Here is a 72,089-nt window from a genome sequence, read left to right as displayed (position 1 = left end):
ATAAAAGAAAAAGAAGATGGCACCATGATCGGCAATGAATCAATAAAAAAAAATCACAATTCATCCTAAAATAAACACAAAAGTGTTGTTCAATTGATTGAACGACAATCATTCAATCATTTGAATAGAAAAATTGAAAAGAAAACAAAACTGTTGTTGCAATCGTTCAATTGATTGAACAACAAAATCGAAAAGAAAAAACACAAGATTGATGTTCAAATGATTAAACAACAACCATTCAATCATTTAAATGATAAATATCAATAATAAAAAATGCAAAAGTGTTGTTCAATCGATTTAACAACAATTTTTCAATTGTATGAACAACAAAAAAATTTAAAATAAAGACTCAAAACTACTATTCAATTGATTGAGCAGTAATCATTCAATCATTTTAGTTGAAAATAGCAACAAGAAATGCTAAAAATAGAAGTGCTAAAAATAGCATTTCGGGATACATTCCAATTTTAGTTAGTCCCTGAACTAAAATTGAGAATTAAAATTCAAATTTGATCTTAGCGGTTCTTTGAAAAATAATTAATTAATTCATCTTGAGTTAATTAGTTGGAGAAATTCAAACATGAAGTCTATGTGAAGACATGCAACAGTTATCCCTTTGATTTAGGAAGTTATCCCTTAATTAAGGAGATTAGGATGAGTTGTACTTTGAGTTGTAATTAGTTAGCTCAGTTAACTGAGTTAAGTCCAGTTAGATTAGTTCCAACAGTTTGTGGAACTGATTGTGAGTTCAGTTAGTTAATGCATGCATGCACGTAACTAGTGTACTTTACATAACTGAATATTCTCTCATAAATAACTCATTCATGTCAATTTAGTCAGAGACCTAGTTGAGATCAGAGGAAGGGACAGTGTACTATTAGTTGCAGGAATATTCCCATGAGGATATCTCTTGCATGTAGAAGGAATTCATTCCTTGAGGATTGTGCAATTTAGTCTAGGGACAGTGTTGTGTGTGAGAGGAGAATTCACACTGGTGGTAGCCAGAGGACCCAGGAGAAACTGTGCAAGGAAATAGGAAGCTTGGAGGACTGAAGGAAGGAATATTTACTTTCTATTCTGTCTATGAGAAGCATTGATGGATTGTACTGAGAGCTGGTTAGCTTGTGAGCTAAAACTTTGTGTAATCCTGAGATATTTCCACTTGTATGATAATACAGATAGCGGGGTTTTTAGTTGAGGCTTTCCCCAGAGTATTCTTCTGTGTTCATGTGTGATTGATTTCTCATTCTCTGTTATATGTGTTATATTTGATCTTGCTCAAAATTGATTAAGCTTCCGCAAGTTTGTTTGTAGAAGTAGATCAAGTATTTTGCTTTAGTATATTGCATTATCAGGTGATCTACAGTGAGAATTTCTACAGTTTGAACAAAAAAAATTGAAAAATAATAAGCACAAAAGTGTTGTTCAATCAATTGAACAACAATCGTTCAATCGTTTGAACAATGAAAATGTAAAAATGAAAATGCAAAAAGTCTTGTTCAATCGATTGAACAACAATTGTTCAATCGTTTGAACACCAAAAATTTAAAAACGAAAAAAGTGTTGTTCAATCAGTTGAACAACAATCATTCAATCGTTTGAACAACGAAAATATAAAAATGTAAAAAGTGTTATTCAATCGATTGAACATCAATCGTTCAATCGTTTGAACATCGGAAATTTAAAAACGCAAAAAGTGTTATTCAATCAATTGAACAACAATTGTTCAATTGTTTGAACAACAAAAGTTTAAAAATGCAAAAAGTGTTGTTCAATCAATTGAACAACAATCGTTCAGTGATCTGAACAACAATCGAATTGTTTGAATAATGAAAATTTAAAAAATTTAAAAACACAAAAACTGTTGTTCAATCGATTGAACAACAATCATTTGAACAGTGAAAATTTAAAAATGCAAAAGGTGTTGTTCAATCGATTGAACAACAATAATTCAATCGTTTCAACAAAAAATGTCAACAAGAACGCAAAAGTGTCATTCAATTGATTGAATAGCAATCGTTCAATTGTTTGAATAGCAAAATCAAAAACGAAAAAATGTTGTTGAATCGATTGAACAATGATTTCCACACACAGAAATAAGCGTTGTTCAATAGATTGAACAAGAATTGTTCAAGCGACTGAACAATGATACACACCTAAACATAATTTCTTTTCAATTGATTGAACAAAAATCGTTCAATTGATTGAATAACACTTACCAAGCACTTAAAAAAAGAAAAAACTTCATATTTACATAGTGGTACCTAACTAAATTACAACCAATAAAAAAGAATATGTACATTATTTACAATTTAAAAAACAATCTTGATTTTTTGAAAGAAAAGTTGCAGGGTCATCACTCTCTACAGCTATGATTTGCATGGAGGGATCCTCGCGTACCTGCTAGTAGAAAGACTCCTTGGTGAGTGTTTTGCAGTACAAATGCACTCGATGCCCATTCACCTTAAAAGAATGGCCAGACTTGTCAATGGTAGTCAAATTAAGAGTGCCATTGTTATGTACGTCTTGAATCTCATAAGGGCCGATCCATCTTGTTTGCAACTTGCTCGGAAAGTCCTCGAATCTGGAGTCGTAAAGGAGTGCCCAATCCCCTTTTTGAAATGTCTTCTTTTCGCTGACGCTGTCTTGCCACTTTTCCCTTTGTTATTGAATAATTGTAGTCCATTATAAAGCTAGTAGTTGAGCTTCATCTAGTTTGTTGATTTGTTGTAGTCGCTTGGTTTGGGCTTCTGTTAAATCCGACCCCACTTCATGAGCCGTTTTTAGACTCTTTATTTCGAATTCGATCGAAAAAATAGGTTCTTTTCCAAACACAATATGGTATGGAGAGTATCCAATAGTATTTCTCCATGTCATGCAATAGGCCAACAAGGCCTCGGGCAGTCTAGCAGCGTAGTCTCGCTGATGTGTTGGGACTGTTTGGGTCAGAATCACTTCAATGACCTTATTGGTGCTTTCGACCTGCTTGTTCGCCTGCGGGTGATACAGGGAAGTGATCCTATGTGTAATGTGATGGTTTCTAAGAGTGGCAGTAATCTTGTGTCCTACAAATTGCCCTCCCCCATTTGTTATCACTTCCCGTGGTAAACCATACTGCACGAATAGCCCAAAGAGGAAGTTAATCACGACTTCCTCTGTGGCTCTTGGTAAATCTACTGTTTCCACCCATTTCATCACATAATCTGTGGAAACCAATATGTAGGCTTTCTTATTCAATGGTGGATGGAATGGGCCAACAAAGTCTAATGCCCATCGTTCGAAGGGTTCTATGACTAGTTGGGGTTGCAATAACATTTCATCAGATTGGCTAGGTCGGCCCATCCTTTGGCAACTATCACAAGCCTGGGCATATTTCTTAGCATCTTTAAAAATAGTGGGCCAATAATAACCCATCTGTAGTACCTTATGCCCTGTCCTTCGATCTGCGAAGTGACCTCCACAAGGCTCGTCATGGTAAGCTTTCAAGATGTCATAAATCTCATCCTCGCGAATGCATCTGCATATACACATGTTGGACCCCGTGTGAAAAAGATATCTGCCAATCCAAGAGAATTGGGCACTGCGCTGAACAATATGTTTCCTCTACCCCGCTGTCAAATTCCTGGGCAGCTTCCCTACTACCAGATAATTTTCCACATTTGCGAACCATGGCATCTTGAATGTCACAGAAAACAAATGTTCATCTAGAATTGGTCGTCCACTCCGAGTGGATCATTTACCTTTGGGATTCGAGACAGAAAATAAGCAACTGGGTTTTCCTTCCCTGGATGATCCTTAATAGTAATGTCAAATTCCTACAAAAGCAATAGCCAACAAGTCACTCAACCATTTGTGATAGGTTTGTTAGCTAAATACTGAATGGCAGAGTGATCAGTATATAGAAAAACTTGGTAGCCAATTATGTAATGTCTAAATTTGTTTATTGCATAAATAACAACTAAGAATTCTTTTTCTATTACTGTGTAATTAAGTTCTGTAGGAGTAAGACTTTTGCTAATATAATATATAACATAAGGCTTCATGTCCTCTTCCAGACCAAGGACAGTGCTTGTAGATGCATCTGATGCATCCGTGGATATGTGAAAAGGAAGCTCCCAGTTTGGTCCACGTAATACTAGTGCCATCGAGACTAGCTTCTTTAAACATGTAAAAGTTGTGTCACATTTTTCAAACCATTTGAAATCAACATTTCCATATCTTAGGAAACTACGTACCTCTATATGAGTACAAGGAATAGGCAGTAAAAGAATTACCTGTATTTTTGCTGGGTCTACCTGTATCCCTACTACAGAAATATAATGTCCCAAGATTACACCTTTGGTCATCATCATGTGACACTTGACATTCCTTAAACATAACCTAGTAGAAATGCATCGTTCTAAAACCTTTTCTAATGTTTGCAATGCTTGATCAAAGTTATCCCCATATGGAGTAAAGTCATCCATATATACCTCAAGTCCTTCATTTATCAATTTGGAAAAAGTGCTAAGTATAGCTATTTGAAATGTGGTTGGGGCATTGCATAAGTTGAATGGTAATACTCTGTAATTGAACGTACCCCAGGGATAGGTGAAGGTTGTTTTATCTTGGTCTTTAGGGGCGGTCTGAATTTGATTGTAGCCACTGAAGCCGTCTAGGAAGGAAAAGAATTGCTTCCCTTCCAAGGTATCAAGGACTTGATCTATAAATGGGAGAGGGAAATGATCTTTCTGCGTTGCCTTGTTCAGTTCCTGGTAATCTACACAGATGCACCATTTTCCATTTTTCTTGGGGACGAACACCAATGGAGAAAACCATTTGCAATCCGAAATAGGATAAAGTAAATTCACATACAACATCTTATGTAATTCTTCTTTCACAATATCCTTAAGGTGCGGATTCAAGCTCCACTGAGGCTACCAGATAGGTTGATCATCCTTCTCGGTATGGATGTGATGAGTGCACAGCTGCGGGTATATACTGTTCATATTGGGATAATCCCAAGCAAAAGCCCCTTTATTTTTTTGCAGGATTTAAATGAGCTTTTTCTACTGATCACTGTCCAAGCTATCATTAATGTTTAAAAATTTTCCTAGTTCAGTTTCCACCGGCTTTCTGTTATGAACAACAGCCGTCTGGATGTGCTGATCATTAGTATCCTTCAAGGAATCTTCTGATGCTTCATTATCAAGGATTTCTTTCAACATTAAACACTTTACATTGCTCACATCAGCTGGCTGATTGATGAAACTGTTGATAATGTCATCTTCAATTTGATCTTTGAATTCTAGTGCCTCTACTACTGTGAGTGGTGAACAGATACTTTCTTCTAGGTATGCTGGTGGTTGTTTACATATTTTTACAATGGGCAGACTTGGTCTGACATGGGCATATAAAACAATATTTTTTACAACATCCCCCTTTGCAATAGTCATGTTGCCCTTCCGACAGCCTATATATGCATCAACTGTTGCCAGCAAAGGTCAGCTCAATATTAGAGGGTGCCCATCCAATTGACTCTTCGGGTTTATAACAAGAAAATCTACTGGATATTCCCATGAATCAACAGAGACCATGATATCTTGTAGAGTTCCTTCTGGCCTTACCATCGAATGATCAACAAGTTCTAGTAAGGTGGTGGTTGGTTCCAAGGCTGTAATACCAAGTGCTTGACAAGTTTCTGCTATTAAAATATTAATGGCTGCACCCAGATCAACTAGCATATTGGGAAAAGAGCAGCCATATATCTGAACTGTCACTATGGGATTCCCAGGATCTTCATACTTTACTGGAGTTTCCCCTCCCAAGAGTAAATCAGATAAGGTTCCTACAACATGAATGGTGGGTGAAGTTTTTTCTTTCCTCACAGGCTTCTTTACACATAACTCTTTAATTGTTTTAGCATAGATGGGAATGTCCTGAATGGGCTAGAGGAGTGGAATTTTTATACAAGGATTGTTTAGTTCCCCTACAAGATCAAAATATGGGTACACAATTTGCTTAGGTATTATTAACCTTTCGGGCAATGGGGTAGAAGTGATTATGATTTCCTCTAGATCTTTTTTTTGATCTGTCTCTTCTCCTCGTTTAATTTCAGTATCAATTACAGGCGATGGTATATGTACAGATGGTGTTTCGATCTCAATTGATGGTTGATCCATATTTTCCTTATGGGTGATGATACGTCCTGACCTCAATATAAGTTCATTACATTCGTTTTGCTCAATCTCATAGTCTGATATTTCTACAATTTTCACTAGCTAGACCAATCTGTTATTGGGGATTGGGTTGCCAATTGAGGGTGCAGAAGAGGTTGAGGATTTTCTTGTAATGGACAAGGAGCTAATAATGTGGGGTTGAGGTTGAGGACCTGTCCCGATAGGATTGTTGGATGTTCCCAAATGTCACTGCCAATTTGTAGACCAATTCAGGTTTTGAGTAGTGGAGGCAAGCCATTGGGATTGATAGGGATTGCCTTGCCAAACAAGAGTAAAAGGAGAATTTGGCAAGCCCCGGAAAGGATTGAGTTGACCATGGTGTCATAGGGAATGGCTGAGGTTTTCTATTTGAGTAGTGTGATTAGCCTTTCCATGCTTCCCGAGGGTTTTGTTGCTGATTAAATCATGAAGAAGGAAAGAACTGGGATGCATCTTGTGACATACTGGGAGGTTTGGCCTATCACTGTCGACGTTGGTTTGTTAGATATACTATCTCTATCTCTTCTTCTACTTCCTTGAACACTAATTTCAACCTCGGGAGTGATGGACATTGTTCATTGGTGTGATCCTTGGTACGGATAGCGCATGTATGAACCACGTCTAATGGACACTCCCATTGATTGTGCTTCTTCCGACAGCATGGACAGAAAACGACCAAGTTTTGTTCTGCTAAACCTTGTTTTTTTTTAGCCTGTAGGACATCTAGCTATGTTGTGAGGGTGCCTAGGATGTCCATTTTGAAATCTTCTATGAGGTTACCAATTTCCATTCGTGTTACTCCTACACTGTGTGGCTTGCTTCCCTTGCTCCTGGGATCTCAGCTTGTTGCTCCTGTGTGTGAGCTTCCTCGCAAACACCTGATACACAAGCGAATGATTTCATCATAATATTCTTGATAAATATCTCCTTTCCCCATTAAATTTAGAGTTTCTAACCATTCCTCTATCATTAATTTAATTAAGATAGCTCTTAGGACTTCTTTTGGTAGGGTGGTGTGTGGAGATCTCTGCAAGTTATAATGAAACCATTCGACATATTCTTCTAGAGTTTCATTATCCTTTGCATCCATCTTAAGGATTTCGTCCTTTAGATCCCTACTCTTGCAAAAGTCTTCGTATCTGGTGAGGAAGGCAGTTTTCATATCATCCCAAGAATTAATAGTACGTCAACCCAGACCCATGAACCATCTTAAAACTACTACTTTCAGAGTAGAAGGGAATAGTTTTAGCTTTTGGGGGTCAGTGGTGTAGTCATACCCTCTGCAGAGGACATCAAATTTGAATAGGAAGACATCAAGATCCTCTGTGATCATCCCATGAAAAGTTGGGATGCTCTGCAGAGGAATAGCCTTCATGGGGGCGTTGGCAACCTGGTTGACTATGGGGTATTCCAATGTCGAGGTTTGACCTTGATGTGGTTTATTTTCGATTTGATTAAAGATGTGACAATACTCTTCAGGGATTTTAGGGGGTGCTTTTCAAGTATGCGGGGGATTAACAACACGAAATGTCTTTGTAGCACTGCCTAGATCTGGGATCACAGGAGACCCTTGTTCTGATAGCTAAGGTCTTGCCTTAGTAGTTCCACTGGGTTCTCCTTCTCCTTGTCTTAAGTTACATGATTTTCCCTCTTGTAGAGGATCAGAATGTAAGCTTATTGTGGCTTGAAGACTGTGTTCAGATCCTCCAATTTGGATTTGAATCTTACAGTGAGTTGCAGATGGTGATCCTACTGCTTGAGGGATTACAATAGGACTTTTCCCAGTTACATCCTAAGATCCTACTGATGCTTGAGACTCTTCTTTTCTCAAGATTTTGTCTATAAAGGTCATTCTCCCAAGGTTCACTGCTGCCTTTGGTTTTGTGGATTTTGGAGGGGGGTTCTGTTCTTTTCTATCTTTCTATTCCTAGTCATTCATAAAAACCAATTCCTATTTAACCTCTAAGATTTTGCTGAAAAGCTAGCTTGTAAGAAATCACTTTTCTTGCTGGGTACGCAGGTTCTTACCTCCCATTTTTAAAACCCAATTCTTTTACAACAAGATAAAAAGGAAATCTCTTTGGAACACTCTCCTTGACAATGACAACAAAATATTGGTGCACTAAGATGTCTTTTTACAGGTAATCGTAATTCCTACATTAATTATCAACCCGAGGAAAGTATTTTTATTTCAAGACTGTCAGCACCATATACGCAGTGAATTCATAGGTTAACTAATAAATTGTTGCAATTGCTAATGACTATCTTTTTCAAACTCAATCCAATAAATTCTGAAAGAAATTCATAACGCACTCTGAAATTCTACTTAACCTGTCAAGGAAGCAAATATATCTGAATACAACTTGTAGAATCATGTTTGGCAATCTTAACTAGAATTGAAGCTAACTCGCTTACTCATGAAATAGAACTGTAACAATAAAAAACAATGGTAATTGAACAACAAATCCTAATTAAACAGGAACTCCTATTTAAGAAGCAAATCCTAATTAAGCATCAATTTTGAATTGAACAACAAATTTTAATTGAACAACAATTCTGAATTGAACGACAATTCGAACTGAACAACAAATTTGAATTGAAAAACAAATGATATAGTAATAACAAACGTATCTGAATAGCAAATGACTGTAGAAGCATAAATCAATTAATTCTATCTCTGAAATCTATGATAACATTATTTGAAATGAAAAACGATTTGAGATGGAACTATCATAACCAATTCAATCAAAAGTATTCCTCGCATAAAACACATGGATCACTCTAAATATCAAATGAATAGCAAACGTAAACTGAATCAACAATCCTTATAATAATCAAAAGTAATATTAACTTGACATTAACAATAAATCAAGAATGAAATAGAAAAGATTATGACACAGGTGCAGTAGTAGATATTCTCTTGACTGGGCTCAAAGTCGCCAGAAGTCTTCACTAAGAGATACTCAGAGTATAAGTATGAGTTAAATGCAGTCTTTCTTCATTAATATAAATAACAAAGTTACAACATCCAAAAGAATAGTATTATATGTCAAAAAGAATAATTACAAACCTATAAAATTATGAACTCTATGCAGTTTTGCCTTTCGGGCTTATATATTACATTTAGAAAGTAAATAGATAAAAGTGAATCCTTAGGATTAGGGGATCCTGAGGATTTCACTACACTTGATCTGATTCTGTCATAAAATAGTCATTGGTTTGCCTGGTATTCCGCTATCTTGGCTTTCCTTTGACGCTGTCGCTTTCCTTTATGAGATGATGTCATTCTGTTAATTGGGCACCTATTGCTCAATTCGTAACTTCTACACATAAAGATAGTAAAAGTCAGTTTTTCCTTCTTAGATTCATCTAATTTGTTAGTGACTATTTTTACTCGACTTTAGCTATTATTTCCTCTACCTTTATTCATAAACAGAGATAATCATGCGACGATGAGTGCTAAATAAAGTGATTACCAAGGAGAAAACATACCTTTTTCTTGACCCAACCAACACCTACGAGTTTGAATCCCATTATAGTAGCTTCTCATCACATATTTACCCCAGTTGGCCAGTTACTTGGGTAGATGTGGGATGAGGGTGTTGGAAAGTTGAGTTGTTGGTGGAAGAACAAATATTTCATACTGTGTTGCCACAATTGGTTGGAAACCAGCCATTTGATGCTTTAATGAAGTTGTCTTTTTCAGAGAAACAACTTTACTGGAAGATGGTTGTGATGAAGGTTTGGGTTTTTAGAAGAATTGAGGATTAATAACCAATTTATGAAGTTCAGGTAAAACCTTTTAAGGATCCTCAAAATCTAGAGTATTAGTATAAATACTAAGCTTCTCTGCAGGTTTAGTAGAAGTGGATGGATAAGTATGTACAATAGAATATTTAAAATAAACTGGTTTAAATTCAGAAAGATAGAATTTAGGATCTTCTTACTGTCAGAAATTTCCAAATGGGAATAAGGAACTTAAAGGGCCTCAAGTTGATGAACTAATAGTGCAGTTTGAAGATATACTCCTCTAGAAAGGAGTTCAAAAACTTTTGGAGGAGGATATGATAATTCAACAGGTATTGGGGTTGACTTTGAAGGGTTATATTGTGAAGGTATTTAAGATAAAAAAGAGGCAGAAGCATCAAGATAAGCTTCTAACCTATGTCTAATAGATGCAATTATTACTAATCTATCTAGATATGATAAAGGAGAGAAAATATCTAGATCTAATCGAGATTTAGTATGCCTGCATGAAGCCATATTTAAAATGTAGAGTCACCAGGTGAAGTATTTTAGCCTACTTACCTCTTATTCACCATTAAGAGGAAAGTATGACCATTCTCCTAGGGAAACAAGGTTCAATCTTCATTCCCCTGTAACGACACCAATATGTTATTGCATCCTTGTAGATAGTTTTAGGTCGGGGAACTGTGCTAAAGAATCTAAGGTAAGATTTTGATTTAAATGGATGACCAGTGCATTAAACCTTTAAATAGATGTAATTTCTAAGTATTTCTGACAAAATTGAAGGGCTTATTTTCATTCCTAACATAATTAGTCTCCGAATTGATTTGAAAAGAAAAAATAAAGAAAGTAGATAACTTATTAAATATTCATATTGAACATATGATTTATCATATACGATATATGTGTGTAGAAGTTTTCTATAGCCAAACAAAACACATTCAAAAGATGACAATAGGAAACAGTTAAAATATTTAGAGGAATTAAATAAGACAAATTGTTCAGTTAATTAATCTCTTTTAATAATTATAACTTTGCAGGGGCTTTCAGGGAGATTGATATTCAATCTAGCATTGTCCAAACTTCTATGTTACCTTGAACATGTTTAGAAATAAATATGAAAAACATATAATTGATAACAAGGAAAACTCACATAGATACACAAGTTGTTCAGAATGAATCAAGAATCCTTCCATTATCTTCAGAAATAGGTTTGAACATAACAAGCATGTCACTGGTTCATTACAATGGCCCCCCCTTAACTTCTTCGAACTACCAAATACTTATAGAATATAATTCGAAAAATATCTTAGATCTAAGGCAAAATTTATTACAAAATGAGATAATATCTGAAACTATTTTTGATTTACAAAAAGAGAACTGGAAAATATCTATTCTAAATTGATTCAATATGATTTTGTAGATATGTTTTAGAACATGGATTTGAACAAAGTTCAAAGAGGAGAATTCCATTCATTGCAAGAATGTTTTCTTTTGAAATGGACCACTCTATCAGTGAACATAGGAACAAGGGAAAATATTTAGAGAATGATAATTGGCATTTTTAAATAGAGGAAATGTTGAGTCAGTAGAACAGTTGAATTTGCAAGAAAGTTAGCCATGGCATAAAACATATCGTGGCCATAATATTGATCCATATGACTCAAGAAAAACACAAACTTAGTATCGTAAGGGTTTTATTTAAAAAAAATTCAAGAACAAGGTAGAGGACAATTACATGATTTGAAACAAGCCTCTCGCGAAGGAAGAAGTTCAAGGAAAACACCACTCCTTTTCCTAAGAACAGAGACACCATAAATGTGTTAATAAATCATGGTGCTCAAAATTTCATTTCAAAGAGGAGAGAGATTCCAATATGAAAAATAAAAACAGTGGCCACCTGTGTAAAGGAGACTCAAAACAAGAACCCTTTATACTAGAACCAAACTTTGTCCTACAAAAAAGTTACACAAAAGAATATTAATATCCATGGAAGGGAGTATCCTCCATAATGAACCTGCAAAGGAAACAAATAACCAGTTAAGTCATAAAAAATTTTGAATTAGAGAAAAGAACACAATTAGTGGAACCAATTATAAACATTCGACCCTATACATTATTTCTTACCAAAAGGGCCACCTGGAAACCAAGATTAAATTCCACCAGAGAAAACACAAGAAGGCTCATCATCTTCCACTGCATGAGCATGAGGTAGGGGCATTAATCTACTTTTTGATGATGTATTCCAGGTAATCTAATTAGATGCAAAGGGATAACCCTTTGCTAACTACAACCAGGAAAGGTATCTATGCCATGGAGAAGGAGATTTATTTGATCAGAATAATCACACTTATATATAATAGTGGATACATAGAAAGCATTCCATCTTCCAAGTTGGATTAGTTTTTTCTACCTTCGTCTACTATGTAAGGTGGAATAAGTAAGGTCAATATCAAGATGAAATATATTAATCTTATAAATAAGAAGGAAAGATGCGTGGAAAGGAGAAGAAATTATAGCTGGTAAACTCACGGATAGTAAGCCTAGAGCAGAGTCGAAGAGCCAAACTACGTTTTTCGCTAGAAAAGAATCAATGATAAATTAAAAAAAGTGGGTAATTCCATTTCACCCAAATTCAAGAAAAAGGAACCCTATCAATGATAAATGAAAAGAGCGGGTAATTCCATTTCACCCAAATTCAAGAAAAAGGAACCCTATCAATAACCATTTTTTATTTGCTAAGAGAAAGGGGATCGTTCTATTTCCAAACCCATTGAAGGCCACAATGAGGCCAATTGGGTTTCACAAGTTGGCCTTTGGAGGGAAAGTTGTGTGGAAAACATGACATGGGAATGGGGGCCTGAGATTCATAAGACATTTGTACCTATGCAAAACCATAATGAGAGAAGGATTTCCTATGCATAAAGTTAAAAAAATTCACCACATTAATAAAAACAAAATATTAGAGACATGCCCACCATAAACCCTTTCTCTTAGGGGATGCGCTGAGACATAATGCAAGACATAATGTAGGGAAGAAATACAATTATATGTAATAAATGTTTTACATAACACACATGGAAAGAAAAATCATTATGCTTACCAAGTTAGTCAAATTAGGTAACATATTTCAATTATAGCCATTAGTGAAACTCACGAGAAGACAATAATGGTTTGTTAAGTAAACCATCAATGAATTTAACTAAAAGAATGACTAGTGATGATGTATTAGTAAGAAAAACCAAAAGTGAGTATAAGTCTAGATGAATGGAAGGAAAGAGTAAATATTCTCTATTATATGGCGTAGATTTTTTTTTTAGGTGTGCATTGAGGTACATTATAGAAGTATAACCTTTCAGGAAATCTATAATAGCCTTCAAATCCCCTATCACTTGTAAGTTTAGATTGCTAAAGTGACACAAACAAAATGACTAACATAAACGACTCATTCATATTATTGTAGTACTTGTTAGGTAGTCGTATTTTGTTCCTAGACTAAATTAGTCATTCATGTTAGTCATTTTTAGTTGTATTACTTATTATCTAGCCATATATTTGAACCCAAGACTAAATTAGTCATTTATGTTAGTCATTTTTATTTGATCACTTAATATTTTCTCATTTTTGGTAGTATTTCACTTGGAAAAGTTGTCGTGACTAAATGTTTTAGTCACCTAGTCATTAATTTCATCATTTACTACTAGTGGAATAATCAGCATACAATTTAAGGGTGTTGTTTGATGACTTTTGACCTTTAATTAAATTTTCTACTTTCTTCTCCTCTTCCTTAGCTTACTTCTCCTTTTCTTGTGAATGGTCACTGAATTCCTTGAATTTTGTTTAATTGATGAGTTCAAGTACCTTATCCCATCTCTTTTCAAATGGGATATAAATTTTTGCTACTTTCCTATATGTCTCATCGACTTCTGAGTATTTTCAAAAATGTTCCTAGTGATGAAGAAATGGCTAACTTCATGATGAATGAAAAGATCATACTCTAGGCCTTCTAGGAATTCTCTCCCATTGATTGTCTCTTTAGCTTTGGAAAATTTGGTTATGTTTGTTTCTATATGATGCAATTTGTACTGATAGTTTTTTAATGAAATCAATTGGCCAGTATAATTTCATAGAATTGGAAGTCCCTTTTGTTGTAGAGTATTAAATTTTCTTTGAAAAACATTCTAATCTAGGCTTCCAAGTTTTGACACTTGTTCTCTAACTATAACATCAATTTTTTCTTTGTCAAATCTCTCCTTAACTCTAGGACAATATCAATTTTGTCCTCAATACCAAATTCTTCTAATTCTTCTTGAGTTTTAGAATTGAGTACTTTAATTATTTCATTTGCTTCTCTAGGCATATGCTCCAAATATTCTTTGATTCCTGTGATGATTTCCTTTGATATTTCCACTAACTCCTCCTGTTCAAAAATAATCTAAATAGATTTCCAAATTTTAGTCATGGTAGAATTGATATCAATCCATATATTCTCTTTTGCCTTAGACAATGTTTGCACAATCAATGACTCATTTTTCATTATTTTCTATTTGTCTAGTTAATCTGATTTTTATTTTTTTTTAACTTCGGCCAAATATTTGTTGTCAGTCCTTATCTTTTCATTTTGAAATTTCTCCAGTAAAATTCAAAGTTTTTGAATTTCAATATCTAGGAATGACAAGTCTCCCACAGCGTTTGATAATTTCTTTGCTGAAGTTTGGCCTATGGGCTATGTTTGTGTCATAGAAACTGTTATTGTAGAAATTGCTGGTGTTGAAGTCACTACTGTGGAAGTTGCCATTCCAGTACTGAGTTGTAGCTCTTTTATCTTGATTAACTTTTTCATTTATTATTCCATTTCTTGTATCTATATGTTTTGTTCAACGATCATCCGAAGCATGTTCTCCTTCTCCTTCTCTAACTGACTGACTTCTTGAGCCACTGGATGTTCAGTTGTTGGCAGTTTCGATTGTTTCCTTAATGTTTGAATATCAACATTTCATCTCTTCATTATTTCCTCATCTGCCTTTATATCTTTAGGATCTAATCCTAATTTTATAACTAAATCTTCAAGCCCTTTGATATTATTGTCCTTGGTTAAAGAAGACATATTTTCCAATTTTAATTAGGAATGAATGTTGTTCAGAGAATGTTGTAGCTTAGAAGCTTCCATGGAAGAACTTGTTAAATATGAATATACCATTTATCTTGCTTCCTTATGGAGGTCAATCTGGTCAATAGGATGAATTTTCTTTGTGTCAAATGAAAACGCAGAAGTTTTATAATCTTCAGCACTTTTTGGTACAGGGACCTTTGGTTCGAAGAATGCTAATTGAAACTAGCCTTTCTCACTATCAAGGGTAGAAAGTAATTTGGTTTGAATTGAGGAAGACTACTTCCAAAACTTTGCATATGTGGAAGTCTTTAGGGCCTCATTTTTCTTCTTCATTTCTAAGAACTTTCGAAAATACTTTGATGTTTTGGAGAAGAAGGAGAATCCAACATGTCTTCAAGAATCTACTATAATGAGAAAGGAGACCATGTTGATATTACAACTATAGTAAGCTCTTCAAAATTTTGAGCTTCTAATGGTTCTTCTTCAACATTTATAGTTTTCCTCCTTTTGAATACTTTGAATGCTAATTTATGTAACTCTGAGCCTGCTAGAGATACACTTTCTCTTGGTCTCTTTAGTTATTTCTCTGTCACCCTTGGAGTTTCTAATGTTGTTTGACTAGAAACTAGCCCCTCAATCTCCTGCAATGTGTTCTCTTTCCATTGTTCCATGTTAGCAAACTGCTCAATTTCAGGTATTTCCACATGCATATATGGTGCAGATTTCTAAGTAATTCTCATTGATGACATTACTCCTAATGTATCGTATGGCCAACTAGAACTTAACTTAAAATTCATTTGGCTACACAAGTTTTTGACCTCTTTCTCTAACTTAAAATTCATCTGGCTACACAAGTTATTGACCTCTTTCTCTGCAACTCTGGTGTTGACTATGAATGGACCAACCTGCGCTTTCAATTTAAACTGAGCCTTTTGTTTTCTGGAAACAAAATAAACCCCATCCATGTTCATCATTTGTTTGATGCATTCAAGTGAAAAATCCCTCATGGGGAGGAACACTAGATTTTTTTTTTTTTTTTTTTACATAATCGGTTGTTGTTTATATTCCAAAAAAAGGTTTGGGAGGCTGAGCTCCTGTAATACAAGGCTTTATGCCCAGGGAGCAGAGATGGGAGATGTTAAAGGGACAAAATTCCCCTTTGTTCCTGCCATTTCTGACTTTTGGAAAACATGAGTAAGTAAAAATTCTAACAAACTGAAACAACAAGAGGCAAAATCTGCAATACATGCTTAGTCTATATTTATATGGCTGATCTGATGAGCTGTAGAGTCTTCAGGCTTGCTGTCTACTTCTGCATTCCTGAGGCTTGAAGAGCTAGTACTGGGAACATTCCTTTTCTCCATCATGAACTTCAGTATATCAATTGACTCCTGTGCATGGCTGCATCTGTTAGAAAGGTCATTAAACTGCTCCTGAAGTGAGGAGACTCTGTGAAGGAAGAGGTTGAGGTCAACCTCATACTTCTCACTGGTGATTCGAGCATGAGAGTCGATTTTAGCATCCAATAGCTTCTGGTGTGCCTGAATTTGCTCCAACTCTGCCTGCAGGTCAGCACAGTGGAGACAGTTCTCATTTCTTGCCATTGCTGGAGGACGAGATGTGCTCTTGCTGTTCTGGTAGCAAAAATTCTGAGTTCCCGCTGGATGAAGGAAGCACTGAAATGCTGTTGGGACGCACTTGAATGAGGTGCGTGAAGAAGGAGAGCAGAGGGATGAGGGATAAGCACACGGGAACGAAGGAGAACAGGGGAATGAGGGATAGGCACGCAGGGATGCGAAGGCAAACATAGAGCAAGAGGGGTGCGATGAAGGAGGAAGGAGAGAGCATATTTGAAGGGGGAGGGGTCTGACAGAGGAATGTGGGAGGTATGGGAGGAGGTCACGGTGTAGAGAGGAGAGCACAAAGATGGCAGAGAGTGGATCATGAGGGAGGAGAGGACGGATCAGGAGAGGAGTGAGGGCAGCAAGGCCGAAGGCAGAGAGGATTGATCTCTAGATTTTGGGACATAAGTCATGATGTCGTCTGACTTCGAGGAGGATTGATGCAGTGATTGGAAACTGCATTCTCTTGGGGATTTTGGGACTGCAGAAGACAGAGAGGATCGTTCTCCAGATTTTGGGACAGAGGTCATGATGTCGTTTGACTTCGAGAAGGATTGTGGCAGTGATTGGAATCTGCATTCTCTTGGGGATATTGCTTGTATCTAAGTCTGACAAAATATGGCGGGTCAGTCTGTGCATCAGGCCGAAACGGATCATGGGAGATATTGGTGGATTTCAATGGTGTTGCACGAGAGGTTGCCTGTGGGTCTGCTACAGGCTCTATTGGCACAAATATTAGCCTCTTTATTGAGGGATCAAAGGACATGGAAGAATCAGAGGTCTGCTATTTGTTGAGCGACTGCTTGACACCAGTTGATGGTTTGCTGAAGTAGCAAATTGGTAGCCTTTCGATTGTGCACCATCAAGCTAATGATGGCAGCCGAGTCACCAAGGACCATTGCTGCATTTATGCCAAGCTTTCGAAGTTGAACAAGCCCTTGATAGAGGGCTAGTGCTTCAGCCCTGTTGTTGGAGAGGGGGCCTAGTCCCCATTCATAAGATAATTGAATTTCTCCATTGGCATTGTAGATGATTCCACCAGCCCCTGCTGTTCCAGGATTAGATTTGGAAGCCCCATCAAAGAAGAGATAATGTACATTACTATTCCTGAGCCAAGTAGAGAATTCCCCATCTTTCAATCTGAGCTTCCAGCTATAATTAGAATTGTTGAGCTGTCTGTTGATATAACTCCCCTTTTTCCAGCTATTACTATTATCCAGCAGATAGGCTATGAAGTTCCTCTCTTCAACACAGAGATCAGTTATATCTATTTCCTTTTGCCTTTTAACTGAGATGGTTTCCAAAGTAAGACTCCTTGCCTTGTTACACAATTCCCTGACAATGGTGGCTTTGTTTTTGAAGACCATACGATTTCTTGCCAACCATATTTTCCATAGCAGAGAATAGGGGAGGGCATCCCATACTCTTTTGGCTATATTGTGCTTCTTTTTTTGCCACGGGTAATTCTTCTTCCAAAGATGCAAGACTTCTCCAATAGAGCTGTGGGGATTCCAGGGAAGTTGGGTACTGGGGGAGATTTCTCTCCAACAGGCAGTGGCAAAGGGGCAATCTACGAAGAGATGATGGATGGTTTCCTCAGCAGCTTGGCAGTTTGGACAACGGGAAGGACCAATTATGCCACATTTTTGCAGATTATCAGAGGTGAGGATTTTCCCTTTTAAAAGGGTCTAGATAAAGAATTTTATTTTTGGAATGGCCTCTGACTTCCAGACAATTTTCCAATGGGACCAAATGGGCATGGGATATTCGATGCTACAAAGAGACTGATGGGCCGCTTGGACTGTGTAACTGGAGCCTGAGGGATCCCAACGGAAGTCATCAGTACCATTTTTTATGATCAGGGCTATGCTATGTAAGTGGGTTTGCAGATTGGCAAAACTCGCTCTGAGCTCTGTGGGTATGGCTGGAAAATTCCATCCCGTCCAGATCTGGGATTAGGTATCCCATTGAGAGATCTGATCCAAGTAGTGAATCCCTATGCTGTCAAAAAAGGAGAGGATTTGGTCTGTTCTAGGTTGACTACTGATGGGTTGCTGTCCCATAATTTTATTTGCTCCAATTTTGATGCTAGTGCTGCCCTTGGGAACTTTAGAAATGTTTTGGGCAAGGAAGGGGATAGCCTTCTTGCATAACCTCCAGATTTTGGAGCTGATTCTATTAGGGATGTCACGATCCAAGAGGTGCTGCCTTGGGAAGTTGAGGTATTTGGCTTCCAAAACGCTTTTCCACCAAGCTGAGTGTCCACTAATAAAATGCCAAACAAGCTTGCCTCCAAAAGCCAAATTTAGGAGCTTGGGAGATCTGATTCCTAGACCTCCATGAGCCTGGGTTTGAATGACCTGCTTCCAGTTTACTAGATTGAATTTCTTCTTTTCATTTTTCCCCCTTGCCAAAGGAAATGATGGAGGATGGCTTCCATTTTATGGTGAAAGATGGTTGGAGCTTGAAATAGAGTGAATTGACATAGGGGTAAAGAAGAAAGACTTGATTTTAGAAGAATTACGCGGCCTGCTGGATTGAGCCAAGTGGAGCCCTGTTGCTGCACTTTCCTTTTCATATTATCTATGATGGTGTCCCAAACTTCAGCTTTTAGAGGACCAATACTTACTGGCATACCCAGATAAGTGAAGTGCTCCCAATCTAATTTACAAGGAACCCCAAAGGTGTTGGCGATGTTATGAAGGACTCGAGCAGAAGTATTCCAGCCATAGATGCAACTCTTGAGTTGATTTACCATTCCTCCTGAGTAGATCATGTATTTATCTAAGAGGTTTTTGAAGCGTCGAGCTATTATATTGGAGTCTCCTCCAATTAATAAGATGTCGTTAGAAAATTGAGAGTGGTTTATGTTTTTGACCCCATTGCCAAATTTAATACCTATGATAAGCCCAACCTGCCACTTATGATCCAGAGCTTTACTAAACGATTCATCCATCAATATGAATAGATAAGGAGATAGGGGACAACCTTGTCTTAAACCTCGAGAAGATTGGAAGGAAGGCCCTGGTCTACCATTAACAAGAGGAGAGATCCAAGGACCTGAAATGCAAGCTTTGATAAGGTCGAGGAAGGGGCTAGCAAACCCCATTTTCTTTAGGACAACAATAAGAAATGAATGTCTTACTCTATCAAAAGTGTTGGCTAGATCCAATTTAAGAATGAAACCTTTCTCCTTTCTAGATTGACTAGAATGGATAGCTTCTTGGACAAGGAGGATTGAGTCGGAAATTTGCCTATTGGCCAAGAAGCCTCCTTGATTTTCAGAGATGAGCGAGGGGAGGAGGGGTTTGAGGTGAGAAGCAAGGATTTTGGTTAGAATTTTATAAGATGAGTTGCAAAGAGAAATGGGTCGAAATCGAGAAAATGAAGTAGGTCGATTCTCTTTGGGAAGAAGGGCAAGGTGGGTGGCATTGGTGAAGCCTCCAATTTTACCCTTGCGCTGCGCCCATTTTAGCATTTTGACTAGATCTTTTTTTATTGTCCCCCAGTAAGTTCGATAAAGTAGATGGGGAAACCATCTGGGCCAGGAGCTTTATCTGGTTGGAGAGTCCAAATGGCTTTTTTAATTTCCTCTTCTTCAATCTCCATGAGCAAACTGTCGTTTATTTCCTTACCGATCTCAGTGGGGAGGTGTTGCAACAGATCTGTGTAATCTTCTTCCTCTTTCGTTTCTATAAGAAGTGTATTGTAATAATCTGAGGCTGCCTTTCTGATAGCATCCTGGGTAGTCTAAAGATTACCTTCTACATCTATAATGGTTGTAACATTATTCCTGATTTTCCTAATAGTGGCCTGCTTATGAAAGAACGTAGTATTTTTGTCTCCTCCTTGCAACCATAGCTGTCTTGATTTTATTCTCCATTTTTGCTCCTCTTCTCTACTGGTACGATATAGCTGGAAGTAAAGATTTCCTTCCAAATCTTTATATTCCTGGGTGAGCCCTTGCTCCTCTATTATGCTATGGATTCTTTCCAATTTGTCTTTTACCTCTGTTTTTTCCCTCTCAGGTTCCGTATAGCTGCTTTTTGCCCATTCTTTTAAGGAAAATTTGGTCCTTTTAGTTTGTTCTCCCATATATATCCTGGTGATCCTTCAACGTGTTGTCTCCAAGTGTTTTTAACGATCTCTTGGACAGCGGGAATGCTGTTCCATAGATGGTTGTACCTGAAAGGAATGGGTCCTAAGGGACAATGGGCTTTGAGAATGAGAGCTGTGGGGTAATGATCAGAGGCAGAGTAGGGCAGAATGGTGGCATAAGCAGTGGAGTAGGAAGATAGGAGCGATATGTTCACCATAATTCTGTCAAGTCTTTCCATAATATTGCCTTTGCCCAATCTGCGATTGTTCCACGTAAACCTGCGATTTTTTGGGACCACATCAACAAGATCGTGGTCCTTCATAATAGCCTCCAACTGAATTCTGCAGGGATCAAAAGAGAAGCAGCCTCCTCTTTTCTCATTGGAGTGGAGTATAAGATTGAGGTCTCCACCAAGTATAACATTATTGCTTTCTTCTTCATCAATATTTTCTTTGAGGGTCGCCCAACAGTGCTCTTTGTCTCTATAATGGTTTGGAGCATAGATGTTATAGATAACTATCATTTGACTATCTGTTGTGCTTTCTAGAACATATTTTATCCAGTATTGGTTGATTGTATCTATTTTGCAATGCCAAATATTGTGATTCTAGAGTGTTGCAATTCCCCCAGAGGCTCCTCTTGATTCACTAATGCATCCATTATACTGCTTTAGTTGACCAATGACTTCTTTCATTTCTTGATGCCCTTGTTTTGTTTCTTGTAACAACAATATTCATGGTTTCTCATTTTTTTATAATATCTTTTAGAGAAACTATTTTGGAGGGGTGCCCTAGTCCCCTACTATTCCAAGATAGGACTTTCATCATTGAGTATGTAGATTATGGAGAGTTGCTCGCCCTCCCTAGTCTTTGTGCACTGCTTCTTTGCTAGTCTGCCCCAAAATGTAGGTTTCTATGGGGTTCTGCGTTCCCATGGCAATATCTTTTTGAGCGTTTTCATCTCTCTGTTGTTTTGTTGTCTTCCTTCCTGGCCCTGGTTTCTTTTGAGTGTCCAAAGCTATACCATGCTCTTTAGTAGAATTCCTAGTGATTCTGGAAGAGGGAGGATCCTGGGAAAGGGGGGGAGAAACGAGAGAAGCGGGGGTGAGATCAGTGGTGTCCTCTTGGGTCATGGAGGGAGGGATGTCATCCTGGGGGGAAATGGAAAAAAAAGGATTGGTTGAAGAAGGGGGGGGGGGAGGAGGATGGTCAAGGGAGGGAGCGGGAGGAGTTAGGTAGGGATGAAGATTTAGGAGAGGATGAGGATGATGGGATGGCTGCATTAGATTTGGGAGGGGGAGCTTCTGGGATCGCCTTAGGGAAGGAGGCAGTCTTCTTTTTCTTGACCGTTTCCCATTGCTCATCCTGTGAGTTATTTTCAACATCCACTAATTTAGAACAACGATTAGCAAAGTGACCATATTCATGACATACCTTGCATTTAAATGGGATCTGCTCATAGTCCAGTTGCTGAATGTGCGTCCAGTCATCCACTTTGAGTTTGATAGCCTCTGGTAGACCCTTGCCGAGATCAACTTCAACACATATGCGGGCACAGGCTTGCATGTTGTCTTTTGGTTCACTTCGATCAATATATTTTCCAACAACATTCCCTATGGCCTGAACCGATTCATCTCCCCAACAATGAAGAGGAAGGTGGGGGAGCCGAACCCAGACAGGGACTGCACTAGGGATATCCAACTCTGGATCAAAATCCGGAGTCCATTTGTTGAGGTATAACCCTCTAGAGTCCATGAAATAAGGCCCGTTCCTGAAGATTAGGTCCTTTTCGTCTCTGGATTCAAAGTGGAAGGTAAAGTACCCTTTCCCACAGAAGCGGATGGCGATTTTACCTTGGATTTTCTCATACCAATTTCTTTCGACCCATCTTTGCACTGTCCTCAGGGAAGGCCAGAGACCGGTGAACTGTCCAATGAGACCTTTCTCTGCTAATGAGAGAGCTACCATGTGGGGAAGAACTGGTGGAAGAATCACCTCTTGTAGAACATCTAACTTCTTCACAAATTTAGAGATTGTTGGACGAGGATGTTGCGGGGGTAGGGATTTAACAAGATCAGAGAAAGCTTGTTGGGTAGTGGGCACCTCCGAGATTGCTTCCAGAGGAGCCATGGATTATGGCTTGAGCTCAGTTGTGCGTGACCTGGTTCGTTGTTTAGCTACGCGTGACCTAGATCGCTTCATCAAAAAAAAATATTTCCCAAAAAAAAATAAATCGAAAGATGTAAACTGGAACACTAGAAACATATATGGTTGAAGATCACATCCATAAATATAGGGTTCAGTGAAATTCTCATATAAATACCAGTATCCAACCTTTGTCTCTTCACTCAAATGCATAATTCTTTTGATCTCTATTGAAATATTGGGGACTGCATCACTAATTAACAAACAAGTAGCTATATACAAGGATTGATCAATAAAATCATTGAAATAAATCCTTTTAGATGTTTTCCTCATTAAAGATGTCCAATGGATCACTGACAGAGGTTTACGGCTTTAGCTTCAACATCCAACTTTTATAAGGGAAAGTTGAATATTTCAGATTGATGATATAAGAACAAGTAAACTAAAACTGCCTGGTGTTTAAATGGTCCTTCTGCATTGAACTTTAAAAATTTATCATGAATAATATCGAAAAGAAACTGAATGTAGTTGAACATAATTGAAGGTTTTTTATGAGAAGAAAAAAATGATAGAAATCCCAAAATGACTACATCCACCCACTGATCACTGGGATATTATAATTGACAAGACACTAAGGAAATAGCCTACATAGACATCTCAAGAAACATTGCAAGGGATAAGGTGGGTTATTATGGGTAATTCTTAATTTTTTGGTAAAAAGGACTCAAATATGCAAGTTCTCTGTGGGAAAGTAAGTTGATGATAGATTTCATTTAGAGAATCAGAAGAAAAAGGGTGTAAAGAGTCCTATGGATTTAGTTGAAGGGCTCGGAAAATTGATTTAGTTGTGATATGGAAAAGAGTCTCATTGTTATGGGCAATTACAAATCTTTGGTTAGGAAGATATCGAGCCCCACACAAGCCTATGAATTCTAGGAAATGATGAGTTTGAGGGAAGAAAAACTAGGGTAGTAGGAATTCCCAAAAAGAGAACTCATCACTTCCATCTTCAAACTTTTGAAATGCCCAATTGTGAAGTTCATACAAATTGAACTCACAATTGGTCTCTAGAAGCTTAAATTGAGTGTCAACGAGGGGAAGTTTATCTAAATTAATAACTAGGGGTAGTAAAGGATTATCTACAAGAACTTTCACTTTTCCTTTATGGGAAGCCATTAGGAAAAAAAAATTAAAGAGAAATGAAGATAGAGTTACCTGTAAATATGGTGTCTAGAGGTCAATGTCTGCTTGGATTCTGCTTGCAGTGGCTTTCTGGTGAATTAAAGTGATAGGAAGAATCAGAAAAATTGGCAATTTGAAAAGGATAACATAGTTGATTAGCAGTGAATAATGGTTTCTTTGTTATTTTAACAGTTATTGGCATGGGGTATTTAATGTAGATAAACGTTGGTGGGAGATTAAATGATCAACGATAATGTGCTAGATGTTGCACGGAGGAAAAACAATTAACTAAATATAGCAAGATGATGGAAAGTCATAAGAATAGCGGGATGTTGGATGGTGAGAGAACTAGAAGGCAGAAGAGTGGTTTGCGGGGTGGGCGTGCGGGAGTAGTAAGTGGTATTTAGTGGAGAGGGTCTGCAATCATTGTGAGAGTGACATGTAGAAAACATGGGATTCATAAAATTCACTTTGCCTACCACACCCCCACCCTCGTTAATGTTTGAGGATGCGAGGAATCCTACTATTAGCCAAGGGTTGTTGGCTCGGGTGGGCTCCATCTCTGCCATTGATTTTTGCACCTTCGTTAATTGTTAATGGGTGGCATTAAAATCAAACAATTTTATTATATAAAACATACAAGATACATTTAAAATATGATGAGCAACATTTCAATGTGTGCACCTTTTATTAGGATTTTATTTATTTATTTATCGATCACTTTTTTCTTTCTTTTGACATTTCACTTTTTATTCTCTTTTCTTTTCTCTTCAATTTTTTATTTTTATTTTCCTTTTTCTCTATTTTTTAAATTACTCGTTTTTTTTTTAACATGAAGGGAAAAAACTAGAAAATATAAATAGCATAAAAATAAGTTACAAGAAGGACGAAGAAAAGAGTTCATCATTGGGTGAGATCTTGTGCATTTGAGGTGAATGGTACGTCTACATCAACACATATAAATGTGCTTCCTTTGGGTTCATACAATATGCTTTTGGGAATGTATTGGTTGTACATTCATAGGATTAATGTAGATTTCTATGACAAGGCTATTGAGTTCCTAGATGATGATGACGAAAAGAGAAGCTTGCAGGGAAATAAGAAGCCTACATCAGTGAGGATGGTTACATCTGTGCAGGCAAAGCATAGTTGCAGAAAAGGATGTGCATTATTTGTAGTTCATATTTCTAGTGACAAAGGGAAGGATGTTGAGGATGATGAAGTTCTGAAGAGGTATCCAATTTTGTAGAAATTTCAGGATATGTTTCCAACATATATTTCAGTGTTGCCTCCTCATAGGGAAGTGGAATTTTCTATTGAGTTGATGTTGGGAGTAGCACTGACATCTAAGGCACCTTACATGATGAGCACTCCAGAGTTGGTGGAATTGAAATTGCAGCTTAAGGAAATGCTCGATAAGGGATACATATGGCCAAGTTTGTTTCCTTGGGGTGAAACAATATTGTACGTGAAGAAGAATGATGGTACTCTCAAGTTATGCATTGGTTACAGGTAGTTGAACAAGGTGACTATCAAGAACATGTATCCTTTGTTGTGGATCGATGATTCATTTGATTAGTTTAAGGGAGCAATAGTGTTCTCCAAGATTGATCTGAGATCAAGATATCATCAGGTTTGCACAAAAGAAGAAGATATTTATAAGACCACATTTCATACCACGTATGGGCATTATGAGTTTTTGGTGGTCACATTTGGTCGTACTAATTCTATAACTAATTTTATGTGTTTGATGAATAGTGTGTTGTGTCCTTATGTAGACAAGTTTGTGATAATATTAATTGATGATATATTGATATTCTAAGAATGAGGAAGGGCATGCAGAGCACCTGGAAGCAGTATTGAGATTGTTGAGAGATAATTTATTGTATGTTAAGCTCAGTAAGTGAGGTTTCTTTTAGACTGAAGTTCACTACTTCAAAAATGTGGTTTCCAAGGAAGGTATAACAATGGACCTAGAAAATATTAAGGTTGTCATGGAGTGGCGAATTCCTACGAATGTGGATGAGGTCAGATCATTCATGGGACTGGTAGATTATTACAAGTTGTTCATTAGGTTCTCACAGATTGGTTATCCTATTACATCTTTATAGAGAAAAGGAAATTCGTTTTAATGGAATGAGGAATGTGTAACTAGTTTCGAGAAGTTGCAACGTTTTGTTACAAATGCTCTAGTTTTGAATATTACATATCTTGACAAAGAGTTCAGGCTAAGTACAGATGCTTTCAAGGAAGGACTTGGTGGAGTTTTTCTTAAGGTGTTGTAAATATGTCAATCAAGGTGGTCTCCTCGATGTGAACTCCCATTTAGACCTCACGCTATTTGGAATAAGAGCCCTATCTGGAGTATCGGCCTAGTTTCCATATATTCTTATAGATTTTCTTTCTCTTTAGCTGTCAGCAAGACAAAGAAGCGTGTATGTTCCTTTGCGAAAAACAACTAAGTGTTCCTGGTGAATGTTTAGTTTCAGGTGCACCAAGGTTCTTCTAATATAAAGGGAGGAAATGGTGAGCCTCTAAGAGGGAGGTAATAGTACCACACTATTAAGGGCACATACAAGAAAAAGAGAATCGCCTAACATCAAGTAGAATAGTTGACGTAGATGTGACAATTCTTATAACAATTACAACACATTTTCAATAAGATAAGAACTAAAGTAACCGAAATAGTTCAACTACTTTAGTATAGGTGAAAGGAAGCATGAATCATAAACATTCACAAAAAATTCTTACAAATATTCATGATCCATGCATGAAAACATGTTGTCCATCAACCTTCAAGTGTTAAGTAAAAGTCCCAAGATACATGAATACAATGAACATCGCTAGCTCCAATAGTGGAGCATTGGAGCCACTACTTGCTCCCAAAAGGTATTAACTATGTATATCTGATTCCTTAGGGGAGAAGCCAAGGTGAAAATAATTTTCTTTGTACAATGAGGGTGTATATATAAAAAATGGGGTGATCCTTCACCTCTCTTGTGACTCTTGAATTACCTGCATTACTGTTCTACTTTTCTATGATATTTTGCATCCCTACATGACTTTTCACATTACATGAATGACTCTTGGACTTTCGCTTTACATTGAATTTCTCCATTATAAAATTTACATACTCCACAAAATGAAGTGGCGCATGATGACTCACGACATGACATGACATGACACTAATGACATAGAGTGCATGATGACATGGCAATGTTAGGCCACTCTTGACTCATGCTTATTTTGATAAGAGATGTATCCAATACTTCATGTTTTTAAGAGATATGATTTGTTTTCTATATCCACCCCCAAAAGGTTGTGAATCAGTATGGAGTCTTCATGCAGTCTTGATCTTTGATATTTTGTTTTAATGTGGTGTTCCTTTGGCTTCATGCCTAATGATCATCTTATTCTTTTAGCTCAATAGTTGTCTTCTAGCATGGTCTCCTTCTCCTTTTCCTCCCCCATAACCTTTTCATGATAAAATAGAGTACCTGTAGCTGAAATCCATTCATCACCTGTCAACATCAGTTCAAAAATCACTAGTCTAACATGCTTCATGAAATCAATTTCCAGGGCTAAAATTGGTGACTGGTTGAGTGACTGGCTCAAAGATTCCATAGTTCTAGAGGCCAGGGTCTGAGACTGAGGCTAGAGACTCTAAAATGCGTAGTTCAAGATGGCCTGGGCTAAGTGACTACACAATAGACGGGTTCAATAGCTCAAGGATGGGGCTTGCTACCTAAGGTTTCCCAATGCACAGTTTAGGAGGGATAAAATACAAGGGACTACATAGTTGCACAACTCAAGAGATCAAGGTTCAGGATTGATGCTTGAGACTATGCAATGCATAGCTCTGGAAGTCTAGGGCTGAGTGAATATGCAATTGAATGGTCTAAGGAGATAGCCTAATGGCTTGATCATTGAATTTTTCTACCACGCAGTTCTGGGGGATAGAGGAGGCCAAGTGATTACACAATTATGAAAATGAGGAGCTCGAGGATGAGGCTTGAGTCCCAAGACTGTGTAATGTGTAGTTGAGGCTGGGTTGGAGATAAGGACTACGTAGTTCCAAAGCTGAGGGGATGGGATTGAGCACTGAGATTATGTAGTGTGTAGTTCTAGAAGGTAGAAACCATGCATTACGTAGTGCCAAGAGACAATGTTGTTGCTTGAGAGTTGAGACTTTGCAGTGCGCAATTCAGGAGGGAAGAAGGAGGCTAAGTTACCCAGTTGGGGAGTTTTCCTAGTTTTGACTAAGTATGGGATTAGTGAGATGAAGTTGAACAAGAACAAGACTTGAGCATGACCACACACTTAGATCACTTGACGACATAAAATAGGACACTCATAACACATGACCAACATTCTTTTCTCAATGCAAAATAGGTCACTCCAAGTGCAACACTAAAGATACACTTTGTGACGACGGTGATGAGACTTGTACGACAATGCTTGAAACTTTGGAAATGAGTTTGATACATGATGAGAAAAAATCATTATCAGAAATGTTACCCCTTGAAACACACCAGGACTAGATTTTATATAATGAGCGACACTTAACATGCTAAAATATGACATTTTCTATATAAGCAGGAAAAGTGTGAATGACACTTGCAATATGTGAACAATGATGAAAGAAACACATGTTAGAGATAAGATAACATGGAATCAATACTAATTAAAGTGAAATCAAGCAAAAGTGACATTCGAAAACATGAAAATGACACTTGCAAAATTGAAGGTGTGCAAAAGAGATAGTTTTAAAAACTCACTGAAATAGAAGTACAAATGTAGCAAAAAGTGTGAGATTGTTAATGAAATTGTGCATTGATTGTCAACATGGGTTGAAAATTTTACAAGAACTATCTTGATGGACTGTGTTATGCTTTTTCAAGCTTTCCTAATAGAATGTTCTCATGAACTTGTTGCGAACTGAGCATGTGTGAGCAAGTGACTTCGACTGATCAAGAAGTGACGATGGAACGACTGATCACAAGATCCACACTAGGCTCCAAAATTTAAGTGTAGGTAAAATTTTGGAGGGTTTTTGTCACAACGACAACACTTTGTGACACACTTGGAGAACCCCAGCTTCTCTTCCTTAGTCAATTATTTCATGCATCATCTAGTTCTTCAAGGAGTATTGATTCATCATTCAGATTACCATGGCTTTGCCACTTACCCTATGCATAAAAATAGTCCCCTTCATTCCCTTACTTAGTTAAACAAAAACGTAAGATCAATGATCACAAAATGTTTCAAACTAGGAAAGGTTAATGCATTTCACGAGCTTTAGATTTTTAGAGCATAGTTTTTCATCTCTAGTGCTACTCCACTGGTAGGAGGCCTAGATAGTACCTGATGGTGTCACTTTAGGGAGACAAACATTTCTCTGTTGCGAGTAGGCTTGTACAGTACCCCAACAAAGTTTCTTTCTTCATGTCTCTATGCATGAAACCTTTCTCTTCTTTTTACTTTATTTATTTATTTTATATAAGCCTGTGCATCAACACTTATTTATTTCATGGGAAGAAGGGGGATCCTGACTTATTGAGAACATAGAATGTTTTCCCTTCAAAGAATAATATATAATACCTCTAATATTAGTTTTCTCATTTATATTTTTCCATTGTCCTTCTCTACTTGTTTGGATCATCCTGAAAACAATGAAACATAAAGACTCGTGTGTAGGCATGAGGTTTCCAGAATTGACTTGGAGATAATGGTTTGACATAAGGCTTTCCTTATGCAAGGATCATATTTTCCATCAGAAAATCATCAACCAAAAGGTCTAACCAAGACAAGGAAGAAGGACAAAGACTTAGCCAAATGTTTTAGTTTCACAAATGCGTTTTCTATTTTTCCACACCATCTTTCAAGCCCAAATCAGACACCCTTCATGCAAAGTCTCAGTAAACAAAACACAAAAGATAAAGCACAACAAGTACAGAAAACCAGGAGGACAAAAAAAATGGAGGAAAACTGAAAAGATGATGCAAAACCAAAATGAGAAAACACAATAAAAACTACATAAAATGAGTGCAGGATGAATGTGTAGGTAAACTAATATACAACTATACCTACTCCTAACCTAACTAGCTAGAAGGTTGGGGTCATGTATAATGAAATTTCCAATGTAACCACCGTAGTTGTTCCCAACCTGTAATCACAAAGATATGATCGATTAAAACTGAGATAAAAAATATGAAACATAAAAGATAAGAGCTTGAATATTTTGCACAAAAAATTGAAGGTCTTTCCTGTCAATAGAAATATATGTCGTAACCACTAGTTCAAACCATTTTGCACTCTTACCTTTTTTCTAAAAATCGTAAGAAGAAAAACCTTGCCTGCTTCTTGCAAATGTATCTCCATCTGCACTATACTCAGAAAGCATGAGAAAAGGCCGAAACATGTTATTTATGACAAATCTTGCTAGGTAATATTTCTCCAACCATTCAGGGATTGGATCATGAAACTCAAAACAATCATCTTTAGGATCATGAAATATTTGAAAACGTGAATTTGCAATTAAAAGTGGAGGATCAGGATGAGAATCTTGTAAGGGAAAATGAATATGATCATATTCAGAAGGCTTGTCAAGATAGCGAGGGCTTAACATAACCATCAATGAAGGATGAAGTGCCTTAGTTGCTTGACAATTATTTGAATGGTGAGATAAAACCATAAATATTAATTGATGTGAAATAATTGTCAGCAAATATACTTGTGGGAAAATGATAAAATGGATGACACTTAATATTATGATCAGATGGACTGTTTGTGGCAAGATATTATTGGTTAGAATATAACAAAGGTAGATTAGTTTGAACATATTTACAAATTCCCTGAACAAATGAATCATCATCCTCACATGATAATGTAACAAATGATTTCCTTGTCACTAGTCGCATGTTGTACTGGCATGGTAATCATCGAAAGAAGTGAAAAGGAATGGTAGTAAAACAAACACATGAAATACAATGAGTGAAGAATATTTTGATTCTCACAATAACTCATGCATTCATTAGCACTGAGGAGGATTTCAGGTGCGATGAAGAACAAGATTCACGATATAACATTCACAAGAAAAACCAGGAGATGACTATTCTGAAATAAATCTGACATGTATGATTTCTTTGGCTAAAGATGATTTTTGAAATGATTAAATTCATAGTTCCATGATTCTATGAGAGATATACAATCCAAAACCATTTTTGATACAAAATATTTTCATGAAGATGAATCAACTTAGGAAGATTCATGAATCTGACCAGAAATAAAATCTTGAAAGCTCGAAAGGCTACATCAAAATTACCAAATGAATTTCGAGAAGAAATTTTCATCAAGTGAAACCATGCAAAGAGAAGGATTTTGGAAGAGAAACCTGAACTAACTTAGTTCGGGGACCTTACCATAGTTGCAAGATACTATCATAACTATAAAAAAAAGTTCAAGTGCCTCGAGTCCCTGACAAGCCCCGAAACTTTCAAGTATTGTAAAATGGCATTTTGAAGATTGAACTAGATCGTCCATGGTGTGAGGATAACTAATACCATTGATTTCCGTAAGACTACTACTAACTGAATGGAAATCATATTTTTCACTGATATGATTATATTTTACAACAATAACCAGATCACTCAAGTTGAAAGATTCTCCAGATCACAAATTGGAAGATGAATGAATCGACGAAATTTAATGAGAAAGTTGATTTTGAAGATTTGTATTCATGCAAAACAAGAGATGACGAGGGATGGAAACAATACTCAATGATTTGATTTTTTGCATTTTCATCATGGATAATATCACCACCTTGTGTCAATTTAAAAATTTACCCTTCATATGGAGAACTTGAAGAGAATGGAGTATCTTCATCGCAGGTTGATGCATTACAAACTAGAGAGCACGAGGGATAATGAGATGAAGAGGAAGTTTCGATAAGAACATTTTCTTCTTCTAGATCAGATTCCATATCTAATTCTATCAAATCAACATCTTCTAGAGGAAGAAAAAGATTAGTTGTTTCCTTTGGCATACATCATCCCATACAATAATGGAGTCAGAATCATTAGGAATATGGTTGTCCAAGACTTCAAATTAATCAGGAAAGTCGATTCGAGTCGATTCATCACCAATATTCTTAGGTTCATTATTAGCCAAGAGTGAAGCAACACCATCTTCACATAGAGGACTCTGGAAAATAGAAGAAATATTGAAATAATCCTCACCTTCTTGCTCATTTACATGTGAAATGTGACTACCTTGCACATTTTCATTGCTTAGATTTGGAAGAGATTAATTGGGAAGATTGAGGGGTAAGAGTTCATGAGAAATAGATGGTAGAGGATGACATGTGTCCAAATAATATTCAATATTTAAATGATGAGAAATAGTATCATCTTGCAAAATGGAGAAATTAGTCTTCACTGTAGGTTTCATGAACCATTTGGGTATTTCCTCCATGGGATCTGAGTCATGAAAAGCAGAAGTGGAATTAGAAGCTAGGTTAGGAATTAGATTAGAAAATTTCCCAATTTTATTGTCATCTCAAGGAGGCTCATCAGAACTAGAAAAGGAGAAGGACAAGGAGCAAAAGGAGTAGTAGGTTCCTCCTCTGAAATTCAAGGTGTCTCATGATTTACAAGACTTGGGGGAGTAAAAACATCACAAGGTCTAGATTCACCGTGCAAAGCGATATGCACCAAACATTTAAAATTTTGTTTAAAAAATTCACAATCAGTGTCTTCTCTGGGAAGTTCATAAAAAAGGTGAAGGAATCAATTAAAAAAAATCCTAAATTGATTCATTAGGATTCATTCTTAGTTGATTAATTTTTTTAAGAACATTCTAGTAATCATACTTGAAAAATTATTTATGAAGCTCCTTCACAAGTGGGTTAAATGCATGGATAGAAGCAACAGGTAATGTGTGATACCATCTCTTAACATTGCCTTCAAATGTGAGGGTGAGAAATATAGCCATGAGATATTTGCAATATATTCCATTAAAAAGGAAAAAATAGATAACTTGAAACAAATGTTCACGAAGAGTTATTTCACCCTCGCCATCAAACTTAAATTGGGACAGGTTATGAAAAAATTCCATAGGGATGGTAAGATTAATCTCTTCAGGAAAACATCTAGATATTATCATTTAGGGAAGGGAAATTTTGGATAAGAGATTCAAACCAGACTCAATGGGCACAACCTCTCATCTGTCACTCCTTCTAGCGCCATTTTATGATGGTGCTCAAAATCTCTCAACCAAGGTGATCTCCCTAATGAGAATTCCCAATTAGACCTCACATCATTTGGAATAGGAGCCCCATCTAGAGTATTGGTCTAGTTTTCATATATTCTCTAAGGAAGCTGTCAGCAAGAGAGAGAAGTGTGTAGGTACCTTTGCAAAAAGAAAGTAAGTGTGCCTGCTGAATGTTTGGTTGCAAGTGTACGAAGGTTCTTCTACTACAAAGGGAGGAAAAGGTGAGACTCTAAGAGAGAGGTAATAGTACAACACTAGTAAGGGTGCACATAAGAAAAAGAGGATTTCCTAATATCAAGCAGAATAGTCCATAGATGGGATTATTCTTACAACCATTACAACACATTTTCAATAAGATAAGAACTAAAATGACTGAAATAGTTGAACTATTTTGGTACAGGTGAAAGCAACCATGAATCATAAACATTCACAGAAAAATCTTACAAATATTCATAATCCATGCATGAAAATGTGTTGGCCATTAGGCTTGAAGTGGTAAGTAAAAGTCCCAAGATACATGAATACAATGAACATCACTGGCTCTAATAGTGGAGCATTGGAGCCACTACTTTCTCCCCAAACATACTAACTGTCTCTCTCTAATGCCTTAGGGGAGAATGCTAGGTGAAAAGTATTTTGTTTGTACAATGAGGGTGTATATATAACAAATGGGGTGATCCTCCACCTCCCATGTGACTCTTGGACTACCTTCATGACTGTTCAACTTCTCTATGACCTTTTTACCTCTTACATGGCTTTTCACATTACATGAATGGCCCTTCGAATTCCACTTTACATTATATTTCTCCATTATAGATTTTACATAATCCACAAAAGGAAGTGGCACATGATGACTCATGACATGACACTGATGGCATAAATTGCATGATGACATGGAAATGCTAGGCTGCTCTTCGCTGCTACTTCTTCTGATAAGATATGTATCCAATACTTCATATTTGTAAGATATATGTTTTTTACATTATATCGCCCTCCAAAGGGTTGTGAATCAGTATGGAGTCTTCATGTGGTCTTAATATTGGATATTCTATTGTAATTTAGCATTCCTTTGTCTTATTGCGTGATGATCATCTTATCTCTTTAGCTACATAAGTGTCTTCTAGGATGCTCTCCTTCTCCTTTCCCTCCATAATCACCCTTTTATGAGGAGATAAAGTACTTACAGCTAAAATCCATTCATGAAAAGATGACATAAGTTTGAAAATTGCTAGTTTAACATGCTTCATGAAATCACTCATCAGGGCTGCAACTGGTGACTAGTTGAGTGACAGACTCAGGGATTCTGCATTTCCAGAGACCAGGGATTGGGACTAAGGCTAGAGACTGTGCAATGCATATTTTAAGATAACCTGGGTTAAGTGACTGTGAAATTAAGGGGTTCAAGAGCTCAAGGCTGGGGCTTGAGGCCTAAGGTTGCCCAATGTACCATTTTGGAGGGACAAAAGCCAAGGTATTGTGCAATTGCATAATTCAAGAGCTCAAGGTTGACGATTGATGCTGGAGGCTCCACTATGTGTAGTTATAGAAGGCCAGGGTTATGTGACTCCGTAATTGAGGGGCACGAGGAGCTACGTTTTGATCACAGAATTTTCTTATTGCATAGTTCTGGTTGGTAGAGGAGGCAAGGTGACTACGCAAATGTGAAACTCAGGAGCTCAAGGCCAAGGCTTGAGGTCTCTGACTATGTTATGCAGAGTTAAGGTTGGGTTGGAGATAAGGACAACACACTCCCAAAGCTCAGGGGTTGGGTTGGAGCACTGAGATTGCAAAGTGCATAGTTCTGGAAGGAAGATACGGTGCTTTGTATAGTGCCAAGAGACAAGGCTACTGCTTGATAGCTGAGACTCTGCAGTGCAAAGTTCAGGAGGGAAAAATGAGGTTGAGTGACCTGGTTAGGGAGTTTTTCCAGTTTTGACTAAGAGTGGGATTAATGAGATGCAGTTGAACAAGAAAAAGACTCAAGAATGACCACACACTTATATCACTTAATGACACAACACAAGGCACTCATAACACATGAACAACATACTTTCCCCAATGTGAAACAACTCACTCCAAGTCCGACATTGAAGATACATTTTGCGATGATAGCGGCGACACGTATGCCACAAAATTTTACCCACACTTGAATGGAAATGAGTATGATACATGTTTACATGATGGGAAAACATCACTATTTTAAATATTTCCCCTTGAAACACACTAGAACTATATTTTATACAATGTGTGATGCTTAAAATGCTAAAAGACGACATTTTCTATATGAGTAGGAAAAGTGGAAGCGACACTTGCAATATGCGAATGACGGTGAAAGTGACACATGCCAGAGTGAAATAACATGAAAGTGATACTAATTAAAGTGACATAAATAAAAAATGACAATTGAAATTATGAAAACAAAACTTGCAAAAGAAAAGGTGCACAAAAGCGATAGTTTGAAAAACTCACTAAACTAGAAGTACAAACATAGCCAAAAGCGAGGGGCTACCAATGACAATGCATACTGGCTGTTGACAGGGGTTGATCATTTGACAACAAATCTCTTGATGGACTATTTTATGCTTGTTCAATCTTACATAAAATAATGTGCTCATGAACTTTTTGTGAGTTGAGCATGTGTGAGCAAGACACTTTGATTGATCATGAAGTGACCATGGATCGAATGATCACTAGATCCATAGTAGGATCCAAAATTCAAGTGTAGGTAAAAAAATGTGGAGGATGTTTGTCGTAGCAACAAGAAGTCTTGATGTAGGAAGGGAATGTGGGATGATATGAGTCAAGGAAGTTTAATGAGAATTAGCATAACTATGTGACTCATGCTCTTGATTTGGGAGCTATCATTCACGCATTGAAGATGTGGAAACATTACCTTCTTGGCAAGAGGTTCATCTTGATGAGTGATCATAGTGGACTGAGGTACTTGTTTGACCAACCCAATATGAATGCCAGAAAAGTTGTATGGTTGGCTACCCTTAGTGAGTTTTATTTTGAGATCATGTACATTAAGGGAAAGGAGAACAAGGTTGGGGATGCTCTCAATAGAACAATGTAGGTGAATCATATTGCAATTGTGAGTTCTTATGGGACATATTTGCAATAGTGGATCTTGCAGGGAGGAAAAGATGATGACAGGTACCAGTAGTTAAAGCACAAGTTACAACAATAGGGTAAAGGTGATATAGATGAGGGGTATCACCTCACAACATATGGCTTGGTCAGGTTCAGGAACATGATTTATGTATCATATAATAGTGAGATTAATAAACCTATAGTGAGGGAGCTTCATGTCAAACCATATTAAGGTCACCCGAGATATCAGAAGACATTGAAAATAGTTAAGAAATTATATCATTGGCTGAACTTGAAGAAAGAGGTGGTTAGGAAAAATTTTAAGAACGCCCCAAAATTTATATATATAATAAATGGGTGAATCCCCATGATACATAGGAAAAATGAGGCGACTTATCAATAATATAATATGTATATATAATATTTTTGGCGAATCTCTCACCAAATTATATTATCTTATAAAAACAAGGCGAATCTTTCATTGGATTATAAAATCTTATAAGATCTTGGCGAATATTTCACTGAATAATAAAGGCTTTGTAAAGGGCTAACAAAGTTCATAATGAGTATTTCTTGTAATGGCTTGAAGCCTTGCTAATCAATCCGTCAAGAACCAAAACAAGTATATTCCTTATATGTAATATAAAGATATTTCTCATGGAAAGTCAATTAGGTTTAGTGCAGGTGGTAGGGATAAATCCTACATGTGACAATGTGTTGGACTCATAATGAGTATTTCTTGTAATGACTATGAGCCTTGTTTTCTAAGCAATCCCTCGAGGACTGAAATATGTATATTACTCATATGGAATATAAATATATGAGTCAGGAGTGGGAAATGAGCCAAAATAAGTCCTTAGAAAATTGACATGAAGAAGATAAGTGCAAAAAATAAAAAAGGTGAAAATGGAAAAATTGAGAAGAAATACAAGGGAAAAATGGTGAAACAACAAATTAATAATCCATGGGAGGAACAATGATTAGAGATAGTGAGGGAAGATGTTCCCTCAGCCTAGGGGTAACAAAGGTAGACATTAGAACTCTCACTTATGCAAGTGTAGCTAAACAAACATTAAGCTCTATGCCAGTCATGAGAGGGAGGAAATTTGGGAAAGAAATGTGAGAACAAGAATTTAAATGGAACAAAGAATTGGGATTACAATCCTTGCTCGTTGAGTTTGGGTACTTCCTTTGAGGCCTATTGAAAAATTAGGAATGATCTATCTATGTATCTTGTTATATAATTATTTTGTAAAATAGTTGCCAAGTAGCTATGTTAGAGCATGGATTTTGTGAAATGTTTTCTACTCATCCTACCTATCTTTAGATGGAGATGAACAAATAGGAGTATCGGAGATAGAATTCTCCCATTTTTTTTGCTGTAACAAATTGTACAGGTATAGCCATGTCCATCATTAAGTATGCCCCAACTGTATCGACAATATTCCCAAACCAAAAATCTTTTAGTACTAAAAAGCATAAAAAATACAACATTACATACTAAAAGAACATATTAATAAAATCTTCATGGTGAAAATCAGCATGAAAGGTTATAGCACATAAAGGTTTGCAATAGAAATCAACCTTAAAACTCCTGTGGCCAAGCAAAACAATGATAATAAGCCCGCGTCTCCCTTGGAATTTTATGTATTAAGATGAAACCCCAAAACACAAAGACCTAGCCAAAAATAAGTGAGAACCCCTTGCATCAGTCAAAGAAGAGGTATCTGCCCTGCAAAAATGCTTAACATTTCAAAGCGACGTCCTAAAAATGTAGAGCCCTACATATATTCGCAAGATCTAAGAAGGAAGATGAGATTTTACTATTTGCGAGCAGGTAAATAGCCTGATCATGATTTAAGTAATGTTTTGCTAAATTTCGAGGGTTGCGGCTTGCAATTCAACTCAAAAAGATTATAATGTAATTAACTTATTAATTCTTTATCTTACAATATTTTTTGAATCGCCAGTTTTTACATCTTAGTATCATCCTCCCAGCAATCTGAGTGCAAAGAAGCCTATATTGTGGCAAGGAAACTTTTTTTCTACTAGGGTTTTGGATTTTAGACCATCATTGGAAAACTTGGCTCGGTGTGAATAAAAATAAGTTTTGAATATTTAGTTTTTAAATATGTGCTAATTAAAAAAAAAATTATATAACATTTGAAACTAAGGAGAGATTTAGTTTTTAGTTTTGAATATTTATTTTTTAAATGTATATTAATTACAAAAGTTTAGGGAGAGATGTAATTTTGAGAGAGATTAGTAGATAAGTGTTGTTATGATTTTGCTTAGTGAATTTCAGTTTTAAAATTGTCTATATTGACAAAAATTATTACAAAATATTTAAATTTTAAAATGAATATACATGGTCACCTTAGGTACTATGATTGTTTCCTTAACATGATAAAAAATGAACTATCTAGAATCTAACAACACTTTAGGATACCTCTAAGGACACATATAAAATAATAATTATGGTTATCATATTAAAATAATAATTTATGTGTTAATTTAATGGAGTCAACATAATATTATATTGCATGATGGTTAATTTTCATATATATATATATATATATTACACAAACCCTTGTAACTTGAAATGGCCTCTTTAGTTTTGGAATTAAATAATATATATATTTTTTATTATGTTTTGTGAGTGACCTCCTTGTGGAAAAATATCATGTTTGAGTGATGATTATATAAATAAACCATTACAAATTTAATTATATCTCAATTTAGAAATTGAAAGTGAAGATAATCATTCACTCACAAATTTGGACAACTTGTAATTATAATTATCAAATCACTTTCCCTTTATATAATATTGTCTCATCAATAATTTTTATATCAATTTAATTAATTATAATTTAAATGAATTTTAAAAAATTAACCATTAAGATAGAAAGTGATTAAGTCGTTAATATACCATATTTTACTGTACACAAACTATAAAACATAAAGCAACAAAAAAAACATTTTTCTCATGATATTAAGCCCCAACAACTACTAGTGCTTCTAGCTTTTTTTAAGCCCCATAATTGATATTTTTCATATTATTGATTTTTATTTTAATTTAAAATGAAAAAAAAGATTAATTAAGTGGATAGATGTCTTTGTTTTGGAATAGGGTTTCACAATCATGATAAACCTATGCAAACCTCCCACGTGATATGTAGAATATGGGAACTTAATAGGGAAGGGTCATAGATGCTTCACTTGATCAAAACCATAATCAAAAGTAAATCATATCCCTATATAAAAAACCTTACATTTTGCAAATCCAATAAACTATATGCCTATGTAAAAAAATCTTACATTTTGCAAATCAGAGTATACTACTTTAAGAATTCACAATATACCTCTCTTTTGATACACACCAACCTAGATCCATCCTTAGTTAAGGTGAATGGGAAATGAGAATCAAAACCTAGTGAGTGGGAAATGAGAATCAAAACCGAGGGTTTTGAGGGATACCCAAAGGAAGAGGGAGAAGATGGATCTAGGCTAGTTTATGAGAATAAAAACCTAGTAAGTGGGAAATGAGAATCAAAACTGATGGTTTCGACACATAGGAAGAGGAAGAGGGAGAAGATGGATCTAGGCTAGTTTAATTCCCCCTTTAAAAAGACTATATTCCACATGAATATCATGGGAAATACCATGGGTTCTCATAAACCTGGAGCTCAAAAACCACTGGTAACTTCATAGGACAAGACAACATCCTTGGATGCAATTAAAAAAACCTCCCAAATGATAGCTATAATATGGGCACTTAATAGACAAGGGTCATAGACACTTCACCTAATCAAAATTAGAATATAGACACTTAATAGGAAATAAAATATAGACACTTAATAGGAAAGGGTCATAGACATTGCACCTGATCAAAACCATAATCAAAACTCATCAAAACTAGAATATGGGCACTTAATAAGCAAGACCATAATCAAAAGTAAACGATATCCCTATGTTAAAAAAATATTACATTTTGTAAATCCAAGTATACTACTTTAAGATATCCCTATGTAAAAAAAATCTTACATTTTGAAAATCCATGTATACTACTTTAAGAATTCATAGCATACCTCTCTTTAGATATACACGAGCCAAGATCCATCCCTCTCTAAGCTTGAGAGATCGACAGTTAAGGCTAATGCAAAATGTGAATCAAAACTGAGGGAGAGAGAGAGAAAGAGGGAGAATGAGAAGATGGATTTAGGATGGTATAATTCCCCCCTTTAAATAGACTATATTCCACATGAATACCATGGGTTCTTATAAACCTTGAGCTCAAAAACTAGTAATGGAAAAAACAATATCTCTTGATATAATAAAAAAAAAAATGTAGAATTTTCATTTTTACATAGAGTTATTTTTATTTTTATTTCAAATTTACCTTTACTCAACAAAAATTGATTAAAAAAAATAATAACCTAAAATTTTTACATAAAATAATAACGTAGACTTTTCATTTTAACATAGGGTTATTAATTATCAAATCTCTATATAGATCCAAAGTTAAAATGGATCTAGGTTTGTTTAATTATTAATTATTATAATTCTTAATTTTATTTTTTTAATGTAATTTCATTGAGTCAAAATATTTTAATTTTTAATTAACTAATTAATCAATTTCCTTTAATTTGATTGAGTCATAATTTTTAGATAACATAACATGACATTACAATATCTTTTCCATACCAAAAATGTAACAACATTAAATAAAAAAAAAACTATAAAATATTTTGATTGTAAAATGAGAGATGGTTTTTGGGCATGTGGTATTGATAAGTCATGGTATTGGCCCATGGTATTGTAACAAAGCATGTTCACAACTTAATAATGTCCATGGTATAGTGGGGGTGAATATCTATGGTTAAAAAAAGTGTTATATTGTAAGTATTAATTTTTTATGTGCTTAATAATAAAGTTTAAATATGGTTACAAAATTATTAGACTAACTTATATGGTAAAATGGATCTTAATTTATAACTGTTATTTATATCTCATATATTTGAATGTGATAAGGGATTTAGATATATCTTAAAAGTAATTATAATATTTTTGCTTTTAGATTTTATCAAAAAATGCTATAAAATTAAATTCAAATAAAATATTTACAAATATTTTGATTGTGAAATGAGAGATGGTTTTTGGGCATGTGGTATTGGCCCATGGTATTAAAAAAAATTGTGCCCAATGTAAGGTATTAAATCATTTTAATCTCCCAAACAAGGGGCAAATATCAAAATTCGGCGATTTTAAGGGAATACGATTTCCCAAAACTAGCAAATCGGGCCAAATGAAGGTTTCGTTAGTTTATCCGCCCATTTTTTATTTTGGGCTAAAATAAAAAATTAATTATTTTTTAAATAAAAATTGGGCTAACTATATGAAAATGGTTTTTAATAAAAAAATCGCCCTCTTAAAATGTAAAAACCCTCAAATTTGGCCTTTGGGCTATAATTCACCCCTAAAATTTACCATGGAGGTGGTTGAGTTTGTTGTGAGATGTTTGGACTGAACAGGTAAACGAAGAGTGTAAGCATCCAGCTAGTTTGTTATAATTGATTCTGATTCCAGAATGGAAATGGGAGGTCATTTCCATGGGTTTCATTATAGGTTTTTCAAGGACATTAAAGCATCATGATTCCATCATGGTTGTAATTGATAGGTTAAGTACGATATCTAAATTCATTGAAGTGAAGTATACCAATTCATCTAGTGAGGTAGATCAGATCTTCATCAAGGAGATAATGAGATTGCATGGTGTTCCCAAGAAGATTATATCAGACATAGATTCCAAGTTCACTTCTAAGTTTTGGAAGGAGTTGTTTTCCACCTTCGGGACAAATTTTTATTTCAGTACAACTTATCATCCATAGAAACATGGATAGAAAGAGAGGTTGAACAAGATTCTTGAGGATATGTTGAGGATGTACATCATGCATCAAAAGAGGAAGTGGGAAGAGTATCTTCCAGTGGTAGATTTTGCATATAATAATGGGTATCAATAATCCTTTATGATGAGTCCTGTTGAGGCTCTTTATGGGAAGATTTGCAATAGTCCCATCATCTAGAGTGATCCAATGAACATGGTGTTGATTTGATCGGATACATTGGCTTATGTGGAATAGGAAATGCAGATTATTAAGAGGAATTTGAACTTAGCACAAGACATGTAGAAGAGTTATGTAGATCAACATAGAGCGTTAAATGATTTTTAGGTTGGGGAGAATGTGTACTTTCACATCAAGCCCAATAAGAGCTCCTTGAGGATTGGGTCATGTCTCAAGATGGCACCTTAGTATTCAGGCCTTTTGAGATACTTGAGAGGATTGGACTGGTTTCCTACTGACTTTCACTTCCTTTGATAGTGAAAGTCCATTATGTTTTCCATGTTTCATTGCTTGAGAAGTATGACTAGGATGTTGATCATGTGATTGATTAGTCTATATTGTAGGTGGATCCAGAGGTAGAATTCCATTTAGAATGCCAGAGCATTTTACAGTGAAAACTGATCAATTGAGCAAGTTAAAGTCCAAAACAAGAACTTTGGGCCCGCTCATGCTGCATGGGAGATGGTTGATAATATGAGGGATTTGTTTCCTTCCTTATTTGCTGGTTGATAGATGTGTTTGGTGTATGCGTTTTGGTTTATGATTATGCATATGTATTGCAGGTGGAGCCAGAGGTAGAATTCCATTCAAAATGTCAGAGCATTTTGCAATGAAAACTGAGCAATTGAGCAATTTAAAGTGTAATGGAAGAACTTTGGGCTCGATGAAGCTACATGGGAGATGGTTGATCATATGTAGGATTCGTATCCTTCATTATTTTCTGGTTGAGCGTGTTAGTGTTAGTCAGTTCAACCTGTCATCAATGATCAAATATGCTCATACAAGGTGTTGTTGGGGTGTCAAGTCAAATTTTTGTCATTTCAGTGACTCTTCAAATAAAAATTTGGTCACTGGATGTTGCATCTAGGTCACCGCTGATCCCTTCACTTACTCATGGTATTCATCAGTGATCATGGTTATTTTCTTCTTCGAGGTATCATATCTTCATTTAACTTGGGTCATGAAATGGTTAAATTCCTCATTTTAGGTCATGGTCTAGGGTTTCACTCCATGTGTCATCATGATACCATAGGTCAAAACAAAAAACATGTACATCATGTAATTCAGTGGGTAAAGGGAGTTAGCAGCTCAGGGAAAGAAAAACAAAGGTAAAGGTAATGTTTTATTTCAAATAAGGCAATGTTGCAGTATACTACCTCGCCTCATCATTTCTCATAGGGACATGTTTTCTTTAAAATATGTTTCTGACCAAATGTAGAAGAATTTTACAAAAGTGAAAGAGGTTTTTGTCTACTATAGTCTACGGAACAAAAATCTCGTTACACTAATGCACAAGTGTTATTATTTGAGAGAAATACCTAAACTACACTTGCTACGGGAGAGTTGTTACAATCCTAGATAGCTTGACTTCAAGGCAGTTTTTCATGGATTTGGAGAAGGTGTTGGTAGTGCGTAAGGGCTATGTTGTGTAGAAGACATCCTAAGATTTCAAATGGTACCTTTAGATAGTGATTTGGATTAGTGGAAGGCATCCAAAAGTGCTCTACGAGTTGGCACTATGCTTTTGTCAGAGACACCCTGGGTTTTTGGAGTGACCTTGGGAAAATCATTTTCTATCCTTGATGGGGTGTCCAAATTACATGCTTGAGGTGTCCATATTGTAGCAGGCTTCAATAGATTTCCAATGATCTACCAAGTTTGCAATTTGGAGTAGTTTAAGGCCTCCAAACATGGTTTTCCAATCGGAGTTGCGCTTCTGTGAACTGCGTTGCACTTATGGAGGTGGCGCTGCCCTTCTATGAACTTCACTGCACTTTTGGCGCTGCACTTCTATGAACTGCGCTGTGCTTGTGTGAGACCAGCTGAAAACTCATCCAAACTCACCCAAATTTTTATTTTGAAGCTTGAAAACATATTTCTTGCTATTCTAAGCTTGTTCACAAGTAAGTATAAGTCTTTTTCCCACATTTTTCCTTTGGAAAGATGAATGCAAATGCAAGTTCTCTTCATCTAGGGTTTAGGTGAAATTTTCATGCTACAAGCACTAGTGTAACTGATGGTTTGGTTAGTTTTGATATTGAAAACATCTAAATATTCCACCTCACACCTTTGTACATGTTTAAAACACCCTTTTATTCACTAAATAAGCTATCAATCCTCAGATTTCCCTACCTTTACCAAAACCCTAGCTCATACCTAGCTTTTTTAGCAGATTTCCTAGTAGCTCTATTTTTCAATCTCTCACATTTCTTCCCCTCATTTCACTCCATTCAAACTTCCTAAGTTTTCTACCACCCCTATCCATCTCCCAAAATTTCCCTATCATCATCTCCCTTCCCTAACTCCCTCATTTCATCATTTCCTTCCTTGAGCAAAAAAATAGTCAACTTAAGACTAAACAACTGATCATGGAGAAAGAACAGTCCAAGATGCTACATCAAGGAGGTAAAGGTAAAGTAGTGTTGGAGCCTAATGAACATGATGAACAGGAAAAGAAGATTGAAATGAAGAAGCCAAGGATAAAGGGTCTCAAAAGGGCATTGAAGAAAGAAAATGAACAAAACCTAATGAATGAAGATTTGGACATTGAAGACATAATTTCTTTGGAAATTAGTGAAGAAAGGGAGTTTTGGCTTGAAAAAACCAATTTACACCTTGAGAATCTCCTTGACAAGGTTAAAAGGGACAAAAAGTTGCAAAGGAATATGACCATCCATTATTACACAACGAATCAGGTTGCCAAGGTCAGAATTAAGCAGTTGAAGGCCAAACTCAAAGAAAACCCTAAAAAGTAAAAATGACAAGGAAAACTTGGAGATTCTTGATGAGGCATCCATGAGAGTATAATATACCTCATTTGGAAATTCTGGACCAATTTTGGGAGTTTTCTAAGAATTTTAGGTTTTTGGTGAATTTTGGTGCAAAACTCAGAAATTGAACTAGTCACACAAGAGCAGCGCCTTGGCGCTGCAATTTTTCCTCAGGAACTCAAATCACAAATGGTTTGCAGTTTGGGAAATCCCTTGGAATCCTCTAAAAACCCATTTCATCAGATTTTCTATAGAGAGACCAAATTTGGAGAAAAAGAGGAAAAAGTGGTCAAACATCAGCATTCTGGCCCACTTTTCGACAGGCACCGCGCTTTTGGAGTAACCTTGGGAGAATTGATTTTGAATGCCTTCGCATGGGTCATTATAAAAAATTCAAGGTGTTTTGGAAACTAGACTAGAAAATCTAGTTGACCATTATTTCATATATTCATTTGGACCTCAGGAAGGCACCTTAAAGTGGGTGCAAAGTTGGTGCTACGCTTCTGCAAATTTTTATGTTTTTCATTAAAAAATTCACTGTGTAAATTTCCTAGTTTTCAGCTTGACTGGGTCAAAGTCAAAAATCTTGATGTAATTGAAGTTATTTCAAGGTTAGATGATGTATGAATGAATAAATGGACATTATAGGTATTTTTTGTGGTTTAATGGGCCTCATTAAGGAAGTAAAATCCAAATCAAAGTCTACAAGAAGTGTTTGTATTTGACCTTCTTAGTCTCACCTGTTGGTGGAGAGAATCTTGGAATCAGTTTCACCACCTAGGAATTTGACTCCTGAAGGTGGGGATGTGGTTCAATTGAGTCTATATGTATCATTTCTCATACAGAGAGAAGGGTTGGACTTTTGTGGAGGAGGCTTAGATGTTATGATCTTTTCAACTAATATAGGAGTAGTTGCAGCTATTTTTTAGGAATTCTAGTTCTGTGAATGTATGGTGTTTGTTTAATGTTTCTATCAGTTTCTAATGGCTAAGTAATATTTCTTCACATGATTTGTCTTCTTTCTATGAATTACCTTGTAGTTAAATAGAGAGGATTCTTGATTTCAAGCTTTGTTCATGTGGTGTTCATAGTTGTGTTTATTTCTTCTAAAAGCTAATGAACTCATACTTACATATGCTCATTAGTCTCTTCAAAACTTTCTAATCTATACTAGATTGGCAATATTTCAAGTAAAATATAGCCTTTAGATGCTTAGTTCCTTTCTATATGTGTCTCTGAATTCCTAAAGCCTAGACCTAATCACTTGCTCTAAACCCTAGTCTAGCAAAACCTAAAATCTCAAATTCACAAACATACAAACAAACATACATATCTAGCCTAAGAAAAATGTTCTTTAAAGCTATTCATTGATAAAAACTTTTAGAGATCCCTCTCGGGCTTAGTAGGTCTAGCTACTGAGTTGAAAGTGGTTCGAGGTTACCTCTTTCGATCTCCTCCTCAGCCTAGGAAATTGTAGAGGATAACATTTTTGGCGTCGTTGCCGGGGAACGAGTGGTATGTCTTCCCTGGGAAAGAATGAAAAAAATCATATTTGATTGGTGATGGTGAGTAGTGATCAGACATAGAAAGGTTGTGCATCTCTCACCTGGAGACTCCAGTGTCAAAGAATCCCAAGGTTTAGAATTCTCATGGTGACTCCACTGGTCAAAAACTGGTAGTTTGAAGAAAGTGTTGGTGACTTAACTATTTTCAAAATGGATTCAACTGCTCGAAGGTATGCTCCTATGAATCGAGATCATATTCTTGGTTTTCCGAATCGTATTCCTTTTATAGATTGGAAAACAGGGCTACAAAAGTTTAAAGGTTAGGATGGACAAGATGCTAGTTTGCATTTGGTCAAAATTCATTTTCATATTCACAAATTAAAGACTAAGTTTCCTGAAGATTGTATGATGAATATATTCATGCCTACCTTGGAGGAAATAATGAGGAAATGGTATGAGAGTATACCATCTGCTAGTTTATGTTCTCTAAAGGATTTTCATTCAGTTTTCTTTCAATGTTATCAAAGCTATAATTTTTCCTTATCAATGATGGATAGATGTTGTGAAATTTTTGAAAATTTCATTAAATTCCTTGAAAATTCGTATGGAGATGAAGAATGTATGGAAGAAGATATATTAGAAGCCCTTTATGATTTTTCCTCCCAACAAGAATTAGCAGCTTCCTCCTTGGATGAAACAAACTAGGATCGAAATAGAGAAAGGCCTACTCATGATCTTGAAAATGAAAATCACAAAGCCAATGTTGATTTCTATAAAACTCAGTGGTCTCCTCTATCTGAAGATGAAATAGATCAACTCTTGAAAAACCATGTTACAACCCAAGTTAAGGCAATTTTGTAGTGCTCACACAGTCAAGAATCTGTAAATGAAATTTCATCCATTATTGAAAATGAAAATATGGGTTTAAATTATGGTAGTCATGAGACTGATGAAACTATATAGAAAATGATTGTGAGTAAGCCAATTTGTGATGTAGATTTCCTGCAAGGAGATAAGATAATAGAGATTATTTTCTTTCATGAAGAGGATAGGGAAGACATGTTTAATAATCTTGAAGAATGTGTTCTATTCAAGGATGATTTACACTATGAAATGGAAGAGTATGAGTCTGAGATAAATAGTATGCTAGAGATAGAATCAGAGTTGCTCATGCTTCAGGAATTTACAGCCAACACTCAGGTAGCAGAAAGTCATACTTCCCTATGCCTTCCTATGGATCAACAACCAAGTATTCTTTTATATCAAAATGAAAGGAGTACTTATATTTTTGTTGGATTTCAAGACAAGGTAACATTTCAGACTTTTAAGGATCCTTACATTGATTTGTTGCAGCCATCTGGGAAGTTGAATTTTCTTGTATTTATGCATCATGAGCACATTTTCAGTGGACTCTCGGAGTTGCCTAGATTTTGTTTTTCTGCTTACTCAAGGAAAGTACGAGCATGATTCGAATAAGTAGTCATTTTATGGATTGGTTACACTAGATGGATCATTACACATGATTTTATATACATCCTTAGCAGGTGGGTGGTTATCATCAGTATTTGAAACTTGAGGTGAAGGCCCTAATATCCCGATGGTCTAATGCCATAAGTAAGTTCAGTTAGTATTTTTTTTTTATATAGTCAAGTCAGTTAGTTAGTCAGCCAGTTTTCTGTTTGAGTTTAGTCTTTGCATTTTGAATCCATGCCCAATGGATAAGGCTACTATGTCTATGGTGTTCTTGACACCTCCAAGGAGCTACCATCCTCAGCTAGAGCCAATGTTAGCGTGAGTCAGTTCAGCCAGTCACCAGTGATCAAATATGATCTTACAAGGTGTTGTTAGGGTGTCAAGTAAAATTTTTTTCATTTCAGTGAGTCTTCAATAAAAATTTGGTCACTGGCTATTGTTCCTAGGTCACTGCTGCTCCCTTCACTTACTCATGGTCTTCATCACTCATCATGGTTATTTTCTTCTTCGAGGTATCATATCTTCTTTTAAGTGTCTTGGGTCATGAAATGGTTAAATTCCTCATTTTAGGTCATGGTCTAGGGTTTCACTCCATGTGTCATCAAGATACCATAGGTCAAAACAAAAACATGTACATCATGTAATTCAGTGGGTAAAGGGAGTTAGCAGCTTAGGGAAAGAAAAATCAAGGTGAAGGTAATGTTTTATTTCAAATAAGACAATGTTGCAGTACGCTACCTCGCCTCATCATTTCTGATAGGGACATGTTTTCTTAAAAATATGTTTATGAGCAAATGGAGAAGAATTTTACAAAAGTGAAAGAGGATTGTGTCCATTACAGTCCAAGGAACAAAAACATCCTTCTGTTTATGCACAAGTGTTATGATTTGAGAGAAATGCCCAAACTGCACTTACTATGGGAGAGTTCTTACAATCCTGGACAGCTTGACTTAAAGACAGTTTTTTGGTGATTTGGAGTAGGTGTTGGTAGTGCTTAAGAACTCTATTGTGTAGCATATATCCTAAGATTTCAAATGGTACCTTCAGATAGTTATTTGGATTAGTTGAAGGCATCCAAAATTTCTCTTCAAGTTAGCGTTGCGCTTTTGTCAAAGACACCCTCGGTCTTTGGAGTGACCTTGGGAAAATCCATTTTTCTCCATTATGGAGTGTCCAAATTACATGCTTGAGGTGTCCATATTGTAGCAGACTTCAGTAGATTTCCAATGAGCTATCAAGTTCACAATTTGGAGCCTTTTAAGGCCTCCAAAAGTGGTGTCCAAGTCAGAGCTGCGTTTCTATGAACTGTGTTGTGCTTCTAGAGGTGCCGTTGTGCTTCTGTGAACTACGCTATGCTTTAGCACTGTGCTTTTGTGAACTGCGTTGCGCTTGTGCCAGAGCAGCCCAAAACTCATGCAAACTCACCCAAATTTTGATTTCGAAACTTGAATACCTATTTATTTCTATTCTAAGCTTGTTCACAAGTAAGTATAAGTCTTTTGCCCACCTTTTCCCTTTGGAAAGATGAATGCAAATGCAAGTTCTGTTCATCTAGGGTTTAGGTGAAATTTTCATGATGCAAGCACTAGTGTAACTGATCGTTTGGTTATTTTTGATATTTAAAACATGTAAATATTCCACCTCACACATCTGTACAAGTTTAAAACACACTTTGATTCACTAAATAAGCTATCAATCCTCATATTTCCCTACCTTTACCTAAACCCTAGCTCATACCTAGCTTTTTCAGTAGATTTCCTAGTAGTTTTGTTTTTCAATTTCTCCTAGACATTTCTTCCCCTCATTTCACTCCATTAAAACTTCCTAAGTTTTTTACCACCCCTATTCATCTCCCAAAATTACCGTATCATCATATCCCTTTCTTGACTCCCTCATTTCATCATTTCCTTCCTTGAGCAAGAAAATAATTAGCTTAAGAATAAACAGGTGATCATAGAAAAAGAATAGTACAAGATGCTACATCAAGGAGGAAAAGGTAAATTAGCATTGGAGACTGGTGAACATGATCAATAGGAAAAGTAGGTTGAAAAGAAGAAGCCAACGACAAAGGGTCTCAAAAGGGCATTGAAGAAAGAAAAAGAACAAAACCTACTTAATGAAGACTTGGACATTGAATACAGAATTGCTTTGGAAATTAGTGAAGACAGGGAGTTTTGGTTGGACAAGATTAATTTCGAACTTGAGAAGCTCATTGACAAGGTTAATAGGAATAAAAAGTTGTAAAGGAAGATGGCCATCCATTATTACACAAGGAATCAGGTTGCCAGCTTAGAATTAAGTAGTTGAAGGCCAAACTCAAAGAAAACCCTAAAAAGTAAAAATGAGAAGGAAAACTTGGATATGCTTTCTCAGGCATCCATGAGAGCTTAATATACCTCATTTTTCACTTCTAGACCAATTTTGGGATTTTTCTAAGCATTTTTGGTTTTTGGTGAATTTTGGTGCAAAACTTAGAAATTGAGCTAGTCACAGAAGAGTAGCGCCTTGGCACTGCGCTTTTTCCTCATGCACTCAAATCACAAATGGTTTGCATTTTTGAAAATCCCATGGCATCCTCTAAAAACCCATTTCATCATATTTTCCAGAGAGAGACTAAATTTTGAGAAAAAGAGGAAAAAGTGGTCAAGCATCAGCATTTTGGCCCTATTTTTGACAGGCGCAGCACTTCTGGAGTAACCTTGGGAGAATAGATTTTGAAAGCCTTCCCATGGGTCATTTTCAAAACTTCAAGGTGTTATAGAAACTAGAATGGAAAATATAGTTGACCATTATTTCATATATTCATTTGGACCTCAGGAAGGCACCTTAAAGTGGGCGCAAAGTCAGCGCTGCGCTTTTACAAATTTCTGTGTTTTTCATTAAACATTTCACTGTGTAAATATCCTAGTTTTCAATTTGACTTGGTCAAAGTCAAAACTCTTGATGTAATTAAAGTTAGTTTCAGGTTAGATGATGTAAGAATTAATAAGTGGACATGATAGGTAGTTTTTGTGGTTTAATAGGACTCATTAACGAAGTAAAATCCAAATCAAAGTCTACAAGAAGTGTTTGTATTTGACCTTCTCACTCTAACCTGTTGGTTGAGAGAATCTTGGAATCAGTTCCACCACATAGTAGTTTGATTCCTGAAGGTGGGGAAGTGGTTAAATTGATTCTATATGTATCATTTCTCATTTAAAGAGAAGGGTTCGACTTTTTTGGAGGAGGCTTAGATGCTATAATCTTCTTAGCCAATATACGAGCAGTTGCAGCTATTTTTCAGGAACTCTAGTTCTATGAGCGTATGGTGTTTGTTTAATATTTATATCAGTTTATAATGGGTAAATCATCTTTCTTCACATGATTTGCCTTATTTTATGAATTACCTTGCAGTTAAATAGATGGGATTCTTGATTTCAAGCTTTGTTTATGCAGTGTTAATAGTTGTGTTTATTTCTTCTAAAAGCTAATGAACTCATACTTACATATGCCCAGTAGTCTCTTCAAAACTTTCTAATATATAGTACATTGACAATATTTCAAGTACACCATAGCCTTCAGATGCCTAGCTCCTTTCTATATTTGTCTCTACATTCCTAAAGCCTACACCTAATCACTTGCTCTAAATCCTAGTCTAGCAAACCCTAAAATCTCAAATTCACAAACAAACATACATATCTAGCACAAAAAATTTGTTCTTTAAAGCTATTCATTGATAAAAAATTTGAGAGATCTCTCTCGGGTTCAGTAGGTCTAGCTACTAAGATGAAAGTGGTTCGAGGTTACCTCTTTCGATCTCCTCATTAGCCTAGGAAATTGTAGAGGATAATAGAGAAGATGTGCTTGATGTATGCATTTTAGTTGATGATCATGCTCCTGAACTGAGAAATTGAGCAAGTTAAAGTGCAATGGAAGAACTTTGGACCCCATGAAGCTACATGGGAGATTGTTTATCATATGAGGGATTTGTATCCTTCCTTGTTTGCTGGTTGAACATATGTGTTTGATGTATGTGTTTTCGTTTATGATTATGCATATGTGTATTGTATATGATGCAATGATCTATGTTATAAAGATCTAATAAGCCGTGCGTTGTAAATATTGCGTCGAGTTCTAGTATAAAGCTTCAATAATTAGTATGGTGTTCATGTTTTTAGCAGTTGGTATGTTGTAAATGTTGCATTGAGCTGGGATATAAAGCTCCATGGGTAACATGTGTTTCTCTATTCATAAGCATCATTAAACACCAAGTATGGTGTTCCTCAAGGGGGGTTTAACAACCCTTGGTTGATCTTCTATGTAAATAAAATAAAACTAAGGTCGTGGGATACATATTCTAAGCTAAATGTTGGGAAAAACATAGTGATTAGTATCACTTATGATTATTTAATGAATATGGAAATTGGAAAAGGCATTGGAAAAGGAAAAGTTGCAATAATCGACATTTATTTAAGAAAATAAAGAAAAATAGGAGAAAAGGAAGGTGACGAGACTCATATTTGCATGCAAGTAGAGGACAAATGAAGGAAAATGAAGAAAATAGAGGCCTCAATGATAAAAAGGCTTCAAAGAATCAGTTCACAACTTTTGGGTCATTACAGCCTTTTGTCTGTTTAGTTTTGGAGCACTCCTTTTCATTCTCTCATACTTTTGCACACTTGGAGAATTATTGGAACACTTTGGAATTCACTTGGATTTGGAGAAATAATGAAAAGGAAAGCAGGAAGTGCGAGGAAATAATTGGTTCAAAAACTATAGCTGGATTTATTTTTAGGTAACAGGTTGGAAGTTTGATTTCCTTGCTGATTTTTAGATGCATGGTATATGCATGTGATTCTCTGGTTTTCTGTTGTCATTTGCATGGTTATTTGCCTAGATTAATAGTGGTTTTAGCATTTCCTTTCCATTTCCTAGATTGCCATGTGTTGGAAATAATACTGAGAGGGGGGGGTGAATCAGTATTATCAAGTTCTTTTAATAAATCTTCCTTATTTATACTTTGAATTATTTTTGCATGTCAGTACCATAAAATAATGAGCATGAACAAGAAAAATAGATAGTCACACCAAAGAACACCAGATATAAGGTGGAAACCCAATGTGGGTGAAAACCACCTGCTGCAATATGTCTCTATCTTCTTTCAAATTAGAAACTCCTTTTACAATGGTTTTGTACTAGTGCAGTCCTTTACCAGTACGCAGGCTGCAACCTGTAGAGAGCTACAACTCTCTCTCGTTTTCCAGTCTCTCCTGGAAGGGAGCTACAACCCCCTACTTCTTTTCTTTCAAGGACCACTTTTCATAAATTTTCAAACTGGATCCATAAACATCAAGAGATCATCAAGTATAAGTAAATCACCCAGTCAACTGCGGTAACCAGATCAATAGTAACAGTAAACTAAACCCAGAACACCTTATCAATAGAGAAAAGTCAGTCAAATAAATGCCTTAATACAGATCCGCAGATTTTATTTATATGGCCTGCGTGGCTCCGCACTTCACCTTCTGCTCCCCTGCGTATACCCGCAGAGAGCCTTCTGCTGCACTGCGTATCTACGCACCTGCACCTTCTATCGCGCCGCGTACATATATTGTAGCTACACACCTGCGGCTTCTATCGCGTCGCGTACCTCTACTGTAGCTCCGCACCTGCGGCTTTTGTCGCGCCGCGTATCCACGCACCTACGGCTTCTGTAGCGCCGCGTACTTTCACTGTGCCTCCGCACCTGAACCTCTGTCGCGCTGCGTACCCATGCACTGTGCCTTCTTCTGCTCTGCGTACCCACGCACTGCGCCTTCTTCTGCTCTGCGTACCCACGCACTTGCACAGTTAATCACCTGCGTACCTCTGATTAGGGCCGAATTGGCAGTCCCCCAGTGTGCCACAGATAGTTAGATGCCCAGATCTGATCATGCGCCTGAGAGATCACACTTCATAGATTCACTTTCAACTTCACTTTTATAGAGATCAAGCTTTTAAATCGATAACCCAATATTTTAGATCTTAAGACATTCAATTTTCAAAAGGTGCCTTAGCCAAGTGATCTCCTTCCTTATTTATAGTCAAGCCCTTATTCACACCATGGGACAAAACCATCAATAACCAATACAAGGGATCCAAACCGGGGAAAAATTAGATCCTATACCACGGGCCAAAACCATAGAATCAAGAATGGCGGGCTAAATACCACGGGCCAAACATAAGAAACTCCACGTGAGCGCGCTTCTCTACCTTGAAGTGAGTGAACTGGGGTCCGCACCTTTTACATGGTGTACCTGTGGGTATGTACGCACTTCCTGGCCGGCGTACCTGCGGGTCCTCACCTTTTGAACCGTTCACCTGCGTACCTCTTAATTTCCAACATTTTGAGAGCCTGAACAGAGCATTGCCACTTAAGAGAGTTGCCATCAAGTACAACACCTGTAACATAGAGCCATACCAGAATCATAATGCCAATAATCTCCCCCTTTGGACTTGATGGCAACCTCAAGATCTTCAACGTCATTCTCCCCCTTTGACATCAAGGGCAAAGGGTTATGCTCCCCGTAAGAACATGCTCCCCCTGACTATAAACCAGACCTGCAAAGAAGAACCATAATCCACCAAACACCATAAATGACCATGAAAGAGATAGAGACATATTGCAGCAATATTCAGACCAGCATCCATGATCTCCTTCTGTACATCCTCCATAATGCCAACAATGCATTATATGCTCCCCCTGAACCTGTACCATTCGATCTTCGATCAATCTGCAACCCAGCACCTGTACGCATATACCCCAGATGAGCCTTGCGTACAACCAACCATCAGAAGAGATTTAACAACAAGATGATGCATCAACAACCCCTATCTTTTTCCTGAGGTATTCACAGGTCTCTCTGGGCAATGGTTTGGTGAGTATATCAGCAACTTGTTCCTTAGAAGGAACATACTCCAACTTGACCTTTTGTTCAAGTACTTGTTCCCGGAGAAAATGATACTTGAGCGGTATGTGCTTGGTCTTTGAATGCATGACTGGGTTCTTTGAAATGTTGATTGCACTTGTATTATCACATAAGATGGAGATGGGTGGTATACAAGTGATTTGAAAATCCTGCAAGGTCTGCATCATCCAAAGGAGTTGAGTGCAACAAGATGTAGCAGCAACATATTCCGCTTCAGCTGTAGACAAGGCAATCGAACTCTGTTTCTTGCTGAACCAAGATACTAATCTGGAACCCATAAAGAATGCACCACCACTTGTGCTCTTCCTGTCATCCACGCTTCTGGCCCAATCTGCATCTGTATAAGCATGAAGTGTGAGATCTGTATCTCTAGGATACCATAAGCCATAGTTTTGAGTTCCTTGAAGATATTTGAAGATTCTCTTTACTGCTTGAAGATGAGTTTCCTTTGGATTTGCCTGAAATCTTCCAACTATTCCTACTGCATGAATTATGTCTGGTCGGGTACCTGTCAAATAAAGTAGACTTCCAATCATAGATTTGTAGGTTGGTTGATGCACTGCTGCTGATTCATCATTTGCACTGAGGCTACATCCTGTGACCATGGGTGTACATACTCGTTTTGCATCTTCCATGCCATATTTCTTCAAAATCTGCTTGAGATACTTGGTTTGAGACAAAAAGATCCCTCCTTCTTTTGCTGGATTTGCAAACCAAGAAAATATGTCAGTTCTCCCAGCAAGGACATTTCAAATTCTTTCTGCATTACCAAGGCAAAGCTTTGACTCATAGCTTCTTCATTGCTGCCAAAGATAATGTCATCTACATACAGAACAAGTATTAGCAATTTGTCATTTTCAACTTTTATATAAAGATTTCTATCTGCTGATCCTTTTGAAAAACCTTGTTGATGAAGATATTTGTCCAAACGATAGTACCAAGCCCTTGGAGCTTGTTTGAGACCATAAAGAGCCTTTTTCAATCTGCATACAAGATTTGGATCATTTCCAAGAATGAAACCATCTGGCTACTCAATGTATACTTCTTCTTCCAAGTCTCCATTCAGAAAGGCTGATTTCACGTCCATTTGAAATACTTTGAAGTTTTGAAAGCTTGAGAGAGCAAGGAACATTCGGATGGCCTCAAGTCTTGCAACAGGAGCAAAAGTTTCTTCAAAATCTATTCCTTCTTGCTGCGCATACCCTTTACAAACAAGTCTGGCCTTGTTTCTAATTACTTCTCCATTTTCATTTAATTTATTTTTGAAGACCCATTTTGTCCCTATAACATTCTTATCCTTTGGTCTAGGAACCAACTCCCAAGTGTTGTTCTTTTCGATCTGCTCAAGTTCTTCATCCATTGCTTTGACCCAAAATTCATCTTTGCATGCCTCTTTCACATTTTGTGGTTCAGTGGAAGAGAGTAATGCCAAATAGCTTGAAGCTTCTGCAATTGTTCTTGTTGTTTGCACACCTGCTTCTTTCTGCCCCAAAATCTGAGATTCTTGATGATTCTTCTGAACATATCTGGATGGAGTCTTCTCTTCTATCCTTATCTGCTCCTCTGGTTCTTCTTAAGGTTCTTCTTCTTCATCATTCTATCTTTGAGGGTAGTCTTCATCTTCTTCGATATCTTCATGATTTACTTGCCTAGGAATGTATCCCTTCTCATCAACCACTACATCAATGCTGTCAACAATTCTTCCAAGTCTTTTATTGTAGCACTTGTATGCTTTGCTGTGTGGAGAATAACCAAGAAGAATGCCTTCATCTGCTCTAGGTTCAAGTTTGCCAAGTTGCTCATCAGTATTCTTAATATATCATTTTCTCCCAAATATTTTGAAGTGCTTTACCGAAGGAGTCTCACCATACCAGAGCTCATGAGGGGTTTGAGTGCTGTTCACCCAGACATTTGTTTTGTTGAGAATAACAACCACAACATATGCAGCTTCACCCCAGAAAGTTGCGGGAGTTCTAGACTCATCAAGCATAGCACGAGCCATTTATTGGACTGTTCTGTTCATTCTTTCCACCACTCCATTTTGCTGAGGAGTTCTAGCTGTAGAGAATTCTCTTCTTATCCCATGTTCTTCACAGAAATCGAAAAATTCATTTGAGGTAAACTCCCCACCTCTGTCGGATCTGAGGCAATTAATTTTGTACCCTGACTCATTTTCAACCAAGGCTTTAAAGGATTTGAATTTTTCGAATGCTTCATCTTTGTGCTTCATAAGTCCTAACCAGACAAACCTGGAGAAATCGTCAATGAATAATATAAAGTATTCTTCTCCTCGAGGTGTCCTTTTCCTGAATGGACCACATACATCTGTATGTACTAGCTCAAGAGGCATGCTAGCTGATCCTTCCTTCTCCGGAAAGTTAGTTCTGGTTTGCTTTCCAAACTGACATGATTTGCATATGGTGTTGTCTGGAATTTTGATATCTGGAAGACCGCGAATTGCCTGATATTTGCATGCTTTCCTTATTTGTGAAAATCTTAGATGCCCCAACCTCCGATGCCATAACCAGTGTTCATCATCCTTGCTTAGATAGCATTGTTGTTGTCCTTCTTCAAATATGTATAGATTATTTGGAGTTCTTTCACCTTTGATCACTGTTTTACCTGTATCAAGATCACGAACAAGACATCCATTTGATCTAAATATCACCTCGGTTCCTTGATCACACATCTGGCTGACACTCAGAAGATTATGCTTCAATCCATCAACATACAAAACATTTCCAGCTTTGACTTTTTCTTTTAACTAAGCAGTGCCTTTTCCTTTTATAGCTGCAGGAGTATCATTTCCAAAAGAAACTTTCTTTCCCTTTTCTAAAGCAGAATATGATTCAAGTTTTTCTTTATCACCTGTCATATGCTTCGAACATCCACTGTCAATGTACCATAGATTTTCCTGTCCCTCTGCATAAAATGCTATCCCACATCTTTCGGTTTGTGGTTCCTTTATTCTCCATGTTTTGGTGCTTGAGGCTTGTTCCCTTGTCTGCTGAAACCTTCTCCTGCATTCAAAATCTTCATGACCAAAGTTATTGCAAATAGAACATTCAACTTCATTTTCAAGAGCCGAAAAGTTGTTATAGGTCCTTTTTGTAATCCTGGTCATACTTCTTTGTTTCTGAGCTTCTCTAGTCATGATTGTTTTATATGCAACACATTGAGCTACTTTGTGACCAAAGTTATGGCAAGAGAAGCATTTTCCATTGAAGAAACTTCTGCGGTTATCAAATCTTCCGGCCAAATGATTGTAATTTCTATTGTCATCCATTCTTGAAGTAAATTCAGAGGATTTTACCTGTGGCTGGTTGTAGCTTTTGTTCATCCTTAAGACGATTTCCCTTGGTTTACCTGATAGTCTTTGTTTGTTCTTGATGTAATTCATCCATGCTTTACTTGGTGATCTCCATTGTGCTTTTGCTCATTCCTTCTTGCTGCATCAAGATAACTCTTTGAGGTGGATGCTTGAGAAGTTTCTCCATTATACCCCAGACCTATCTTGTTTAGTGGAGAACGTTGTACATTGATGATCTCATCCAGAGTTTCAGATCCTTTGAAAAACTTAAGATTAATAGCCTTTGTTTTCTCAATCTCTTTTCTAAGACCAACAATTTCACCTTCTAACTTTTCAAGATATTTTTCTTTTTCATCAATTTGAAATTGTAGAGTATCAATGATCATATTCTTTTCTTCTATACACGTCTTGAGTCTAGGAATTTCTTCATGAAAGCTATCCACATCTATAGCATCCATGTAATCATCATCTTCAAATGCCATTAAAAGTTTATAGTCATTACCTCATTCATCTTCATCACTATTTGATAGACCATCACTATCTTCATGAGTGTAGTAGCTTTTCTTATTTGCATTCTGTTTCTTGCTCCATCTAGCAGGTTCCTTTCCTTTGTCAATCTTATCCTTATGAGGACATTTCACAGCATAATGACCTACTCTTCCACAAGCAAAACATTTAAAAGGTAACTTACCTCTGAACCTTCGAGTACCCCGTTGAAGATTTCTGACAAAATTTGATTCTTCTTCTTCTTCTGGCGCGTGACTTGCTTCATAGTAGTCTCCTTTGCCTAAAGCCTTGAATGCAGCTTCTCTTCTGTCTGATGGACCTCCATTTCTCATTTCATAAGCAGTTAGGATTCCACGTAGCTGAGACATAGTAAGAGTTCGTAGATTTTCCTTTTCTTCTATTGCAGACACTTTAGATTCAAACTTGGGGGACAATGATCTTAGAACTTTTTCAACCACAATAGCCTCTTTTATTTCTTCACCCAAGTTTTTCATGCAATTAACAATCTCGTCTACCCGAAGGAAATAGTTAGCCACACTTTCATCATTATACATTCTGAGATTCTCATACTGAATCCTGAGGGTTTGAAGTTTAGCACGCTTTACCTGTTCATCTCCTTCGTAGCTCAAGACAATCTTGTCCCATATTTCTTTTGCGGATTTATATTGCATAACCTTCACGAATTCTGTTTGAGATAATCATCCTAGCAGATTATTGACTGCTTTAGCATTTGTTTCATATTTCTTGTTTTCGGCCGAATATGTAGGAGTAGCTGAAGGAAAAGTGTAGCATGTATCTATGATATCCCAAACTTCTGTACTAAGAGATTGAAGATAGGAAGTAACTCTTACCTTCCAATAATTGAAGTTTGTCCCATCAAAAATTGGTGGCCTGATTGATGCTTCCCTCTCGTAGTTTCTCATGATGAGTGATCTTCCTTCAAGCGATCAAGCTTCTCTGAAGGACCTGATCTGATACCAATTGTTGGAAATAATACTGAGAGGGGGGGGTGAATCAGTATTATCAAGTTCTTTTAATAAATTTTCCTTATTTAGACTTTGAATTATTTTTGCATGTCAGTACCATAAAATAATGAGCATGAACAAGAAAAACAGATAGTCACACCAAAGAACACCAGATATAAGGTGGAAACCCAATGTGGGTGAAAACCACCTGCTACAATATGTCTCTATCTTCTTTCAAATTAGAAACTCCTTTTACAATGGTTTTGTATTGGTGCAGTCCTTTACCAGTACGCAGGCTGCAACCTGCAGAGAGCTACAACTCTCTCTCATTTTCCAGTCTCTCTTGGAAGGGAGCTACAACCCCCTACTTCTTTTCTTTCAAGGACCACTTTTCATAAATTTTCAAACTGGATCCATAAACATCAAGAGATCATCAAGTACAAGTAAATCACCCAGTCAACTGCAGTAACCAGATCAATAGTAACAGTAAACTAAACCCAGAACACCTTATCAACAGAGAAAAGTCAGTCAAATAAATGCCTTAATACAGATCCGCAGATTTTCTTTATCTGGCCTGCGTGGCTCCGCACTTCACCTTCTGCTCCCCTGCGTATACTCGCAGAGAGCCTTCTGCTACACTGCGTATCTACGCACCTGCACCTTCTGTCGCGCCACGTACATATACTGTAGCTACGCACCTGCGGCTTCTATCGCGCCGCGTACCTCTACTGTAACTCCGCACCTGCGGCTTCTGTTGCATCGCATATCCATGCACTTGCGGCTTCTGTAGCGCCGCATACTTTCACTGTGCCTCTGCACCTGAACCTCTGTCGTGCTGCGTACCCACTTACTGCGCCTTCTTCTGCTCTGCGTACCCATGCACTACGCCTTCTTTTGCTCTGCGTACCCACGCACTTGCACAGTTAATCACCTGTGTACCTCTGATTAGGGCCGAATTGGCAGTCCCCCAGTGTGCCACAGATAGTTAGATGCCCAGATCTGATCATGCGCCCGAGAGATCACACTTCATAGATTCACTTTCAACTTCACTTTTATATAGATCAAGCTTTTAAACCAATAACCCAATATTTCAGATCTTAATATATTCAATTTTCAAAAGATGACTTAGCCAAGTGATCTCCTTCCCTATTTATAGTGAAGCCCTTATTCACACCATGGGACAAAACCATCAATAACTAATACAAGGGATCCAAACCGGGGCAAAATTAGATCCTATACCACGGGCCAAAACCATAGAATCTAGAATGGCGGGCTAAATACGATGGGCCAAACATAAGAAACCCCATGTGAGCGCGCTTCTCTGCCTTGAAGTGAGTGAACTGGGGTCCGCACCTTTTACATGGTGTACCTGCGCGTATGTACGCACTTCCTGGCCAGCGTACCTGCGGGTCCGCACCTTTTGAACCATTCACCTATGTACCTCTTAATTTCCAACATTTTGAGAGCCTGAAAAGAGCATTGCCACTTAAGAGAGTTGCCATCAAGTACAACACCTATAACATAGAGCCATACCAGAATCATAATGCCAACACCATGGTGTTTTGGGTTTCCCACTTATTGTTGTCTTCATTGGTCCTCATGTTCTTTATGGCTGTGGGTTGGAACAAACACTCTGGAATCCCTGAAAGAAATTGGCTTGAGTTACTATTTCCTTGAGGCGTTGATTGGGACAAATGCTCTGGAGACCTTGGTGGGTTGAGTTACTAGGCCCTCGAGCCACAGCTGGAACAAATGTTCTACAACCCTAGAATTTTGTGCATCAATTTATTAGTTCCTGGAGCCCTAGACAACTTGGGTATAGACTGATCTGGTTGATGTTAGTGATTTCCGAACCATAGAGGTGGAATTGTTGTGGTTGAAGTTTGAAGTGGTGTGGCGAAATCCCTAGTTTTTTTGTCTTGGTTTGTTCCATGAGATCCCACATTCATGCTTGGAATATGGAGTAAGATTGATTGGCTAAAAGAGAGATTTGGTTCAGACCAATCTATGGTCGGGTGGTACGTGGAAGTATCTAAATTGGTTATTATTTTCATATATTATTATGAGTTGTAATTTCCTATTGGGATTTATGAATACTTGTACTAGTTATAATGTTGACATTATGGTTGAGTTGCCATGGTTTCTATGTTGGTTATGTGATGTAATCTATTTATGGCTATTGACATGTTTTAATAAGCTATTGAAAGTTTGATGGATATATGGACCAAAAAGTGATATTGTAGCTAGCTAGAGAGTGCTTAGAGCCTTCTTGGTGATTCTCAGATGGATATTATTAGTTTATGATCAAATATGAATTCATGACCTATATCTTACATGTTTTCCATATGTTTGACGGATTTTCTTCCTTGGATTAAGCATTCTCGATTAACTTCTTGCTTCAATTTCGATTTTTTGTCATTTTTGTCATGTAGATTATGATTTTGGAAAGTTATAGGCAATTATGGGTAGTGGTATGGAGGCAAACCTGAAAAGGTGGCACAGATCCCAAGACAATATGCTTATATATGAAGGATTTAGGCCATAACCACATGGAAGTAGGCCCATGCATGCGGTTGGAGGCCTACAACTGCACCCTTGCCTTGTTATGCATGTGGTTGGGGTGTTAGGTCAGAGAAAAAAGGTTCCAACATAGGGATGGATGACGTGGGGTGGTTGTTCAACTCTTGGCTGATCTATAGTCCCTATAGGATGTAATTATCTATTCAGTTTGTAGGCGCCACTTTCTTAGCTAGAACTTGGAGGTAGTTTCATGTCATAGAGACACTCGTCTCATGTTTACCTCGAAAAGCTTGTGAAATTGGGTAAATGTGGGGAGGGGTGGTTACAAATGCGAATATGTGACCTTACTTCAAGAGGTTTCATTCTCCAAAAGTTGAATTTCTCTATGTGATGGGTACAAGTCATAGTCCAATGTGCGATATCCCATAGGTCACCATTTCTCTCAACATGTGACATTTCCTTCATTAAATCACAACTTCAATCAATGGCTATGCGATCTCCAACAATTCACATTTGAAATGTGACCTGGGTAAAGCTTGGACTTGCAACCTACAATGGTGATCTACAGTGGAATGCCAAATCACATTCTCATATTGCAGTTGGCTCCTCACTATGACATGTATTTACGACCTCTGACCTTTCTCCTTTTCTCGCACATAATAAAATCATAGCGTAGATTTCACGTAACAGTGGGTGGAAGTTTACACTTTCTGAGTAATTCATGTGGAGAGTATAATATTATCAAATTTGGTTTTAAAAAAATCACTTCAAGAGGTATCAATGAATATGATATGAATTGGAAAAAATATCAGTGTGCTTCACATGAGATGTGCATATTTGGTGTCATTGGATTTGGTGCAAGTAGTGTTATCCAAAAGGCTATTCATATACCAACTCATTGAATTTTAGAACTGAAGAAAATAAATACTTTTGAGAATGAAAAATGACACCAACTATTAAATGAGATTCTAACACTATGGGAGGCACCACATGTGAAAGGCTTACTAGAGTTTTATGGGGCTTTTAACACTCTGGCATCTGGAGAAATCAACATTGCTTTAGAATACATTGATGGATGCTCACTTAGAGATATTTTAAAATCAAAGAAGTGCATTCTCAATCCAATTCATTATGGTATTACACACGAAATTTTACATGGATTAAACTTTTTACATTGCATGAGGCATCTGGTGTATAGAGAAATAACGCCTGCTAATTCACTTATAAATCTTAATGGAGAGCCAAAAAATACAGATTTTGGCATTAGTATTGGTTTGGAGAACACTGTTATAATGTGTGGTACATGTTTTGTGACTGTCATATACATGTCACCAAAGAGAATTGGTAATGAATATTATTCATTCCCAACAAATATATGGAGCTTAGGACTTTCCATTCTTTGAATGTGGTATAAGAGAGTTCCCATACAATGTAAACAAGTGCCATGTGGATCTCATGTTGTAGGTAATATGTGATGCATCTCCCTCACTTTCACGATATTTATTTTCAAAGGATTTTTTCTCATTTTTTGATGACTATCGACAGAGGGATCCAACTGCAATGCCTACAACAAAATAACTCTTATCACATCACTTTATTAAAGAAATATGAAAATGCAGGAGTTGATTTGTTAGCATATGTAAAAAGTATTTTTGATCCTATAGTCTATCTAAAGGATTTAGTTCATATTATTATTGTGCACTATTACATGCTCTTTGATGGCCCAGATGAGTAGTGGCATCACATGAAAACTATGTACTGAGAGAATTCTTCTTTTAGCTATGCAAACCAGGTCGTTGTTGGAGAAAATGATATCTTTAATACTCTATCACGAATACATAGCATGTTGGTTGGTGATAAGCCTGATGAAGCGCTTGTTCATGTAGTTGAAAATATCAAATGTTGTGTATGTGGTCAACATGGTGTTGTGATCCGTGTATTTGGATCTTTTATTCTTGGAGGCCAATTTATACCAATTGGGGGTGGGGTGGAAGTTGAGGGGGTTTCATAAGGACCTTTGTTGGACCTATCATAAAAAATAATGGGGAACTTTAATGAGCGATTCATAATGGAGCCAAGAGAGAATATTGGATGTTATTAGATATATAAGTAGGAGTTATGTATCCAACAATGAAAAAAAAAATCATACAACTAAATTCTCCTTTTTCTTTCGTACAACCAATATTCTCTGGTACAGGAGAACTCTAAAAAACATCCCTAGAACAAAAAGCTTGTGAGGGTAGTTTCCATCGTTGCAGTTGTAGCAGGGGTTGGAGTATTCCTTGATCTTATATCTTGCATACACTAGGTATCACTACCAAATAAAACCCATATCTTCCCTCTGATTGATTGAATAGGAAGTAAAATAGGTATGGGTTGCAACTTACTGGAAGTAGATGAAAAACTAATATTTCAATGAAGTGTTTCTCAAGAGATTATTAGAGGCTAATCAAATAATAACCCCAAATAGATCAATGTATCACTGAAGTTTGTGTTGCAATCCTCAAGAAGATGGATAATGGCATATGCATATATTGATGTGCCTATAGTTTAGTAAATTTGGAATATGTAGGTGTTGTGATGTCATTCTGACTAGAGTAGATTTATGGATCCTTGAGATAATTTTAAATGGCTTAGAGTTTTGTTGATAATGAAGAAGAGTAATATTGTTTCCTCAATGACTAAATAAGGTAAAAAACAAGGAACAGTAACGTTGACCTATGCGGAGGAAGTTATGGTTTATCACAAGATGTTTCACAACTAGGATTTTGACCGATAGAAAAGTTGATTCCACATAAGCCTCTATTACCAAGGCACTGTGACTAATACACCTGATAGCAAATTTAGTAGTAGAAAATAATCATTTAGTACAATAAGTGAAAAACACGACCTTGTCTCATGACCTAGAAACAACATTGAGAACGAGAATTCTAGGGTTTCTAAGAACCCTCTATACTCTCTTCATGTCTTCTTTGCTATTTAAATTGTAAATATTTCTCATCATGATGCCCGCAACTACGTTGATATTGACTTAAGCATGAAATAGCCATTAGAACATTAGAGAGTTGTGAGGAAGGTTAATATTCATGAGGTTAGGCCAAAGGTCACGATAGGTGAGAAATAACCTTGCTTCTATGAGTATACATGCATGCCTCATTTGTGGGGGAATTTAGCTCTTGAGCTAGGACTAGCATTAGATAGTTGATTTGTGCTTAAGGAGCTAGAGGAAATAAGCTTTTGGAAGATAGTGTTGTGAATTGTAGTGAAGCTAGGGTTTTGATTTGGATGGTGGTTTGAGCAACCCATGTTCTACTCTTGGGCTTGGTGGTTTCCAGCACTTGTACTTGTATTTGCAACAACATTAATAAGAATTTATTTTCTTTTGGCATGGATACCTGTGCATATTTATTATGGATGTATTGGATTTTGTGTATTTCCATCATGTTTGTATGTGTTATTTCATATAGGAATATGCTAATGAACTCATTATTAGCTTATGGATTTCATTTTCCCTTTGAATCTATGCATACTTATTCCACACCATGCCAGTAACCTATTGTGAACTGATTTGAAATTAACCTTTGGCATGTTATTTTTCATGTATTCCTAAATGGTTTTAGCTCGTTGATCATTCTCATGGCATGCTTCTTCTTATTTTTCTTGTTACTTTCTAGTATTTCGTTCTGTAGTTTGTCAATCTTGGGTGGACCTTGTTCCCATTTTCTAGGCATTTCATTGTTATCCTCACTCTAAATCTCCTCATTTGATAGACACGAGGTTAACCAACATAATGGCAGCTGGGCCTACAAATTGGATGGGGCTCCTATCCCAACTGATGTGAGGTTTAATTGGGAATTCCCACTAGGGATATCCCCTAGCTATTGGTAGTACATTCCAACACGTCAAAAGATACATCAAACATTAAGCTTTACAAGATCAATTTGCTCATCAACATAAGTAACTATGAGAAACCTCTCTCAAACAATACTCATTGATAACAAAAGGAATCATGACTAATCATCCCACACAAGATTCTAACCCTGTCCTAACCATCAACATGCATCAATAATGAATAAACCCTAGTAACTATTCATTCTACAGAATTAGATGCTACAAATCGTAACATCATACCTCAACATAATATATCTTTATCAATTCATACTCGTATCATATGAAACATTATCATATGGTAATAATGGTAGGTATGAAATAAATTAACAACCTCACTTTCAATGGAACCAAATATTTTTCCTTTCTTATGACATAATACTTATCTATCCCTACAATGCAATTCACTTCCACAAGAACTAATAAGTTAGATTCATAAAACCTTCACTCATACAATCTAACTTAAGGATATTTTAGGGATAGATAAGCCATGAATATGACCATATCACACTATGCAATTTAACTTTTCTCATCTTCTAGAAAATACACCACTTCTCAAAAAATAAATCTCTCACAATACAACATGCAACTACTCATTAACGACCTCTCTCACTTAGCAACAAAATCATAAAACCCTCAATGACTCACTAAGAATATGCACACTAAATATCATCATATGAAAATATGACACAATACTTAGCATACAACAACCATCAAAACATAATCCATCAGTAGATCTCTATGAACCACAACAACTCTACCTTTGGTCTTTGTAAAAATAAATATGTCAAAATGACTCAATGCTACAATCGTCATCACAATGTGTTGCTACAGATATATAATATATCATTGAACATGAACAAATGTAAATATATAATGTATCTTTCAAGAACCCAAGTCACCTAGTTGAACTCTATTTGCACCAAGTTTTGATTGAGTTCGCATTGATCCTTTGTCTGAAACCATTCAACAAGTGCAATGAATCACTCAACATTTATCTTTTTTTCATTCAAGTTTGACCTCCTTTGCTTCATCCAAGTTCACTATCCAAGGCCTCATTTAATCAATTTTCCAATATTAAACACACATGAAATATGATCACATTCTAATCACACATCACATGCTCCATGTGTGAGATCTCACGCATCACTGACTAGAAAACTTTGTTCTTGTGCACAGCAATCACCAACATATCATATTGTCTCTATTAATGAAGAACAACACTTACAACAAATCTTAAGATACAAAATTAAGTGTGTATGTAAAAAATATTGTTTCCAACAGTTCTAATGGAGGTATCTACAAATCTTAAATTAATCAATGTGAATATTCAAAAGACCAAATCCATTTGTGAAACTTGTAATAACAACAAAATACATAATATTAATTGCTAGAGTAAAGATATCTCTCAGTCACACACCTATGCCAGAAAAAAAAACAAAGACACAAATAAAAACATATATCACTTAAATACTCAATTAACTAGATCGATTCACAAAGAAATATCTTCATATGCTTAGATCAATCACTCTAAACTGCACATAGACTGACAAATTTCCTTGAGAATTTACAATATCTCTACCATTGAATTACAATAGGAAAAGCCATAGTTTTATTGGATCAGTTGGACATTGGATCATCCTCACTTGCGTGAATCCTTGGGAAATTTTATGGTTTTTCCCTTAGTTTTATTTTTTGTTTTCTTCACCTAGATGCATTATCATGCCCTTTGTTCTCGTAAAGTACACTATAATGTGGGTCACATATTATTCAGATGGTGTTATAACACACTTCTTTTACATAGGCTACCACATTACCTCATCATTTGGTCAAATTTTGGTTGGGAGTCTTCTTTGGTGGTATCATATTGACATATAACTATGACTTTGATGACAAAAGTTACTAGACACTAGTGGTAGGCCTTGTTTAAGGTTGTGTGTAGACAATGGTGATATATGTTTGATTTCTGAGGATTCATTTGAATATTTGTATGAAATATATGAATTAAACTAGAGGCATCTTGACCAATAGCATCAAAAACAAACTTGAGGACATCAGTGGTATGTTTAGAGACTTCAAACAACAACTTGGACTTGGTACCAAATTGGTCTGCACCTGTACCAAAAAATATATAAATGATACCGGAATGGTATCCTCCTATAAAAACCATTTTGACATGAATTCCAACCAACCATAAGCCATAATTCAAACACTAAATAATCATAAAAATAATGTGGACCCGATCCTCGATAGATTGGTGAAAGTGATAGGTCTTCAATGTTGTTTTGGATATCTTACTTCCACTTGAAGGCCTGAATCCTTGATCATACATCTAATCTCCTACACATAATCACAATCAAATAAATAATTTGTTTCTCCTCCATAGAGGGTAGGTATGCATGCATAAGAATAACCCCAAACCATACATATATAATCAACATAAACCATATGGTAAAGAAATCATGCATGCTTCCATTAGATCAAAACAAAAATAAAATTTTACCTCAGGGTACCAGTGGCCCCTCCTCAATCCTTAATACAAATCATTGCTTTGAATCACAAAAATATAGGGCTACTATCACATGCAATGGAAGATACGGTATAATTTCACCAAAAAATATCGATCAATACATTCTTTATCAAATTATCTTATCCTGCAGATAAGGCTAGTTTATATAGGATTTTTGCATCCGTAAAGAAAGTGTATCTATACACCTAGGGGCTTGACAAGTGAGGAAAACTATATAATAATAGATCCCTAGCTAACTCATAGACTAGTAGGTCGAGTTGATCTCCTTAAGAATGCAAAAATATGAAACCTTTTTCTCAATTATGAGTTTTTTTCTTAATTATGAAATAATTATTATTTCATAATTATGAAATTGTGACAAAATAATTATAAGAAATATATTAATTATGTAATTTCAGCCCCATAACATCTAAAACTTCCTTGTAAGACCCTGATCCGAGTTGACTCAACTCCTGGATTTGACCAAGATCTTTTGCTTTCATGATGTGATTATAATTGCATTTAAAATAGCATAAAGGAATAGATATGCATGTTGTAAAGAAGAAGAACATGACATTCATCAACACATGAAAACATAAGCCATTGATAACGGAGTTCGTCTAGGAGGGACTATGTCTCCAGGCCCTGATGTCAAGATGGTGTAGGATGTTGCACTAAGTGCTATCAATTGTGATGATGTACATAAGAGGTGACATCGTTATCATACAAGGAAAATGCCCTCACGTAGGAGTGGCTCCAAGAGATTTTCTGCTACAAGAAATCTTATTCAAAAGGACTCCTATGAGTATGACGTAAAGCCATGCATGATGATAATGAGCATCCTGCCAACATGGCATAAAAGGGATCTCAATGCAAACATACATGGCAACACATGAGTATCCCAACAACATACAACAAAGGGATCTCAACAAGTACATCCCACAAATGATTCCACGTCACATCAAGCAGGAATCATGAGACAAGTAAGAAATACAATCCCACATCAAAGATCAAACAGGGATCTGTGCAGCGTAATGCATAGCAAAAAGAAGTACATCAGCATATTGCATATACCTCACATCATGAGGCCATCTGAAGAAAAGGATGTCAAGTTGCTGAAGTTGTTCGTAACATCGATCTCACGACGTCGAATCTCATGGAATGACTGCTCACACGTTGAATGCTAACACCTGCACTCCACTTTAGAAAGTGGTCAAAAAATAAAATGAGAAAATGGAAAATCTGAATGCACCATCAGATTTGTGGCATCGAATAGTGCCAAATCGACTGTCAAATTTCTGAATTATGAGAAAGTGAAAATCTGGGGCTTAAGGAATCTTTTAGATTCCCCCTAGATTCCTCAAAGATTCCATCCTCCAAGTCATCTGAAAATCGGATGCTCAGATCAGGAAACTGACTGTGCCACCAAGTTGGTGTCACTGAGAGGTGTAAGATCAACATAAAATTTGTCCAATTTGGACACTGCAAAAATTTCACCCTCCTGAGAATTTTGCTCAATCATGGTTCCACTTGCCCTTTTTTAGGATCATGGTTCCACCTGCAAAAATTAATTAAAAATTCATGCCTAGGTTTCCTTTCACACTCCTAGTTCCTCCATGTTGCCTGTGCAAATAAAAGTCGGGTTTTATAATAATATTTGAGGGCAGAGTTTTCAAAAAACCCATTTGGGCAGAGTGGTATGAATGCTGAATTACAAGAAGGAGGTCAGGTGGTCAAACCTCGACCCATCCACATTAAACATTTTCTTGTTTTAAAAAAATGTTGTATATTTTTGTGTGGGGTCGGGTCCACATTCGGCGGCCTGCACCATAACCTCCGTAGCGCATTGTGTTAAATGGGGGCGCGTTTGTTGGTTTATGGTTAAGGATGGGTGCATTAAATGTTTGATGGGTCGTGACATGGGGCCGCCGCATGGTCGCTAGCACAAGCTCGATACCCGCCAGCCCTGCATTAATATAGCATATGGTTTGGAGTTTTGGGGGTGTGGGCTAAGTCCACTGGAGGTGGCCCGCCCACCCCATATAATGTTAGGTTCAATGTATATGGTAACTGGAGTTAGTTGGAGGGCTCGATGAGGTAATGGCCACTGAGCCATATTTAATTTGATTTTGTTATGTGGTTGCGAGAGTTGAGGGAGGGTCAATGGGGGTCATGGCCCATTGGCCCATAAATTTTTGGGTTTTAACGTAATGTGGTTTTGGGTGGCGGGGGTGGTGGCCCACCACCTCACTTATATATATTTTTTATTTTTTTATATATAATAAGCCATTTTTTTAATTTTGTCCAACATAAGGGTTATTAGACAAATTAAAGAGGCAACAATTTCACCTGCTTTTGGGAGCTAGGTTTCATGCCCCGGGTTCAGTCAAATTGTAGGCCATTTAAACCTAGCCCACAATCCAACTTTGACCAGAACTTTCACTGGCTCATTCTCCCTCATACGAGCTCAGATTGATGAACCGTTTGCACCGCTACAATCAGGACGATGAGATCTATGCTTTGGTCCTAGTTCAAAAGCATTCTGATCATTTTGATTTTCAAGCATCCATAGCCCTCTTTGTCCTGTGTGTGTCCCTATAGCCACCTGGATCAATCCTCCCAATTGAGGAGCTTTTGGTCCTCCAAAATCATGACAAATAATCTGCAACTTCTCTATAACTTGTCTACATCACAACTGTCCTGAGAAGGGTCCTGCTACCATCTCCTTCACCTTGTTCTTCGAAGCCTTAAGTGATGAGCCAACACCTGCAACCTCTGCAAGGTATAGTACATTTTTTTGCAAATTACGTGCTTGACTTTCATGACCAACTAATGACCCAAGCATCCCATACTTGTCATGGGTTTATAACACATACTTGGTGGTCAAGTTTGCATCAAGATGGAAACAATACCCCAGCTACGAAAACAAGGCCAACATATCATTGTTGCTTAAACAAGTGATGGAAAACACATCATCACTGCAACACATAATTTACAAAGATAAGGCCAAACACTATTTTTCTTTGACAAGTGATGGAAACACAACATCATTTTCAGAGTGTAAAATGCAACACAAAATAAGACGAGACATCATTGTTCTTTAAA

General features: G+C 36.7%; 1 pseudogene; it reads left to right on the top strand.

Moving 5' to 3' along the window:
- Positions 1–44,958: 44,958 nt before the first annotated feature.
- LOC149157821 (mitogen-activated protein kinase kinase 3 pseudogene) lies at positions 44,959–64,721 on the top strand (annotated as a pseudogene).
- The last annotated feature ends 7,368 nt before the right edge of the window (positions 64,722–72,089 follow it).

Source organism: Pinus tabuliformis, chromosome 5_2 (genome assembly GCF_031772625.1).
Source record: "Pinus tabuliformis cultivar Carrire ecotype Pingquan chromosome 5_2, CPIR1, whole genome shotgun sequence".
In the NCBI taxonomy this organism is placed as follows: Eukaryota; Viridiplantae; Streptophyta; class Pinopsida; order Pinales; family Pinaceae; genus Pinus; species Pinus tabuliformis.
The sequence above is the reverse complement of the archived record's forward strand: the minus strand, read 5'-3'. Positions and strand labels throughout refer to the sequence as shown.